The sequence below is a fragment of the Nymphaea colorata genome, chromosome 11 (genome assembly GCF_008831285.2).
Source record: "Nymphaea colorata isolate Beijing-Zhang1983 chromosome 11, ASM883128v2, whole genome shotgun sequence".
Classification (NCBI taxonomy): domain Eukaryota; kingdom Viridiplantae; phylum Streptophyta; class Magnoliopsida; order Nymphaeales; family Nymphaeaceae; genus Nymphaea; species Nymphaea colorata.
In genome coordinates, this window is record NC_045148.1 from 13,996,758 (window position 1) to 14,061,786 (window position 65,029).

A 65,029-nucleotide genomic window follows, 5' to 3' on the forward strand; every position below is an offset into this window, starting at 1 on the left:
AGTCTGTAGTCACAATGACTCCAGCAATAGTTTTCGGTACTTAATTTTCAGTTGTGACTGTTGATCAAATGGTTAACCTAAATAAGTAATTCTAAATGACTAATGGTATATGTTTGTATGAATGTGGGTGTCCCTGTGCGATGATGCAGACCTCATATAAGGACCTGCCGTTGCCAAAAATGAAGTCGACGGAGCCCTGTATCAAGCAATTCTTGAAGTAATGCCGGCCGGAATGATCATACAAGGTGTCCTGAAATCCCAAGAACCGGCAGTTGTAGAATGCTGCATTGTCCCCAGAGATACGCATCGCCACCGCTTGCCCTCCCTTCTCACCAGGCCTTGGTTTTGGTGCTGAATTCTAGTAACAAAAAAAAAAAAAACAATCCGAATAACGGAAATTAAGAGAAATACAATTAATCAGCCTTTGTGCAAACAAGTGGTATTTAACGTAGAAGCAAGCAGTCTTTGGCTAAACAGGCATCTGGTTCATACTCGACACTAGCTTACCATTGTTACATTTAAATGCAGAAAGATCATCTAATCTTTGGGCATGTCAGTTTATATGGAAATATTTCTGTGCGATCTACTACTATTTGTTTAATATAGTTACAGGTTATGATTAACACGTGAGAAATTCTTAAAAGGACAACTGCCAATCACCTTCTTATCCATTTAATTTGACAGTTTTTATGTTTGCATTAACATATGGTCAGCTGGTTGACATTAACAGACATTATATATAACATATATAAAGAGAGAGAGAGAGAGAGAAAAAAAACTAGATGTTGATTTTGTGAAACGTAACAACATGAAACTTCAGTTATTTATCCCTTCATTTAACAAACAGTTATTAGAAGATAGGGTTGTCTAACATAACAATATATATATATATATATATATATATATATATATATATATATATATATATATATATATATATATATATATATATATATGTGGAGAGAGAGAGAGAGATGTCTGGATTTGACGGTGCCGAAGCACATACTTACCTCAAAGATGATGTTCACAGCCATGAAGTAGTTGGACTCGACAGCAACCGTAGCACTGAACATCGTCGTGTAGACAGCCGCCCTCCCGCCGAATCTGATCGTCGGCATCGCATTGCGGTCGCCGTAGAATGTGACAAACGGCTTCGAGCGATCAATTGTAACCTTCTCTGTGTAGATTCCGGACTTTATATGGATGATTATACGTTGGGAATTCCCAGTCTTGATACTGTTAACGGCATCAGTCACCGTTTGGAAGTCCCCCGTTCCGTCCTTGCTCACTGTTATGATCTTCCTCTTCGCCTCAGCCTGCAGGAGCTCACTAACAAGCACCGGCGATTTGTTTCCGGAAGACGCCGCGAGCAGCGGAACAGCAAGCAAGGACAGAAGAAACAGGGTTTTGCATAATGCAAAGGCGAAAACTGATGGTTGGCGTTCTCCTGCCATGCGTGAAGCTGCTTCAAACTTGCTCAGCCCAAGCATAAAAGAATCTGCAAAGTGCTGCAGCGGCGGTTCTAGTGGTGATGGTGGCAATGGTGGAGATGGCGGTAGCAGTGATTGGGATTGCATGAAGACGGAGAGACTATATATACAAAATGACGGTGAGTGTGAAAGCAAGAGAAAGAAGGGCAGGTCAAACTCGGATTAGGATTGTTTGCGTGTGGAGGATGGCAGTTCTCTCGTGCGCTCTTGCGTGATTCTTTTTATATACACTTGAATCTGAGCTTCCTTAAGGATTGAGTGCAACGCATGAAAGGGTGAAAACTTCAATTCGATGAAATACTTCTGGTTTCACTCTTAAAAAAATGAAAATAATGTTCTAAGGATATTTACTTTACAGTAATTGAGGGTGTTGGTCCTTGCCGGTTCTTTATTATTATTATTTATTACTATTACGTTTCCCGTCCCCATACGTGCGTAGAACAAGGTTGAGCGGACGTCCCATTAATGAAGTTTATTTAAATTATAACGCCAAACTCTATTTTACTTTTATTTTTTTTCTCGTCTTTCACCCGAAGTAAAGAAGCGGCAATAAATTTGATGAACATCTACAATTCTTTTTGTTGTTAACAACAGCAAAATGCTGATCCGGTGCTTTTTTTTCCATCTTTAATGAAAGTCACAGTAGTAACCAAATGAAAACATGTTGAACGAATCACAAATAACTTTTATATAAAAGATCAATCACCACTAAACAACATATGGAACATGTAATTTAACATAGAGTATGTTTTCATTCAAGTTGTTTGCTTGTTAACTTAATTTTAGTGATTACAACAATTGACTTAGCCATTTAGAACACTCTTAAGATTATATATCTATATAAGGTTCATTAATTGCGTAAAATATACTTAATTTGATAAGCTATATTTTCAAGTGATCTGCTTATCTGAGTGCGTGTGTGTACAATTTCTTGACTTATACTTTAAATATAAAGTTGGAAAAAAAAAACAACAAAAAGTGCAAATTAAGTAACCAAACTGATAAGAAGGAATTGCGAACTCGGACTTCATGTCAAAGCTGACAGCAGATGCAGAACTAAATTAAGGAAAGTTTGTACACAGTCGTCAAGATCATCTTTGTGTCTACTTAACCGTGCAGTGGCCGGCGCAGGTACTAATGCACCAGCATCCAATTATCTACTACCTCCCAAAAGCTTGGGCGTGAATGAGAAACGTGGATCGCCGGCACAGAAGTTCTATTCGGACCGGAACTCCTCTCAGGAGCTTTATGCTTCCAAAATTTCGTCGCATTCCTGGTGACAGAGATGCTCGATCCTAATACTCACAACATTCAAAGGAACCATGGTGTGTTCTCATTAGATGTCTTCACCACCAAAAGTTCTAAATTGTTTTTTTCCTGTAAGAAGAAGAAGAGGGCGGAACGATTATCGTTATGGTGGCGTTTTGTTTTTCTAAGAACAGGTACTCGTGGAGATGTTGAAGTTTCGAACGAGTCGGTCCAAGGCTTAATCGTGACTAAGTTAAGATGAGTTACAATGACTTAATTTACTAATGAAGGAAAAAGCGTGGGGCCGGACGAGATAAGATAGATGAGTTAAAAAAGTAGCAGGACAGAGGGGGTCAGGACCGTCCACGCATTACAAGTTGTCAACACAAACTGTTTCAACTTATGCACACGCAAATCATAAACATGTGTATGACTGATATTGTTATATTCCAAAGCCTTTTTTTGCCACAAACAATGAAATCCTCTACAACAGCCCTACGTAGAGCATGGTCAACCAGAATGGCAACTTATTTTAGAAATCCCACATTGACTATCGGTTTCCAATGGATATGGAACGCTGACTCCACATTAATGGGATTCAAAAAAAATCAAACACGTCAACCGGCTAAAGTCAAGCCCAAAACGACCTCGGATTTGGATAATTATATTGATTAATCCGTGGAAGCTCAGATTTAAGTGTACATATCCATGTTCGATTTGATCGGGTCATTAAAAATTCGAACTATGTGCATTCATGATGCCTTTTTCTTCTTAATGAAGATGCCTCTATGGTAACGCATGTCCATCTCTCTCGCAGATTTCCTGAGCCGCACCATTAAATCTTTACTGACGTTTTCTATCTTTTTACCGACATTTAAGGTGGCCCGGCTTCGAACCTCACAAGTGCAAATTCACCCCAGTTTGTACGTACAATGCCAGATCTGGAGATTTCTTTACAGAGATTTTGAGAAGATGGTTTTCACTAAAAAGCATAAATTATAGGGTCGATTACATTAACGGTCGTTTGAGAATAGTAACATTATATTATGTTAATGTCCAATGCATCTAACCCAAAATTGGTAAGATTCATTAAGCACCTTAAAAAGTGTTTCATGAATCTCCCCACTCTTTAGGACAGATGTATAAAATAGCATTCCCCAATAGCTCTACACATGATCCTCCACCAATATGAGCTCAACCCGGCAAGTTTTTTTTGGCTATCAAGGGCACGTTTATGTAGGGCTGCATAATGAGTCGAGCCAACTCGAGCTCGACTCGAACTCGCTTGCAAAAGTTTAGTTCGAGCTAGACTCATTTATAAACGAGTCGAGTTCGAGCTGAAAGTTAAACTCGAACCAATAAGCGAGTCGAATTCGAGTTGCAAGAACTCGACTCATTTAAGCTTGAGTCGACTCGTTTAAGCTTAACTCGACTCGTTATATTAAATCAATTGAATTGGATAAACTGGTTCGTAAAACCGGTTCACCAGTTTAGAGTAAAAACTTTTTTCTCTTTGCATTTCACTCTTCCCCCTGTCTTTCCTATTGCTTTCCATGCGGCTGCCGTGCGGGTGCCTCACTGCCTCTCCTTCTTCATGTCTGCTCTCTCTCTTGTTGTCTTCCCTCTTCCGTCGACCACGACGACCAGACGAGCAGACCTAAGGGCACTTGCTGTCTTCCAACTGCTCTCTCTCTTCTGCTGCTGCTGCCTCAGACTCATCTGTCACCTTTCCCCTTCTCTCACTGCTGCTGCCTCAGACGCATCCGTCATCCCTCTCGCTCTTGTTGTAGCTTCTGCTCCCGCCTTCACGCCAAGTATCCTTTCCTTTCTTCTTCTCCTTGTTGTTCTTCTTCTTCTTCCTCCTGATTTTGCCCAAATGAAACCTGCCAAAAATCATTGTTGCTACCTTCTCTCGCTGTTGCCGCCTCAGATGCATCTGTCGTCCCTCTCGCTCTTGCTGCAGCTCCTGCTCCTGCCTTCAAGCCAGGTACCGCTTCCTTTCTTCTTCTCCTTGTTGTTCTTCTTCTTTCTTCTCCTCCTGTCCAAATGAAACCCGCCAGAAATCATTGTTGCTGCCTTCTCTTGCGGCTGCTGCCTCAGACTCATCCATCGCCTTTCCCCTTCTCTCTCTCCTACTACCTCAGACACATCTGTCGTCCCTCTCGCTCTTGCTGCAGTTCACGCTAGGTACCTCTTCCTTTCTTCTTCTCCTTGTTCTTCTTTTTCTTCCACCTCCCAACTGATTTTTCCCAAATGAAAGATATTGCTGCTACTTCCTTCTCTCATCGTATCAACACTTGCATTCACTGCTCTTGATAGACCGTTTACTACCTCCTCCTTTCCCCTTCCACAAGGTTTACAGCAGTGGTGTTCATCAAAACACTAAACGAGTTGAGCGAGTCAAGCTCCACCGTGACTTTGTATAATCGAGTCGAGCTCAAGCTTGTGTTAGGCAGCTCGACTCGAGTTTGAGCTCAAGCTCTTTGAGCTGAGTCGAGCTCAAGCTGGGCAAGATCGAGCTGACTCGGCTCGTGTTCAGCCTACGTTTATGTAGTCAAATGCATTGATTTTTAGCTCAGAAATGTTCAAATGGAGCTACTAAAGTTGAATTGTCACATGAAAAGCGTACTCCACTACTTGTGAACAAGTAATGGGAGCTTGCGTGTCTTCGCATTTTCAATTTTAGTCGACAATTATTTTAAATATATCATTTAGCCCCCTTAAAATTGGTATTAAACAATATCATCGACCTTCCTATGTAAATTTTCTTTGGCATCGTTTGACATATATTTATTTTCTACCCTGCCATTAGGGCACCTATATGCATTTGCATACGTTCACATGGAAAAATGTTGAATTTCTAAAACTTATAGTTTATGTACTTCAATTTAACTCGTTTGATGTGACTCATATATATACTCATTCTGTCCGTGAGACATCCGATAAGAAATCTTGGAACCATACGGTGCATAAAAACATATAAACAGACGAAAAGAATGGGAGTTGGAAAGTTTATGGCAATTATTTCTAAAGCTCAGTTTTCTTTAGGCAATTCGCCAATACACCTTGACCTCAAGCTACCGTGAGCTCAGCAGGAGGAAAAAATCAATACAAAATTAAACATAGAAGAAGAATTAACAATGGGGGGTAAAAAAATCTAATGGAATTATCATATTTGAAGGAGATGGCAGTCGCTTGGCAGGTAGCAAAAACCAGCTTCAACACCACCCTTCTCTCCGTAAATGTAAATATAAATATATCGATGCTGATACGACTCATTGAAGCTCATGAACATCATGTTTTCAGACTGATGGAGGTGAGCGGAGCCAGGAGCTGGCATCGATGAAAGAAGTGTCCATGAAGGGCTTCGCCTGTGCGTCCGTCAGCTTCATCGAGTAGCTCACACGACTCGAATCGCTCGCCCCAGGTCCGCTGCACTTGTACTCACCGTAGAACAAGTTCCTGCACTCACCAGTACGAGTTCTTCATTCACCTTCTTCCTCCTATTTCTTGTTCCTCCACACAAATTGTGTATAAATATAAAGGGAGAGATGAGATAGAGAGAAAAAAAGAGTGTTACTTGTCGCCAAGCCCATGGTCAGCCCAGCCTTCGGGACTGACCACAGAGTCCAAATAGCAATTGGCGAAGACGACTCTAGAGTAGCTGCGCCAGGCTCGGTTGAGGTCTGCTTTTCCGGAGCCGGTGACCTTGCAGTTGACGAAGGTGAAGCCACCACTGTCGCTACTGCCTTCCCTCCCTTGTGCAATCATCGCCGATATTCCCTTGGGATCGGCTACCGAGGTAATGGTACAACCCTGCACGTAAAGATTTGTTTTCATGGTTATTACTGCGACTCAACTTCATCTGTGACTGTGGCTCTGGTTCCACGAGCATAATGCTCCGAACCCATCAACGTTCTCACCTTGTAGAGGGACCTTCCGTCTCCAAAGATGAAATCCACGGTGCCCTGGATCTGGCAGTTCTCGAAGTAATGGCGGCCGGAATCGTCGTGGAGCGTGTCTTGGAAGCCTATGAATTCGCATTTGTAGAAGGCAGCCATATCGCCGGCGATGCGCAGGGCCACGGCCTGTCCTCCCTCTGCCCCTGGAGCTGGCTTGGGCGCGGAGTTCTTAAAGATAACGTTGGAAGCCATGAAGTAATCGGACATGACGCAGACGGTGGCGCTGTAGAAGGTCCCGTACTTGGCGGCGGTGCCGTCGAAGACGATCGTCGGCTTAGAGCCGGAGTCGCCTAAGAAGGTGATGAACGGCTTGTTCTTCTCGATCAGCACCTTCTCATTGTAGGTGCCCGACTTGATCTTGATGATCGTCCTGTCCGTGTTACCCGACGGGATGCTCTTGACGGCGTCGGTTATCGTCTTGAAATCGCCGGAGCCGTCGGCGGCGACTTTTATTACCTTTCTGTTCTTCTCTGCCTCCTGGAGCTTTGGATCCTGCCCGCCGTCTTTGGACTGAGCATCCATCTGGGAGTTCTGAAGCTTCTGCATCTCCTGGTTGACCCAAGACGAAAGTGGGTTGTCCGGGTTCCCCGGCGATTCCCCTCTCACCATTGGCCTGAAAGTGTTTTCATAACCGGAGGCCACAGCGAGCAGCAACTGAAAGATGAAGAATGTGGCGGAAAGCTTAGTCCCAGAAGCCGCGGAAAACGATTTTCCGGCCATGGTTGATGAGCAGCAGGTAAGGATGTCGTGCCTCGCAAGTTGCCTGGAGAAAAAGCCCGTGTGCTTATCCATGGCGAGGCTGTCGGGAGCTGGTTATATAGAGCAAACTATGAAGGGTGCAACTCCCAGCCAGGGTCGCCCTTTTCGGGCGGGACTACGATCCCTCCAGTCTTAGGGATGTGCCCGAGCTTTCAGGATCGCCTTGCAAATCTAATGGCTTCCTTTGACCCCATTGAAAGAAAAAGAGAAATTGCAGGTGAGAGTCTAATGGCCTCCTTTGACTCCATAGAAAGAAAAAGAGAAATTCCAGGTGAGGAAGACAAGAGAAATTGCAGGCGAGAGTCAAGGAAGACAAGGTCAATGTCCGAAAATTTATATTAATGGGCGAAAGTTCATGAGCAATCTTGGTCGATAACAAGTTAAACAAATGTCTTCTTATATGGGAGTTCAAACGTGTGGTTAAAAATTAAAAAATTATCACTGCTTAAAAGAAATTTATGACTTAACAATTTGTAATTTTATGGCACACATTTTAAATTTTTAACTATTTAACAACATCCGGCACCAAACTTATTATGTAGTTTTTTATCTTGCCATATTTTTTGAATTTTGATATTTTGAAATCGATATTTAATTACTACGCCCCAAAAACATCGAGAAAGAATATTCAAATTTGCATGGATTTATTTCTGAAAGAAGATCCAGAAATATTGTTGTTTTTAAAAACCTCAAAATTATAACTTTTGATTTTATTTTTTTTTTAACAAAATGAGAATGTACCTTTCTTTTTTGTTCAACTTATAATGAAAACTACAAAGACATATAAATTGTGTAGCTATTTGAATTCAATAACAACAGATGTATATATATTTATCTTCTACATTGACATTAATTAAATCTGAGTCTGATTTTTTTCATTTCTGAATAGCAAAAAATTAGAGTCATAAATTCTTTGCGAGATTGATTGAGTGGGAATCAGATCTGAAAAAAATATGGAACTTTAACCGGACTTTGATGTCTATTGAGTCCAGACCCGCATTGAACAAATGCAGATTAGCTCATGGACATGGAACGAACGGAATTTGGATTGAAACCAGCATATTGCGTAAAACCCAACATGCTAAGGTTACGATAATTGCGTTCCTAATTATCTGGGCTGCATATCACTAATTTCTTGTCATATTTATCATTAACGTACGATACGAAATGCAGATTCTCTTTTAGGATATAATAAAAATATAAATGTATTTACAATAATAAAAATATATTTATCATCCTACAAAGAAATATATAATCATGAGTTTTTACTATCTTCTTGCAAAATATAATAAATATTTAAAAAATAATATTTTGTTTAAGTTATGGGTTCAAATGGAACCGACTCCAGGTGCTCACCCTTGCTCATTATCACCTTCCAGTTGAGGAAGATGAATTTGAATAGAAAAAGGGATATTTTCGTAATTATCTTTAAAAAAAATGTTATTTTTAAACTTTTGACTTTTTTCGATTTCCTTTTTTATTCTTATAAAAAGTATTTTTTTATTAATTAGAACTACAACTTGCCAACCTTTCCTTCTTTTTTTTTTTGTACAAAGGAGCGGTTTAGAACCGCATTAACTAACTATAGCACGAGGTCGAGCTACAACACTAATCAGATCTTCTTCAATCAATCGATGTAAATGACCAGATGGATTGGTAAAAATAGTAACTCCAAAATATCCTTGAAAAGCCCACGAGACAAGAAAATCCGCACATATATTAGTTTTTCGGTACGTATGACATAAGACACATTCTCAATTACGTCTGAGCAATTCTTGACACTGTTTCACTATTTGGAATAAAGGATCCCGAGGGTGCAGGTCCTTTAGAACCTTGTTCACATCTAACAAGGAATCTGATTCAACAATAACTTTACGAAAGCCACACTCTCAAGCCAATTTCAAACAATGAAGAATAGCAATAAGTTCAGGCTAGTTATATGACCATAACCCGCACGACAAGTGAAGCCAAATAACTATTCTCCATTATCATTGCGAAATAAACCACCAACTCGATGTCGTAACCCTACACTTCGATGGCGAAGCTAGGAGATGGTACCGTTGGCTCAAGCTCAAGGAGCCTGTCATTACGTGGGGAGAGTTCAAAGAAGCTCTCATGCTCAGATTTGGTGAGTCCTCATATGTGGATTACGACATCGAGTTGCGTAATCTAAGACAAACCTTATCCGTTCAAGAGTACCAAGCCAAGTTTGAGAATTTAGCCAGCATGGTAGATTGGACGCCCAAGTCCCTTATTGTCGCGTTTGTTGGAGGCCTGAAGGAGGAAATACAAATTGATATCCGGGCTGAGCCTAACACAGAGTTAAGGAAGTGCTTTGCCAAAGCACGTTCCATTGAGGATAGGCAAAGAAAGAAGCAAGCCCTATACCTAAGTCTCTTGGGTTTGTTCTAGTAGCTGCATCAACATTTAACTTAACAAAACTCAAGGGAGGTGACATCCATGCAATGAAGGTTTAAACTTTTCGTTGGGACAATCGAAGTTGGGCCATATGGTTTCTGAACTCCCCAATAGAAGCAGCTATGCGAAATAAAACATCATCAGGCCAAGACAAACCTTCTTCAAATACAACTCGATTTCGCCACTGCCAAATATGCCAACAAGCGAAGCAAAAGAAAATAGACTAAGGAATAATATTGTTAACCAAAAAGCGATGCCTAGAAATATTATTCCTCAACCGAACCTCCAAAATAGTTGTATTAAATTCTAACAATTTAGCCCCATGAAGATAGCCAGTCCATATAACTTGAGAAGAACTACAATCTCAAAAGACATGCAAAGTATTTTCCTCAAAAGCACCACACCGAGGACAAACTGCAGTAGTCAAAATATTTCGATGTACACAAGCAGATCTAGTAAAAAAATGATTATGAAATAATAATCAAATAAAGAACTTAACCCGATGGGGAAATCTAGTTTCCACAGATTAGACCAGATGTCATGTGTGTGAACACCAACAGTAAGCAATTTATAAGCAGAAGAAACAGAGAAGTTGCCATCAGTTGAAGCTTGCCAAAAATTCTTATCTTGCTCATCCTAGAAGTTGCACAAATGAAAGTTGTTCCTTAATATCAGCCGGCAAAAGTGTTAACAACTGCTCACTCCAATTGTTGTTACAAACATAGTCCTTAACATGTTTAGTATGTTCTTCCTCAGACAAATTAACATTACAGCGCTCAAGCAAGGACTTATCCCCAAACCATTTATCCTTTCAAAACAAGGTTGTTGATCCATCAACTACAATTCGAGCACAACCTTAATGAACAAGATATTTGATTGAGATTATACTCCGCCAAGTGTAAAAAGCATTTTGTGGTATACGAGCTTGAAGGAAATAACATTGTTTCAAATACTTAGATCGTAAAACTCGAGCCCATAGACCTTCAACCCCATCTTCCAATTTCCACCCTAACTTGGCAGGCAAAGCTTTGTTCATATTAGCATACTTACGAATACAACGCCCTCCTTTATCTTTTGCATGACACACCATGTCTCAATTAAGCAAATGAACTCTCTTTTTCTCTGCCATTGATCCTCAAAGAAAATCACTATTCAAACTATCAATTTCGTTTTCGATAGTAATAGAAACTGGCAATTTAGTAGTTTGCATAGTATAAACGGCAATGGAACTAGTCAGAGATTGTACTAAAGTGGCATGGCCAGCTAAAGAGAGTCGGGAAGCCTTTCAAAAAGACAATCCCTTGCGAACCTTGTCAAGAAGTTGAGAATTAGTATTTCTATTAACACGATTGGTATGTAGTGGCACCCCAAGATAACAGCCAAGATCAGTGCAGTGATGCATATTGGAGCTCTGTTGAATACTTCGAACAACATCTTCATGAACATTAGGGAAAGTATAAAATAAAGATTTAGATAAATTCACATTCTGTCCAGAAAATAAGCAAAATTTATTAAGACAGTCCATCATAGTCTTACACTGCTCCATTGTAGCTTCACCATAAAAATCAAATCATCAGCAAAGAAAATATGTGACAAACAAGGACCACCTCGAGACAGAGAAATAGGTTTCCAAGCACCATCACCAATCGAAGTATCAATAATATCAGAAAGTTTTTGTAATCATAACACAAAAAGATAAGGTGAAAGAGGGTCACCCTGTCTTAATCCTCTAGAATGTTTAAAATAACCAGTCAATTCCTCATTCCAAAGAACATTCATCTTGCAAACCAATATCCATAAGAACCCAATAGAGAAAGTCTCAATGCACCCGATCATAAGCCTTTTCCAAATCAATTTTCAATATCATACCACCGGATTTGCTTTTCTTATGTCGAAGAGAATGGAGAGCCTTTTGAACCACAATAATATTATCAGAAGTTCCTCTTCCTAAAATAAAACTACTCTGAATTGGGGAAATTAAATTCTCTAAGAAAGGTCAAAGCCTAATAACAATCAATTTAGGAAGTAGCTTAACAGTAACATTACATAGAGATATAGGCCGAAATTGAGAAACTGATTTCGGGATTTTAACTTTAGAAATAAGAGCAATCAAAACTTGGCATAAAATATCATCAAATTTGCTAATTACGAAAGCATCTTGAACAAATTTGCAAATAGAGGATTTAACTACTTCCTAATTAGCAATGTAAAATCCAGCATAAAAACCATCAGGTTCAGGTGCTTTGAAAGGGGACATAGATTTTAAAGTCTTAAAAATCTCATCATCTTGTGGAACATGGGACAGATTGAGCATCAGTTGATCCCCCAGTGGTACACTAGTTTTTTGACAACTAGACTCAAAACTATTACCAACAGGGTTCTGCAAAATATACCTTATGAAAGTAAGAAATAACCAATGGCTTGATAAGGTCATGATCCAAAATCCAATCACCATGTTCTTCTTTCAAGGACAAAATTCTATTTCTATTTCTCCGAATAATTGTGGTGGTGTGAAAAAACTTTGTATTTCGATCACCAAATTGCACCCAATTCGAACGAGACTTCTGAAACCACATCATCTCCTCTTGTGCCAAAGTAGTATTATATTCTGCAGATAATTGTTTTTCTAAGTTATATAGAAAAAGATGAGGCCTAGTTTCCAAAGCTTGTTGAACACCACCAAGCCTAGCTAATAAATGTTGTTTCCTTCGAAAGATATTACAAAAAATAGTATAATTCCATTGTTTGAAAGTGGATTGAAGCGAGGTTAGCAAATCATGCAAAGACAAATCATCCTTCCAAGACGAATGTAAAACCATGTCAAAATCGTAATGGTATTGCCAAGCCATCTCAAAATGAAACTGACAAGCAGCATGATTAACAAGCCTAACTGGCTTTAAAGAAACAAGAACGTGACAATGATCACTATGAGCACGAGGAAGATTCAGAACAGAAGCATCAGAAAAACAATGTCGCCACTCTCCATTGCACAAGGCCCTATCAAGTTTCTTCTTAATTAAGAACGGTGGTTCTTGGTTATTGGTCCAAGTAAACCGACAACCTCCTGCATCATGTGAAATTAACTGTCATTGGTCAATGACATCATGAAATTGTTGCATTCTACGCACAGACTCTACTGCACCTCCTTGTTTCTCATTCGCAAACAAAATTTGATTAAAATCCCCTAGCAAAAGCCACGGCATATTGTCAAAAGTTGAATAAGTATAAAGATAATTCCAAAACAATTCCCTAATAGAATGAGTAGGACTAGCATGAACAGTTGTGAGCGCCCACTGGAAACCTTTCTCATCAGTAATAAGAAGAGAAATAAATTGATCATCCTTATCAACAACACGAATCTGTCCAATAGAAGATTTCCACATAACCCAAATGCCTCTTGAAAAAACTCTAACGTCAACTTTAGTGTGCCCATCAAAACTGAACCTACGAATAATGTCATCCGCCTTAGAAGCACTGACTCATGGCTCAACTATAATTATTACCTCAATCTGATGGATGCGAATCAATTCCTTAGCATTACGATGAAATGCAGGATTCGCTGCACCCCTACAATTCCAAAAGAACACAGACATTGAAAAGAATAAGAAAATTTTTATTTTTTTCTCTCTACTCTCGCATTAAGGCAAGAGAAACATCAGCAATGCCACTCTTCTGTCCATCATCAAAATGAACCAAATGTTCATCATGTAGAGTAGTACACAAGTTATCAATAGTCACCCCACCACACTGATCCGAAGGGGGATTGGGAGGAGGAAGTAATGCAGGATCCATTTCAGTTAGCATCGGAACATGATTGACAACATCCGATGAAAGATTTGAGCTCACTAACTTAGTATGAGAACCACAATGGAAGGAGGAAAACAGTAAATGCAAAGGTGAAACTGAAATATTAGGGCAGTCCAAATGTTGTTGATCAAACACACGAGGCTTAGACGAACCAGCTTTAAAAGAAAAAGTGGGTGAAGGGCCTTGCATATCTGTAGATCCATCAAAGTTTCCTTTGCTCTTAAGTGTAAGAGTACTTGTAGCAGAGTTGGTTAAATTAACAGAGACCCCTTTTCTAGTATGAACTCGTGTAAAATTCTCCAATGCATAAGGCAAAAAATGGACAAACAGTAACGTTTCCTCATATAAGAGTCTATCCCCCAATAATAATAATAATAATAATAAAGGTTTTGTAACTTTTTCCCAAAAACCAAGTATGCTGCGAGACAAGGAATAGCTTATCATTCCAGACTGTGATTAAGAGATGCTCGTAGACATGCGTCGGCTTATTTTGGCCTTTATTGAGCGAATTTTTTATTTTTGTTTAAAAACTCATTAGTATATGTTTTAGAGTACATGATGAAATTAAAATATAGATGTTCCATAATTTTGTATCCGAAGGTTAATTAATTTTCAGATTCTCATGACCGATAAAGTGGGTGTTTGATTGATTTGACCCTGATTTAAGATCGTCAGGACATGAATCTATGGATTTAAGGTTAAACTCTCCTCTCTCTGATTTAAAATCAGTCTTTCTTTTTTAATGCAAAAAATGTGGAATGAGAATTTCAAGTGTAGATCTTGAGCATAGTCTAAGATCACTAATTTAATGAACCATGGATCTTTTATTGCAGAAAAGAAATGTATTAATCGAAAAACAAAGAGTCACAGATACCGGTGACCAAATTCATTGGACAACTGATTGAGGCAAGGTATACTTGTCAATCCTTGCACATAAAAAAAAAAAATCTGATTATTATTGGTATTTTCGGTGCGGCCAAATTTTGCTGGGGCACATCAACAACTAGAAAGAAGGAAAATTGAGCTCACTCGCTAGGAGCCACGAAAATTGCTAGCTGTTACAAGAAGCAAAAAATGAAACGGCCATGATAGAGAGGTGGCTGAAGCTGAGGCAGGAACTCCAAAACCAGCTTAATTTTAGTAACACAGCCTTCCCTTTTGCACCTTCATCTTCACAGCTTCGGTGGAGGAAGCAGCCACTGGCTCGCCTTAACAAAGCTTGGATCAATGAAGGGCTTCGCTTGCCCCTCGTTGAGCACCAATGCGTAGCTGGCGCGCTTGGCCGTCGAAGAACCTGGCCCCGAACACTGGTACTCTCCATAGTAGAGGCCCCTGCACAACGCATGATAGATCTTCTCACTTGCTCTTTATGTACATATATAGTGTTTGCAAACATCTGGAGAAAGAGAGGAAGGAGGAGAGGGAGGAAGAGAGAAGTACGAGTGATCTGAGATGCCATGGTCATCCCAACCAGTAGCAGTGACGACAGTGTCCAAATAGCAGTAGGCAAAGACAACCCTAGAGTAGCCGCGCCATGCCCTGTTCATGTTCTGTTTCCCGCGACCCGTTACCTTGCAGTGCACGAACGAGAAGCCTCCCATGTCGCCCTTCTTCTCTCTTCCCTGTGCCACCATTGTAGACACCCCCGGCGCATCGTTAACTGAGACCAGGTTACAGCCCTGCACAATTTGTTTTGTTTCCATTTTCTTGTCAAGTTGCCCATAACATGTATACTAGAAACTAAGTTTCTTGCAATTGGCCGAACATCCAAGATTTTCAGAGACAATTTGGATATCCTTCAAAAGCATGCGTGAGATGATATGAATCTACACTTAACTAATGTTGATGTATCCAAACCTCCCGTGTATGGACGACCTGGAAATCGGATTTGGTCGAGTTCGACACTTGTTGAGAAAATCTAAAATCCTAAAACTAAATCTCGATCCCGTCTAGTGGACATACCGTGTAATAGGACCTTCCATCTCCAAAGATAAAATCTACAGTCCCCTGGATCGTGCAGTCCTTGAAGTAGTGCAGGCCGCTGTCGTCATGGAGCGTGTCTTGGTACCCTATGAAGTCACAGCTGTAGAATGCGGCCCTCTCGCCGGCGATTCGCAGGGCAACGGCCTGCCCACCTTGCGAACCCGGTTTCGGCTTCGGAGCAGAGTTCTGCATATGAAACAGAAGATCAACATGAGAAGTTAGCACCCCAAAATCTTCTTATAAGGGCAATATATATTTTTACCTGAAAAAGCAATTGGCTTTTTCACCAATCAATGAGCATAAATAGAGGGATGCATGTGGATAGTATGAATGCCGGGTGTTCCAAAACCTTATAGTCGCCAACTTGAAGAATTTCGAACATGGTGTTTCTAATATGTTACTGGTTTCAAGAATCGACTCTAAGAAGTGCGTGTATAAACATTTGATTTTTTATTTAACAAATATGGTACCATAAAAATCAACAGAATATGACTATGGAGATGGAAGGTTCAATTTAATTTGACTAAGAAGTGCACATGCATCAGATTAAGATGAAGAAAAAATAATGGCCCCCCTTGTTAGTGCACCGACCTGGAAGATTATGTTGACGGCCATGAAATAATTGGACATAACGCAGACGGTTGCACTGTAGAATGTCCCATACTTTGCGGCAGTACCGTCGTAGACGATCGTCGGCTTAGAGCTGGGGTTGCCGTAAAAGGTGATGAACGGCTTGTTCTTATCGATGAGCACCTTCTCCTTGTAAGTGCCCGACTTGATCTTGACGATCACTCTCCCAGTGTTGCCGGCTGGAACGCTTTTAATGGCATCCGTTATCGTTTTGAAGTTCCCCGACCCATCAGCAGCCACCACTATGACCTTCTTCTTCTTCTCAGCGTCCTGAAGCTTGGGGTCTAATCCGCCGTCGGTATCCTTTGCTGCCATTGAAGAAAACTGGAAATTTTGCATTTCTTGATTCACCCAACCCATAAGCGGGTTTTTGCTGTTGTCCTGAGCTCCGGCTGCCGGTGCTGGAGTTGTGCTCCCACCCACATGAAATGCTTGCTCATTACCGCAAGCAATGACCAATAACTGAAGGATGACTACAGTCCAAAGCTTCGCTTTGGAAGCCATGAAGAAGGAGGTTTCAGCCATATTGGTTAACAAGAAGAAAGCGAAGATCAATTACTGTGAGTTGCATAGCCCGGGGGCGAAGTGCAGAGGGGAGGAAAGGAAGGTGCTTATATAGTGAGAAGGGCACTTACTTTCCTGGGGTCAGAAGACGATGGAATGGCTTCGAGTTGAACCCACACGTTTTCAGGGTATCGTCCCCACAATTTTAGGGTAAGTTGCAGATCTTGTGGCCTCTCCTTGGCTTCACGAAGGAGAATTTCAATACGTTTTGTAAAAAAAAAGAGATCCAAGAGGCCAGGTCAAACTTTTTTTTTTTTTCTTTTTCCTTGTCAAAAAATGGTTCCAACCGATTGATTCCAAATATAGATCAGCTGCAGGCTACCTCTCTGATCTAATGAATGAGTCCTTAAGTCATTGATCTTTTGTAATATATATGGTGTTTGGATGCAGACTTGAATTGAATGCATTGATGTACTGTGAAGTATGAACATAAGCCCAGAGAGAGGAAACTTGATCATGTTATAAAGCTTCAGTCGTGCTTAATTGCAGCCAACTGTGGCGAATTTCTAGCTCATAATAATTCGAAGATCAAGCAGACGTTGTGCCCAATAGTTTGGCCGTGTAATACACTTTTTTGTCACTTAAAATAGTACAATCATTTGAACTCTTGAGCAAGACCATTATGTATTTCTTTGGAACCTCTTTTTCTTTTTCTTTTTTTTGTTTGGTTTTATGAAAAGTTGGTACCAAATGAATAAAGAACTGTCAACAAATTGGATTTGAATCAGACTTACTTTTTCCTATATCCAATTTTCACATATTAGAATGAATGAGGTTTGGCTCACTACCTAAATGAAGGCCGAAGCTACTGTTTAACCCTCATCTCTTAAAGTACATGGCCTACATAGGTTCCTCGAGATGTTGCCCTTGCCGCCCTTCAACTTGGGTGTTGGTGGCTCCTTGTTTGTAGCACAAAGAGTTTGAAAAATGGAAGCAGAATTTGGCTGCCAACTAGCTCTTACACGATCCCTTTGGACCAACCCCCTTGAGCATTCCGATTTTGATTCCCACATATTGTGAAGAAAATTTGATACCCTATCGGAATCCAATATTTAAGTTGGCAATATGAATTTGAGCCGAATCCGACTTTTAAAATTGACATTTGAATGTGACTTTTAAAAAATACAACCTAAATGGAATGGCATTATGATATGCTATGAACAAAATTTCAAAACGTGTGGATATTGGACATAGGATATCTATTTGAGATAGAATTTGAATCTTAGTTCAATTGACTATTTATTTAAAAGGGAAACTAATGCCAAATTTCTACCCGATCTTATTCATTATTTAGATACTATCCAAGCCAAATATCTCCCATATGGACTGGATAGAAAGCTGTTTTAAGGATCCGGATCACACGAACCCAGTTCCCATCAAAACTTGAGAAAAATGTACTGTCCGTACGTTCAGTACATACTGCACATTTTCCTACTCCGCCCACAAATATCACATCCTCCAAAAAAAGTAAAAAAATAAAAGAAGGAAAACTGGGGGGGGGGGGGGGGGGGGAGGGGATTAAGTAAAATTATAAACACTTATCTGAGTAGATTCTTAAATGTAAAATTATAATCATCGGAACTTCCATCTCAAATGTAACTCTACCCACCCAAAAAACCAAAAAATAAAATTTACTACCTCCTTTCTTACAGTAATTCTAAGTTTCCCAAATCATGCATGATTTTGGTTCTTTTGAAAGATCCACCTCCATCCTACTCGGAATGGTTTCCAGAAGAATCCGATCCAACTGAAACGCTAGTAATTAGATCTTGCGCAAGTCGGATCTGGGTATGAACCTAGCCTAGCAGATCCCATCCTACCCGTGTCCGACCCGGCCCGTTTCCGTTATTTAGAAGGTTTCCTATTTCAGGAAGCGGGTTTAAGTTTGTATGCATATATATCTATATCATCTTCTCCTCATATTACGAATCCCATAAGATCCACTCTCCCAAAACGCAGATCCAAACTTATCGATCGACCCGCTATATAATCCCCCTTCCTGTGCTTCTCTTGGCTCCCATCGCCATAACGCTTCCCCTTCAAAACCCTCTCTCTCCCTCTTCCTCTCATTCTGCAGCTCTCAACCATGAGCGGTTGCTTCCTCTGGAGGAGCAAGTCTCGCTCGCCCAAGGAGGTTGTCCTCCCCGCTGAACAGGCGGGTTCAGAACCCGACTCTTTTCGCCTGAGCGCCGGCGAGTTCACCGACGTGCACCCGGTTCCTGCTAGCGTGACCAGGAGCGGGAAGAGCTCAATGGCGACGTCGGCGACTTCGAGTCGCAGCGGGGAGATCGCGTTGCCGCCCGAAGAGTATCTGACGTGTTACGTCGGTCCCGGCAGGAAGGAATTCAAGGTCCCGCAGTCGTTCAGAGATTACGAATCGTTCAAGCAGCTCTTGGCGGAAGCGAAGCGCGATCAGAATTGCGAGATTGTTGAGGATGTGGGCGGCGCGATTCTTTTGGACTCTGTGAAGCTCGAATATTTCGAGTTCGTAAAGAAGAACATTGAGTGGAAGGAGAAGGAGAAGAGAGCCCTAGAGAAGAGCTACTGCGATGCACTGTGGAGTAGGCAGAAGTAGAATCTGTTTGGCTGATTTGGCGTCGAACGTCCACCAGGGTTCCTAACTTTTTTTCCCTTTTTTTCCCCCAAGAAACTTCCTTTGGAATTTCCGACGGTGCGATTTAATCATGAAAGCAGGCGAAGTGCCTCATGCCTCACTTTGTAATACCGATCTTGATTAAGTTTCTACTTCAAACGGAACTCTCAAGATCTCTCGCTCTCTCTATCTCTCTCAGTGTGCAACTGCATTGATTTCCTTAAAGGTCGGTTTAATTTGAGAGTTATCTTTGATTAAGCAGCTTGATTGATTTCCTTCAAAGGTCGTTTAATTTGAGAGTTGGGAGTCAAATCTTCTTCGCGGTCTGTTACGTTGAGATGGATTCGCACTTATTGCCGAAGATTCAACGTGATTCTTTCGCAAATAAGGTCCGAAAATTTGGCTTTAATTGATCTCGTCACACCAAAAGATAACTATTAACAGTTTGCACAACCTGATTATAATCTCTCCCTCTTTCTCTCTCGTAAATCGCACCAGAAGATATCTAAATCCAGACCGGCAGATATATGTATAAACCAGTTTGTTTCTGCATATTGCATCTTTTACTTGATCAAAGTCGCTGTATGTTTATGGATAACTTCTAATCAACCTTATGATCACTCTGATTCTTTACCCTCTCGTATGTAATACGCCTCAATACATTTATACACTTAGTTCCAAGAACATAGGATGGGGTTTCGTTGGAACGATGTGAACATGTTTCTTGATCATGATCACGGTTAAGTCATTCTCCCATAGCTCAAAGATGAAAGAAAGAGAGGGCAATATAACATGGGTGTTGCCCATATTAAGTAGATCCCGAATGAATATGGAAAGTGAAAATTCCAAGACTACTACATAACTGCTCAACTAAATTTTTAGTCAAGAAAAGCAACAAAATTATCGCCAGTAAAAGTTGGCATATATAGTTTCCCATAACTTGGGAAAATATCAGCGGCTGCCTAAAATCTTGTCGTTGCATGATATATGGCAATAGTTATTCAGGAAAAGAAATTACTGACTTTCCTTTTTATCTTTCTTGCGGTTTTCATCCTCTCAAATGAAACTAGATAAGACCGTTTTTCATATTTTGGGCCCAGATTCAGTTGTTCGGGATTCTATTGTAACTGTCACAAAATCTCTCGCCCATTAATTTGTTAATCTGTGTTGCTAATATATTACTTAGGAAATATAATTTATATTGTTTTTACTAGATTCATTCCCATCTAAGATTTTTTTCTTGTTTAGCAAAATCTGGTTTAGATCTAATACTTCATCATAGTCTTGTGACACAACAAATTAAGCGGGTACTTGGGCACGTGGATATCTTTTTGGATCTAAACTGATCCAGACTACTTACGTTTTCTTGATCCACCTTGTTCCAAACTTTGTTTTCAATTCTGTTTTTGAGAGTGTTGTTTTTATTTATATTATTTGTTTATTAAAATATTGCTTTTCTTTTGATTTTTTTTGTGGTAGTTTACATATATGCATACATATACCTTGTCTAGCTACTTGCATATATATCCATATTTTCTATACATCGACTTAGAGTTAGATTAAAATAAGCAATCACTTTTAAGAATTAATTATGATTTTTGAACTGAGGTGCATAATTTGATATTTACACAGCAACGCCTTCCATTTCCGTTCTATTTTACTTCCGTCATCTTTCCTGTGCAGTCTAAGAAGTTTCCATGAATTCCTTAGAATCCTTAAACGGTTCCCTTTTTGGTGTTCCTCTCGATATTTATGGGAAGTCAAATTCGGGTCAAATTCCAGATCCAATCCCCGACCTGTTTTCTAACCGTTAACATTAATTTTGATGCCTATTCAAATTAATTTGGAAACCAGACCACTTGGGTAAGAGACAAAAAAAAAGGACCTGTTAAAATTAATTATTAAAATATTTTGTTTACAATATAACCTTGTAAATATGATTTTAAAAGTGATTTGATGATAAACATATATTAAGTTAGTCTTTTTCTTACTTAAATAATAGTTTTTTTTAATAGTCCAAAAATGAAAGGCTCTCATGCCGTCAAAATTTATATTAAATTAGTATTTATAAAAGATTTACATTTTCTTTAAAAAAAAATTTTAACATGAATTTAAAAAGTCCCGTTTTTATCCCTTACCCGAATGGTCTACTTTCTACCAATTGAGCGGGTGAAATTTCACCCGCTCGTTTTAAAGAACAACCGGTGAATTTTCACCCCGTTTGATACGTCGTGAGACGGATGGGTGAAATTTCACCTGCAGGGCAATCAAATGGGGCCTAAGGTAAAAGCAGTCATTTTTCGCAAGAATTGTTAATATTATTTTATCATTGTTATCGGCCTCAGTGTTATTGCCTATCTTTGGATAGGCTATGCGCATTTGGTAATCTCTAATTAGTTCCGCTTATATTAGCGTTTAGAAAATTGAAGCAAATCCAGATCCCACTGAAACAGATTAATTTGTTACGAATGGATAATAGAATATATTCATCCAATCACATCCCTACATTTATTATCCCCATTTTAAAAATCAAACTTGTATATTTATCCCAAAATAAGCCAAAACCCGCGTTGTTTCTCATTTCAACGAAATACATCATTTATCTATTAAAATTATATTTTAATCACGATGAAGGATACCTGATTGGCCATTTCTAAACAGTGGGTTGTCAACCTCCTTCTTTCTCGCTCACCTGAAAATGCAGTTTCAAGCATGCATTCAAATTTTTGCATCTTTAACTGCTTAAATTAGCAAAATGCATCTCACATATTTAACTCATTTAGACTTACATTTACATTATATGCAGTGTTCACTGTAAGGGGTGGAACATTTGTTCACCAATGCGGTCTCTTCCATGGATCATTAAATGAAGCGTTTGTTTCACCTCCCAATTGGTTGGATCATAGGTGTGATGATTTACTATTCATGAGCCAAGTCTTTGGTCCAAGTCCACCAAGGATCAGTTGTGCGTGAGAAAAAAATAAAAGAAACATCTGAGCATGGCTCAGGCTTCTTCATGCATGCTTCACTTGCTCCGGGACATAGCTCAATTGGTAACCAAAAACAGCCCCATGTTTTTTTTGTGTTCACTTGCCTGCATCAGGGCCACGGCACCCGTTTAGATTTTTAAAAAATAAAAAATGTACATATGAATTTAATATAATTTATCTAAAAAATGAGTTTACATTTAAACACTAAACCCTAAACCCTAAATCCTCAGTTTGTGCGAATACAGAATTGAAGCAGCTTTGGACATTTGGGGGGCAAGGGAAAGGACTGGTCTGTGAGGTTATATTTTGGTTTTGCTCAAATTATGGGTGATTTGGTAGATGGTTGATTCTAGTTATAGCATAGGTTTCTTGCCCGAACACTGAATTGAAGCAGCTTTGGACCTTTGGGGCAAGGAAAAGGACTCGGCTGTGAGGTTATATTTTGGTTTTGTGCATATTATGGGTGCTTGTGTGCATTGAACATATATATATATATAGAGAGAGATATATATATAAAAAGCCGATAAAATGAGAATGAATAAAATTTGGAGACAAGAAGTCCCTTAAATACAAAAACAAACTACAAAAACAAAATTGAAAAAACGAAATATACAAGTTATTTGGGGACAAGAAGTACCTTAAATACAAGAACAAACTACAAAAACAAAATCGAAAGAACGAAATATACAAGTTATTTGGGGACAAGAAGTCCCTTAAATACAAGAACAAACTACAAAAACAAAATCGAAAGAACAAAATATACAAATTATTAGCATAATGAAACGAAATAAGAGGGGTGGAGAGAAAGTGGATAGATGAGAGAAGAAAAAGAGATTTTTTCCAAGGATTGGAGTAGATCAAACATAACAGTCAATTGATGGGTGAAGCAAGACCTGCTGCCGGTTGGCCATCAGGCTGCCTGTCCATATCGCACACATCGTGCACCATCATTTTTTGGACTATTTCTCCATATAGGTCCAACCTCCACCTTATTAGAGTGGGTCCAGATCTGGACCCTACTCTTAAGCATGGGAAGTAGGCCCCCACCTCATTCACCATTATGAGAAAAAAAGACACAGCAACTATCACTGTTCCAGTTTTTGGGGCTTGCACTGATTTACAGGCAACTCACAAAATTTATGGTTTGAAGAAAAGCTCATTCTTTGTTGCTTCAATTCACTTTGCAAATGATATTGGAAGTTGCTGCTCTCTCTTTCACTGTCTCTCTACTAATCCATGCATCTAACTATTGGGCAGTAGGTAGTCGATCAATATGCAAATTCGAATTGGGTTGAGCTGTGGACGAAGTTGTCATTGAATCCAATTAGTTAAAAATTGTAATGGAATCGAACATGATCTGCTGAATTTTGGTTTATAACCTGAAACTGATACTGCGTCCAATTATTGATCAGATTGGTTGTAATTGAAGAATGGGTCCAAATGTTGGCATCTGTGTGCGTCTGCGGTGTGCACGCACACTTGCAAAGGACAAACACCAACTCTGGTGTGGGCCGCTTTAGTCATGGCGCTCCCATCTTTAGCCGGAAAAACAACACGACAGAAAGTATCTGTACAAAGCTTCTCTCCCTCGTCGCACCCCATTTTTTTTTTTTTCTTACTGTTCTTGCTTCTCGGTTAAGAGGGGTAAAAAGAAACGTGTTTAAGTTTGAGTTTCTTTCATCGACAAGAGAAACCAGTTCAAACTTAGAGTCTCTTTTAGGCAAGTAAATGAAGGAACCGAATTTTAAACTCCAAAATTCAGCCATTGTTTTTCTCCAACCTCCATTTTTCCCTTAACACAGTGGCATTGGTTTCTGGTGGAGCCAATGTGGGAGCAACTTGCCTTCTTGCCTCGTCAAAAGCGCTGCAGGTCCTGTTCTTGGTCCTTTGTTTTTACCTGGAAATTTTCATCGAACCATAATGAAGCCTGCATTTGAGATTGAAAAAGACAATACCCAAGTCTCTAAATCTTAGGATATCTAGCTTTTCGACTTTCTCTTTTCGACCAACAGTAGATACCCATCACGTCACAGTTTTACACAGCAGAAGCAATGTTAGCTACAGCAGGTAAAACCAGTACAGTCAGGCTTCACCCCTTCAAAGGCAGAGGACGCTCTGTTGTCTAAAAGGATTAGATAAGTTCCCTCAGTATACTGATATACCAGGCATTTCGCAGATTTTAAGTTTTCTACCGCGACTAAGAATACAAGGCCTGTGGGATATTGTTGGACAAGATGCACTTGATTGAACGTAGCGTGAAAAGGGCAGTAGTCTAAGCTGGGATATGTACTGTTATATTGTGGAAGATAGAACCGTACAATATAATGTCCTAGATTATCCCGTTTTTCTGGATAAGCTAACGCACACACTTGCCTTTTGACCTTATGTAGTGTTCGTCAATATTATGCATGGAAATTCTGCTTTTTACAATCCAGGGGGCGTGACTTTCCGACCCACCGAATAATTTCTTGTTTTGACCAATAATTGAGTTCATCATAGTGTTCTTGCTCACAAGGAATCATGTGGCTCGATCTTGCAAAGACGGATCCACCAAGAAAATTAGATCTAATGTTTTTTTGTACACAGGTGCTTTACGGGCACATGGGTGGTCTCCCCTATGCTTCTCCTCTTTCAAATGAACCACTTAATAATTGAATGGTACTAATCAATTAGATAGGCTCCCTACTAGAAATTATGCATGCCTCCATCTGTGTATATGTATACAGTACAATCCTCTAAGGTATAAAGTAAAGAACTTAATTTGTTTTCATAAAAATGTTCATTTGACTTATCTTTAGCTCATAATCTCAAAAGTAAATGGTTTTCATGCCTAAGTTTTCTTAACGAGTCCAACATTTGCTTTAATGGTTGAAAGGTATAAATCAATTTCATGACCACAAAACGAAGCATTTACCAGCCATCAATATGGCCAAGTTTCAGAGTGCCTATAGTAAGGGTAGGCTCTAACTAATTTGACTGTCAGAGTAGAGGACGAACATCAAATTTGAATCTCGTTTAAAAATTAAAAGAAAGACATGTCTTCAAACAAAAACTTCCTCAACTTTTCATTAGGTCAATTTGAGATGAGCAGGAAGTAGGCAACATAATGTATAAAAAATCACATGGAACTTAAAATAAGCAATTTGAACTTTTCTTTTGGAGGTTGGTTAACCGCCACGGATTCGTCGCGGGAGACCTCCAGTCTACTACAATGAAAGCTTATTGTACCTCAATGTGAACTACATATAAAAAATAAGGCAATCATGAGAGGCAAGAGCATCTGTAAATCTAAAGATCAAAGTTATTATCCGTGCAACAAATTCTGCCGAAATTTGTTGCTAATTTTGTGGAGAAATATATTGGCAGTAGAGTTGCGAAACAGATCTGATTCGGAAAATCGGAATCTGATTCATCACAACAAAAAAATCCCAACCCTCTGAAACCAATCCCCACTCATTTGCAACCTATGATATTCTTGGGGCAGTCCTTTGGCACTTGTAAAAAGAGAGAGAGAGAGAAAGAAGAGAAAGAAGGAGAAGGAGTCGTTTAGGAGTTAATTTTCGTTGATTTAATGAATCATTGAACGGTGGATTACTGCATTTTTTTTTTCTTGACCCAACTACAAGAGCCCTTCATCAAGTTTGTCAATTTATTCAATCCATATATACTGTATATAATAAGGCGATGGACTTCATTTCAGTTTCATCAAAAAGACGATCTGGGCTGACAGGATCATGTCTATAATATATAATAATCCAAGTGATGATGGACTTGATTTTGATTTCATCAAAAGTTGGTCTGCGGTGACAGGCTTAGTCGTTTTCAATTGTGCCCCGAGACTTATCCTTCATGACTGCTGACAATTCAGCAGTTTACAGTTGGTAAATCTTTCTAAAAGAAAAAAACCATGGATGCTCTGCGTCCTTTGTACCACCCTGGCTTTGGATTCGCACTGGTGCAGCCGATCAAAAGAGATAGAAATTATTACCATAACTAAAAATGTGTTTAGGGGATGTAAAAGTTTCAGATATCAAAAAGACGAAGAGCAATAACTAATGTATTTGTGTTCAGATTATCTGAACGCAAGCTGTTCAAAAGATATGTTTGATTAATTCAGATTTATTTAAAGTCTACGAATCCGATCAAGTGTGGCATACTTTTGATGATGTGATAAAAGATTTGCGATTAAATCCATGGTTCATCAAAGTAAAGACCTAAGACCATTGATTTGATCTAAGATCCACACTTGAAATCCTTTTTTCCATTAAGAAAATGTCTCATTTAAAATCAAAGAGGGTGAAGCTCTATTCTTAAATTCATGGATCTAGAATCTTGAAGATTTACCTATGGGTAAAAAGTGATCGATTCATTCAGTTTTGAGAGAAAAAGAAGAATATATAGTTTCTGGGGAGGCATTAGAGTTATCAAATGGGCCCTAAGCAGCTATTTTGCGCGTGGGATTTTTTTGGAACCAAGTGATTTATAGGAAAGAGCAATAAGTTGTCCTCAATCATGGAACCCAAGTTGCTGCAAAACATGGCCCTTATGGGATTTGGGTATCAATATGCATTTCTAATTAGTTTCCTACTTCCTTGATAATCTTAATGAGGCGCAGCATCTTTAAATATTTCTGCTAAAAAAGTCTGAGGTTTCTGTGGAGACCAACAAACTGAAAAAAAAAAAAAAAAAAAAAGCCGTGCAAACAGCTTTGCAGAAGAGAAAGAAGAGTTTTCAGAGTAAACTGAAAACTCTTTCGATGTCAAATCTTTTCCCAAGAAATAATACACCCTGAAAACTTTTCCCTCCTCTGCACAAAAACCCCAAGAGAATGGCATTATACAAGTCCTTCATCAGTTGTAAGGTCGTTTAATTTCTTAGTTTTCTTTTACGTTAAGCGATCCTTTTCAACTTGAAGGTCTCCTAGCTAAGCTCGGTTCCTAGCAAAGTGAATATTTGAATCTCTTTTTAGCCTAAACTGGTTGCTAGCCACCAGAAAGAACCATTAAAAAACAACCGATGTACGAATGAGATGGACGCACAATGATCCACAGTTCTCTTTACCTTTACTTAAAGAAGGTTAATTTGAGCATACCATGGATTTAAAGATCTCTGAGGAGTCTTGTTGGATGGGCATCCTCAAAGCTGAAGAAAAGAGTTGTACAACTGAACTGAACTGAACTCATGCACAGCCATTGTGGATGCTTCTGCCTTGTGTGGGACATAGTCGAGTCAGCTCCTACCATTCAAGTTGAAGCTATAGCTACTTCAAAAGTTCTGCTCCAAGACTTCTATCTGTGCCCGCAACCTTTGCCACAGGGTGGAAGTAGTCCGTGGTCTGTGTTTGATCTCCGAACACACCACGTGAGCTTGGTGCACTCGGCGCGCGCCACGTTTCTCTCCCTTTTGTTTTTTTATGTAGAACATGTAAGCAGCTTTGAGGTGCGAACCAATAAAAATATATCTTTCTCCTCGGCCTTCTTAATCTCGAGATCAACATTTTTCAATACCATCAAGATAGCACCTTCTAAATTTCGGGAAGTAGTTTCTACATTAGAGACCAATTTCACCATCTATCATTTGTTGAATATACACATATAAAGAGAAAGAAAGAGATTGCAAAATGAAACTAAATTATATAATGAATGTGGTACACATCCGAAAGCAACAAAATAAGATGAGAGGACACATGGTGGCCTAAGTGAACTAATTCCGTCAACCTAAGCGAAAGGGTTAATCATCAACCTCCCCCTTCACGTGGTATCGCCTGTACTATTTTATCACAGTCCATACTTACAAGTCAAGGTTACTAAATAAACGCCACTAGAATTCACGCAGCTATATATATATATATACGTGTTTATATAAAAATTATCAACTTCCCAAACTTCTATCGGATTTTCTCCTCTCAAGAATCATTTTCCAGGGAAAGTAAGTTCCACTCAGCATGCGTAGAATCCGACAAGCTCGTCTATGGACTCTTGCTGGGGGTCAGCGTTCTCTAGCATCCAGAGCAGGTGCTCGAAGAGGACCACTTCGCAGCCTACGACCACTGTGTCCGAGCCCTCTGACTTGTCGACGAGCTCGCGGACAAGGGGGTGGTTCACATGGTCCGACCTGATGACGTAGCGCCGGCGCGATTTCCCGACGTAGACGGCCTGGTAGCCAACTGGGACCTCACCAGTATCGGCGTCCAAGCACCAGCCGTCGTCCGACGGCGGTAGCTTTGAGTCAACGCTTGAGCTTGACTTTGACCGACCAATTTTGCTCAGGCCGCGCCACTTCTTGATCATGAACTTGAGCTTCCATATGGTGCCTCCCTTCGCCATCGCGGACACAGAAATGCCTGCAAGGATTCTGGATTTTAGGAAACTGGATTCTTCCAAACAAATTCCCAACTAAAACCGGTTCTCCTAGATAACCGGAATTAAAGAACGCAAAGATGAAGCAAATGTGGAACAAAATCCGGTTCACAAATTGAAAAGCAGTTGTGAGAGGATAAGTCTAGAACCGGTTCTCAGCGTTCGGCCAGGAAAAGAAAATATCGATGTGCCGAAACAAGGGCATTCGCATACAATGTGGGGAAAAATGGACCAAGAACTGCTCTGCTCCGTTACTCACATGCGAACCGGAAAACAAATGCGCGTACCGGAAAGCATGAAGCTGGACGGAACCAAGAAAATCTCGATTTACGTGAGGAAGGGAGCAGTCGGTGTTCTATTGTGATTTTGGACCGAAAAAGCATGAGACTGAGAATCAATCTTCAGTTAAATTCAGAAGCAGGATTTTGGTTTTCTGAAAACTTAATTTCCCGATCTCAAACACTCATTTTCGTCCTGCTTTTGCAGAATGTGGACCGGAAGGAAACTGTTTCACACGTCGGGAAGGAACCACCGAGGGAAAAAAAACAGGGTAGATCGATGACGGATGTATATTTTCCCGGAAAAGTTGGGCGCTGGGGAAACCAACTGAACGTGGGGAGGAGAAAACCCCGTGTTTATTTAGATATCCAAACAGGAATTTAACAAAAATTGGGAGTTGAGCGAAACTGGATTTATCATGATCGCGACTCAATGCAGATGAATCATGATTGCGGAAACAAAAGAAGAAAAAAAATGTGAGAGAATGTTTTCTGACGGAATGGGAGAACGTTTCCGACTCACCTGTTTGTAGTTGTTGTTGGTGAAACGTGAAATGGCACAGAGAGTGAGAAGAGTCTGGGAAAAATGGAAGAACTTGAAAGAAAGAGAGAAGAGGGAAGATTGGGAAGAAAGAAGGAAGCTTCCTTGCATATAAAGAGCTCCACTTGGGCGTTGGAACATGTGGGGTTTCTCTTTCGAGAATTTCCAGCCGAACTATTTTTTTTTTTTGCCGCTATCATAAAAAAAAAAACTCATCTCTTATTTCTGAATTACCTCGATATGAGTCCACTGGTTTCTTTTAAATACCAAACAAGGTCACCTTTCTCAACCAAGCAGGTTTTTTTGTTACCCTATCAGTTTATTTTCATGGTTAGTTACTTTTTTGTACTGTAAACAGTAAATACACAATACTTAAGTTGGCAGATATATTACTCTCTACTCAAATACCAAAGCAGTTTTGAACCTCGAAATGGAGAGGAGAAAAAAAAAATGATTTTTGGCTTCAGTAGCGTAGCTACATATAAGTTGACGTGGGCAGTTGCCCATGTTAGCAACAAAATTTTTATTTATTTTTACATAGTTTTACAATTATCTACTTATTTTTATATGTTGTATCCCTTCAAAAATGAGAATTTTTATAACATTGCCTGGTACCCAAAATTTTTTGGCTCCGCCACTACTTTGCAGTTTGCCCCACCATTGCAATATGCAAAACAACTAGCCATACAATGGCAAGTTTGTCTGTACCAACCAAACTGGAACAAATGATTAATAATAATTTGGCAGGTTAAATTATTCTTTCCAACTGCCAAACACAAGCTAAAGTTTTGTAAAGTTCAGTTTTCTCCAAGTGACTAAGCAGTAAGCATGATTTGCATTTGACGGTTCTCAAATTTCACATAGCCTCACCCAATGAAGGAACTTAAAGAAACTGAGCCTGAGAAAAGATGCTTTAATTTTTCCTTTGTAAAGCAGAAGGTGGTTGAACCAAGGAGTTCGCTTCTTTCCAAATGGGTCGAACAAAAGGCTCGGGCGTCAACTCCTCTCCTGGGAGCAGCGGTAACGTCCTTTTCTTCATCTTCCCCATCTCAATAGTTATGAGCAGCGATCTCTCTAAAATCTAAATCGTGGCAGCCATTTTTGACATTCACACCAGATATTTCTTGCGTTGAAAAAAAATCTCATAAACAACTAAGTATGAATTGGCATTTCCATCTTCTTATCATCACCATTCTTCGCTCCAGTTTTTATTATGTTATCTCTGATAAAAATGCTATCTCATGGAAAGATCCTCCTTGGTATCCGCAGTCCACGATGTACAATATCAACAGCTTGGTACTTGATACTATCGAAACATCTTGAAGAGATCTTGAAAGGTTGGAGCGGCAGTACAGGCAATGACTTCGGCAGCAGATTACCAGTACTTTACCTGGATCACCATACACACTCTTTCTCCGTTCACACCTTCTACGCTTTCCAACGAACTCTGATATCCAGGGTAATTGGACATGGCTTATGAATTATAAACCTAATATTTATTTAATTAATTTGAAATCGTTATTTTTATTATTTAATATGATCATTTTGAAAAGCAATTTATTTTGAATAAATGAAACCGGCACCGATAGAGACAAACATGTTGGCGGTGGGGTTCGCAAAGGCCTTCCAAACATGAACGTGGAGCCCATAACTATTCAGTGTTTTTTTGGATTTTAAAAACGGCCGTCTATCTTAGCAAAACCCTACCTGATAAAAAAAAAAATTTGACCCTTGGAACCATGTTGTTCTTCTGCTCTTAAATGACCGTTGTGCCCTTTTTCATTTTCCTTCGCATATTTGATTCCAAATTCTTATTGTTGACATTGGAGTGTCTTGAAATGTGTTCTTGAGATATTTGATCTAAGGACGCTGTCTCTACAATCAAACACGCGATTGATTGACTGAGCTGCAACACAAGCTGCCCTAGGTGCGCTGTCCCTGTCCCTGTCCAAGCCCAGCTAGGAACATGGCTGTAAAGAGACTACTAGGACAGGAACGCGGCTGTGAAGAGATGAGGCCGTATTATGTACATGTGCAGCCTGATGGTGTTAGGTTCTGGACCACTGACTCATGTACCATTACATCCAAACATGTAGGTAACGTATAAAAAGAACAAAGATCTCATGTGGTCCGGTCCAGTCTCGGTACCTGCTTCTCCGATTCGGCATGGCCATACCTAGGGTGGCGAGAAACAGGTCCGGAAAGGAACAGCAAAATACATGCAATAGAGGTCAGGTCAGAGAATCAGACAAAATTATAAATTTCAAACCGGATCAGGGCCATTCGAGTCCAATCCAACCCAAATGTGCCCAAGAAATTTGCTCCCCGTCTCTCTCGAGCCCAGTTCTCATCAATGCTGTTGCTGGAATAGCCGAAAATATTGGAACAAATTGAATTCTTTGTTTCTCTTATTGAGAAACTATCGAAAGTACAGAAATATCCAAAACTTAACAGTACAATAATAAAGTATATATATAATACTTATAGCGAAATTATTTTAAATGCGTAGGATTTGAAACAAGTGTTCAGTGCAAAGTGAGGTGGTTTTTGGTAATTTCCTTCTCGTGCTGGTTCCCTCCCTCCGTCGGCTTGTCTGTTTCGTCCCATCGCAGCCAAGGTTTTCCAATGGCTGCTCTCTCCTCCTTCGGCAACAGAATTCACCAATGTTGGATACATTTTATCGCCGTATGGTTCCAACACAAGTCGTCAAATTGGAGCAAGGGAGCCGGCAAAGGTCATGTGAAGCCCGAAGGCGACTTCGGGATCTACAGGATCGAAGCCAAGAGAGTCGGCAAAGGTCATGTGAAGGCGACTTCAGGACCTACTGGTGGCGAAGCCAAGGAAGCCAGCAAAGGTCATGTGAAGGCGACTTCAAGATCTACAAGGGTGAAGCCAAGGGAGCCGGCAAAGGTCATGTGAAGGCGACTGCAGAATCTACAGGGGTGAAGTCAAGGGAGCCGACAACGGTCATGTGAGGGCGACTTCAGAATCTATAGGGGTGAAGTCAAGGGAGCCGGCAAAGGTCATGTGAGGGCGACTTCGGTGCCTTGGTATTCTACCTGTGATGGTGAAATGTGCAAACCACCTGAGACAAACCATCTATTATGAGTCCTCACCGATTAAAATCCATAGCTAAAAATCGAGCAATTGCATGAAAACTGTATCACCTTTGCCTCGTGTAATATCGGGCGTGGCTCATTGCCCAAGGTAGAATTATGCAGTCCCTGTCAAGCCATTCAGTGCTACTCAATGACTCATCATAAAATCAATTAGTATAATGTTGTTGTCACATTTAACTTTTTTGAGTGCTGATTATGTTCTTGTAAACACAATTTTACTAGTGTATTGTTAAACGAAACTTGGAGTTGCATTATTGCAAATGATTTTTTGTGTTTATTGCGGTCTTGTAAACACGATTTTATTTGACTGTGTCATAAAACGAATCTTGTAGTTCTGTTATCGCATGATTTTTTGTCCAACTGCTTATATCACATTTTAGTAAGTGTCTTTCTATCGTAAAACTAGTCCTTACAATGTCGTTGTCGTATTTAATCTTTTTGAGTTATTATTCCCTCCTTGTAAACTTCTTTTCACTTGAGTGTTTTGGATATCCTCCTACAGTTGCATTATCACATGATTTGTTGTGCATATTGCATCCTTATAAGCACAGTTTTATTTGGGTGACTTATAAAACAAATTCTGCAATAGCATTATGGTGTTCTATTTTATAGAACTATATATTTCTGAATACATTTTTTTCGTAAAACCAATCAATACATTGTTATTGTCATATTAATTTTTTCAAGTATTTACCGTAGCCTTTTTATTATGATTTTATTTGAGTGTATCATAAATGTGTTCCTATAGTTGTGTTATCGCAAGCGGTTTTGTTTGACTGCTTATCACATCTTAATAAATGCATTTTTACCATCAAACCACTCCATACAATGTTGTTGTTATTTTCTTATAAACATGATTTTACTTGAGTGCATCGTAATCGTAAAACTGTCGTTTCTTAGCAAGATTTTTTATAAAATAACGAATTACCTAATATGCATATAGTTATGATTGCAATGATAATATGTATTTTCTTGTCCGGCCATATACTTGAATAAAAAATTGGTTAATGGCATGCAAATGATTGGTGAAGTCTTCTCGTGTCTCTAAACGCGCGGTCTCTTTCGCAGACAAAAGATTAAACAAACAAGTTTTAATTAAAAACAAAACAAATGGATTAAACTAGACATTAGAACAGGCTCATTTCCTGTCATCTACGTGATAAGAGATAATATAGATTGCTCGTTAGAGGATGGTATTCATGCCATAGAATCAGATTAATTAAATAAATTCGGTTAATTTAAGTGTTAGGAGCTTGGTAGGAACATTAGGCAGTAGTTAGGATTAAATATTAAGATTGTTAAGAAAGCAACAAATGTCTATTCTTGAATAAAATATGAAGAGAGTCGGTAACTACAACACGTGGCGAACATGGAACATGCCTATGTGCTTTCCTTTTTTTCTTAGTTGTTGCATCATACGGGACCCAATATCGAGCCAACTGAATCTTAAACATATTTTCTATGATGATGCAGGGATTAGGTAGATCGGTGGTGCATGGCAGTGCCGGAGCTAGGCTTGTGCAGGCAGTTGCCCACACCGACCTATATAATTTTAGTTTATTTGCATATTAATGATTAAACATAATTTAATTTATTATGTTGAGGTGCCCCTATTTATTATGTTAGTTGAATATGACTATCACAAGATCCAAGAAATTGAATTGCAGTCCAAGTTGAAGTTGAGAATGACTATCACAAGATCCAGGAAATTGAAATCCACTCCCAGTCCCTATTGATCTGGCTATCGCAAGATCTGGATATTGAATATCAAATACCGATTGGATGTGCTGGTTCAAACTACTGGGATCTTCGACCTTAATCAGATCCGACTCTGCGGATTCTGGTGCAGAATATTGGATCGTACCCGAAACTGTGATACTAGTATGCCAGATCACCTTCTAGACCCGTCTTGGTTGGAGGCCCTCCCTTCCTCGAGTGCTCTCGCTGTTGCAGAGGGAGGGCGTTGCCTCCCGTCCGCCATTGACGACTCTCGTCAAAGAACAAGAGGGGCACGAAGACGACGTAGAAGAAGGCAATCCTCTTAGGTGAGGTCCGCTTGACACTTAGCTTGAAATTCTTAACAAAGCTTGAATTTGTTCCGAGGGCTCGAGCTCTGCATTTGGTTGTTCTCTTTGCCTGCCTCTAATTTCTGGTGGTTTTAATCCGCGGGCATCCTGTTTTTTGGTTTCGCGAGGTTAAGATTCCCTGGTTTCTTCTGCTTTTTGTTTTTCCATGGTCGTGTTTCTTAAGGGCTTTTATTTTTTCTTGCCGGAAATGGTGTTTCCGTTTTCGGGCGTACACTCTGTTCCGGGAATGAAACCCCTTAAGTTTTTGTTCTAAGAGAATCTCGCAGAAGAACATAGTTTACCGGTCTTTCAGACATAAGCGGATAAACCCCTGTTTTGCCATAATGAGAACACTGCCATAAGGACGATTCGTAAATTGCGAACGCATGATGTTTTATGATGAAATTGAGTTTTTTTACGAGAAATTTTCACTTTGAAAGTGCGATTAGGGGCTTCGCAGTACACTTCAAACGTTTTCCTGTTCTAAGCTCTGTTTTACGTTCTCACGGTGTAGGCCTGGTTCTAACTTCAAAACAAGCGTCTTTTTGAACGAGTTTTGATGCTAGAAAAAGGTTCCTAACATGGATTTGGCGTCACTCAAGCATCTTAAAGTTTTACTTATGAACATTGGTATCTCGAAGTAAAGAAGAAGAAAGAAAATAACGGCCAATTTCTTGGGAATTAATTGACTGGAACTCCTGGGGTTTCAGACTCTGATACTGGAGTGTCGTTGGAAGCCTGTCTTTGCATTCGAAGTGACGTAGAAAACTGGTGTGATTGTTTTGTTTGATATAAATAAGGGTCTGACTAACAGGATCATTTCATTCTCATGATCTGAAACTTCACCTTCACAGTAATTTCGATTGCATTTTTCACTTCAGTACGATCTGAGCCGTAAATGGTGTTTGTTAACTGCATCTTGTTAGTGGATTTCTGCTAGTGAGAAAATGAGTTCAATGCTCGACAAGGATAACCTTGCAGACGGCGACCCCGTCTCGATGGTGAAACACTTTCTTCATTCCCCTGCTGGGCTACGGAACTTCATCCATTATACATCACAAACTCATTCACATGAATATGAAGAAAAGAATGTGGTGTCAGTGATACCAGTTGATATATTGCGAACGTCCAAGGAGTATGTCTTTTACGTGGACGTCCCTGGTTTCTCCAAAGCTGATATTCAGGTATGACAATTGATACCAGCCGTTCATTTTTTATTATCTGGGTTGCAATCTGGATTGATTTGAGACAAGGTCATCTAGTGTTTGATGCAACATATACCCAAACCACTTATACGGTTCCCGGGCATCTTATACTGATGTTGATGATGGTACACCATGCAGCTAGTTTATGTTGGTGTTTGACAAGAGATGACATGACCTGGACTGCACTCGCTTTATTTAGCTTTAAGTTCAAGTTTGTAGGCTAAAGGTTTTCGAGGTTTTGAACAGTAGGCCTTCCTGATTCACATTCATAGTGTCCAAATTTTTTGTTTTACTTCCTACGGGTTTTTTATGACATATATATTTACTGCCGTCCAGCTTCAAGAATCCAGTTTCACAAGAATTCTGAAGTTTGTTTGTTTATTGGGCTAAGGCTTCTGAAATTAGGCCCCCAACTAGACTTGGTTATATTTCTTTATGTGGAGTTTGCATCGCTCAAGTTCCTGACCAACCAAACTTTGGCCTTTACACTCCCCATGGGTTGTAAAACTAACAAGCTTAGGATTTTCATTTCCATTTTATGAACATCGATGATCTTTCCTCTTATTGTAAAGCTGTCTTTTGAGTTATGAATTTATGGGAAGCGTCGAAGAATCAGTATTGTGTGATAGGTTCGGAGGGCCATGCTTGGTGCTGGCCTATACACCATGATGATGTGGACTGTCATCTTGAGGTTGGTCCTAATTTTTGCTTTCGGAAGAAAAATGGCGAATTCTAGAACTAGAACCTGCATTTTTATGCATTCTGAGCACTTTTTGGTTGCACCGAGTTATGGGCAGTGATTGAATCGTTGCGCAACGTCATTTACGTTTTCTCCTCCCTCCCTCCTTTTGGGTTTTATGTTTCTCTTAGTTTTGTGAAATATGTGGGTTCCACGATGATCAGATTTACGACTTTGCTGTGAAGTACTCAGCCGACTTCTGAATCCAAACGATATTTCTCTGGGTCGTCACCCTTCAGCTACTTGCCTAATGAAACCAGTGGAATTCTGTGAGTTGTTATAGGAAATGCTCTTCATAGATATGGCCTGCATCCCATACAGGTAACAGTGGAAGATGAGAAGATCCTGGTTCTGAGAGGGGGAGGGAAGCGGAAAAGAGAAGAAGGAGATGAAGAGGACTGCAGATACATCCGAATGGAGAGGAGGGCATCCTCAAGGTTTGTAAGGAAATTCAATCTGCCAGATGACTCTGATGTCTCTTCAATCTCAGCAAGGTGTGAGAATGGGGTGCTAACAGTCACAGTGGCAAGGATTCCACCTTCAAGCGAGCAGAAAACGGTAGAGATCCCCATTGCCTGAGATGGGCTGCAGGGGGAAGGGCTTGCAGGAAGGTTGAAGGAATGTGATCATCATCTATTTTTGTTAGTGTAAATACCTCCTCTCCAGGTACATTAGAATGTTTTCACCTTTCTCTATGGTTTCTTACGCATGTATATGATCAACTCGTATGCCTATGAAAGTTTGCTTTGGAAGGTAATATTTTGAGTCCGGAGGAACTGTTGGTACGTTAAAACTCATTTGAATCGGCCAGTCCGGAGGAAACAGATACATACGTTTATGATTTATATTTATTAAATGTAGATTATTAGACAACAAAAATAATTACCAAAATACAGAAAATAAGTCGACTATGTTCAAGCCGTGTGTTGATGCAATGTGCCCTTTCAAGAGTGTCTGTGGGAGACTCTGTGTGACAAACTGTCAAGTATAAAAGCAGTAGAAGAAAGAGAGAGCTTGGGAACCGACTTTGTTGGCTTTATTTTTCAGAATGAAAGAGAAGAAAATGTTTTCTTCTCTCATGTTTGACAGCTCCTTTGGACAACACCCGCTTTCTCCCCGAGTAAATTTTATTCATCTTATCAGACTTGGCCTGAGAGACATGATCTGAACTTAAAGGGCTTCAGATTAAAAAAAAAAAAAAAAAAACGAGAGAAAATAGGTTGTGGAAAATTGTCAAGCAAAATAGACGGATTTAACTTGTTTCTATCTTAACGGGACCGAAGAAACCGATGTACACTGGAAGTCCCCTTCTCAAGGACTAAAAAAACACGCAATGTGATATAATGTGATTCGAGTAAAGACATAATGTGATTCGACTAGATTGAATTGGATTCACAATTATTTGACACCTAGGCTGGATAAAAAAGATTCACAGAACCATGGATGTTTTACTCATACTTATCTAAATTTTAATTTGAAAACTCAAAAAATTATGCTTCGCAATTCCATAATCCTAGTTTTTTTATGTAAATCTCGAAAATTATATTCTTCCCCAATTGTGGCATTGATAGAAGAAATAAAATTTTTGATAGGAATATGAATGTATCAAACCGAAAGAACCCTTAACTATTTCAGTTGGTAATAGAACGATCTCCTTAACTATTTCAGTTGGTAATAGAACGATCTCTAGCATGATGCCGATAGTCGGCTCACTTAAAAACTCTTGGCACATCATCGATGACTCCCTTGAAAACTTTTAGTGTGCTGCCGATGGTTTCCTTAGAAAATATTGACATGTCGCCAATAGTTTATGAGATATTAAAATATAAAATGTTAAAAGTTTCAAATATAAATGAACATCAGACCAGGTACCGGACGAACTTAATAACTAAGCATAATAACTAAGCAGGTTGGGCTTGAGCTGCCTACAAGGACTTCAAGCCAGTCTAGCTTTGTCAAAGCTTAGGTCTGCGTGGGCTGATGGGCGGCCTTATACACAATAAGAACGGTAGTTCTTTGTACATATATTTCTCCCATAAGAACAACCAACTTTATGTATTTGCAGAAGATCTTGTCGTTTCAAATGTTATAATTGAAAAAGATGTGTCAACAAGTAAAGTATAAATGCACGCTGATTCTGATATATTTGTCATTTAAGGTACAAAGCATGTCACATTCTAAACAGGTCGAGCTCAATTAGCCCTTAAGCACTAATACGTCTCACGACGAAATCAGTGTGTTTGTTATGAGATTCCATAATTTTCACATATGAAATACGACGCTCTCGCCTTAGGATCCGTTGATTGCAAATTTTCTTCCTCGATATGACAAGAAGAGCATGTAATAATGGGTCTACTCTTGAGAGTCGATCAATGATTTTCCTGGGAAACATTTTCCCAGCGGGAAGGGGACCCACAAGGGTCGTGGCAAAAAAGAAGCGGGGCCGCTTAAAAGAAGGCGCGGGTTCGTTTCTTCCCTCCGCTACCGTTGCAGTTGCAGCCCAAAAAGCCTGAACCCGCCGAAAACCCTAATCCTTCTCTCCGCCAGAGAGAGGAGAAAAAAAAAATTCATGGACCTCAACGCCATGGATGCCTACGAGGACGATGGGTTCTGCCTCTCTGGGGACGCCTCCTGCGACCTCTGCGAGTCGATCATGACGAGGTACAAAAACTCCTCCCAGGAGGACCATCAGCACCTCTGCGCAGTCGCTGGAGCCATATCCCAGGAGCTCCGAGAGCAAAAGCTGCCCCTTTCTCCTATCTCCTACTTTGGCGCCGCCGTCTCCTCCCTCGAGCGGCTAGCAGGCGGTCCGTCGACCCTCCAGTCAGGCGACCCGGCGATCGCCGCGCTCCTCAACCTTCTATCAGTCTCCATCTCTAGGATTTCACCAGCTGTCCTCAAGAGCAAGGGGCTCTCTGTTGCTGAGGTTGTGGTTAGGGTACTGGGCTCCAGCTTGCAGTCGCCGGCGGCTGTGAAGGCCGGGCTGAAGTGCGTCTCCCAGCTCCTGGTGGCTGCCGATAAAGTTGATTGGGCGGGTATGGCTCGGCCTTATGGCTTCCTGCTCACTCATGTAACCGATCAAAGGCCTAAGGTGAGTTCGTCACTCCACTTATTGGATCGTTTTACAACTGAATTGTATACCTCTCGTGCTTTTTTAATTTGGAAAACTAGTTTTGTGAATCTGTCTTTGTTCTGTTTTAATGCTCCTGAGCAGTAATTGCTGAGGTAAGAACCGACGTGACTTATTCCCGACGGTGTCCCACGTCAGGGGAAAAAATGATACTTATTGTTTTTTAAATTTAAATTTGTGCTTAATTGTATTACACGATCAAACTTTGGTAATGCATGCGAATTTCTCTTTCTTGTTTATCGGCATTTGTCTAGCGGAATTTTCTTTTTGAAATTTGTAACTTTTTCCGCTTGTCTTGGTGCTTCTTTTACCGAGTAATTATAGTGTCAGTTTAAGAATGTAAGGATCTTCTATCATAGTGTCCTCTGATTGTCTCTTGTAAGCGTTTTGGATTTTATCTGAATTTCAGCGGTGCATGTATATCAACACCATAAAACGGTCGTTTGTCGAATCTTGTATGTGGGTGTGTGAGGGGAATGATGGATTTGGTTTTATAAACCTGTAGTTGGCTTTTGCAGCTCTATTTTTCTCTTGTTCTTATGTAGTGGGTCTTTTTTTGTTACTTATGGGAGGAGATTAATAATTTGATTTAGATATTGCTGTTTCTGTTGCGTAACAGGTCAGAAGGCAGGCCCATGTGTCCCTTCGAAATTGTTTACACGGCTTTCATGGTTCAACCATGATCGCCCCTGCAAGCGAAGGAATTGCAAACATTTTTGAAAGGTCTCTTCTGCTTGCAAGTGGTTCAAAGTCAAGTGGTACAACTGCACCCGATGGGACCAAAGGAGCTGTGGAAGTTCTGTATATATTAAATGCTCTCAAAGATTGCGTTCCCCTAATGTCATCAAAAGCTTCATCTAATATCGTTAAGTACTTCAAGACTCTTATTGAACTAGGGCAACCAATTGTTACCAGAAATATTATGAATATTTTGTATGCAATATGCACGAGTCCAACTTCAGAGGTTGTTGCTGAAGTGCTGCAAGATCTTTTATGCTCCTTGGCTTTGTCTGTTTCTGCTGAAGGGAAATCAGCGGAAGATATAATATTCAGATCGCGTGTTATTCATGTTGTCACAAAGAAAGTATATTCTCTTAATAGAGATGTTTGTGTGGTGAAGCTGCCAACCATATTCAACGCACTTGGAGGTCTGTTTGTTATTTTCTGTCTACTATCCGAGAATCCTTCCAGATTATTATCGTCTTTTGTTTGCTCAACTTTCTGGTCTTTCACTTGCTGGCATGAATTTGAATATATTTTGAAGAAAAGAAAAAAACTCGATTATATTTTTTAAATATTGTTTTTCATTGTCACAGAAGTATTGGCCTGTAAGCATGCAGAGGCTGTCTTCGCAGCCGTGGATGCCCTAAAGGATCTCATTGAAACATGTGTCGATGAAGTCTTGATCAAGCAGGGTGTTGGTCAGCTACAGATGGATATGAACGGTGGCACAAGGAAGTCTGCTCCTACTACTATAGAGAAAATATGTGCATCTCTTGAGGGTTTCATTGGTTATCAGTACATTGCAGTCTGGGACTTGTCACTTCAGATTCTTTCAGTAATGTTTGATAAATTAGGTAGGGCTCACTTTGCTGGTGTGTGCTTTTCATTTCTTGCATAGTGCCAATATAATTTTTTTGTTTCTTTCGCACACGATATGTTATGAAGATTTATGCCTTCACACGCATGATCAACTTCAAACAAAACAAATAGTTGCTGAAATGAGCTTCAAGTGTTTCTATTCCTCTTTTATAAAAATCTACTCATGAAATGATTTTCTGTTTCCTAAATGGTATTATGGCTTAATCAGTCTACTGTTGTATGATGTTTTGTTTCCCTAATGAAGACGTCATTTTCAGGAATGTGTTGGTTTCTTGTGGGATATATCTACTAAATTATGAACTAGATGCCCCTTCTGTCTAATTTTGCTAGTTATATGCAATTTAGCATATCAGTGAAAGTTTATCCATCTTTAGTTGACACTTTAGCCATAATATTTATTGTCAATGCAGGGGAATCATCATTATATTTAATGGAGGGGATTGTGAAAAGCCTCGCCGATATCGAAAAGCTACCTGATGAAGTTCTTTCTAATAGAAAAGAGGCAAACTTCTCTCAGAAACAAACTTGATTGATCTGGTGTTTTTGCATTTTGTTCAGCTGGCCTTATGTCATTTTTATGAAAGTGAAGTTTGTTGGACAAGATTCACTTGCTAGCTATTTCTGAAGCCTATGTGGCTGAAAACCTGTCACACGGGTATGTGTGACCTGCCCAAGTACCCGTGTCGATATGTGGGTACGGAGACACAGGTACGGCTGGGTACAGCTGTATTTTAAAACTTAAAAATTTATATTTTCAAACTTAATTTGTTCTTTAGTTATGATTTTCCCTTCCTTCTTATTTCCCTTCCACCAAGATTCTATATTTCCCTCTCATTTTTCTTTAATTTTGAGAATTTTTGTGGATTATTATATATACAATGTGTATATGTACAAATACACTCTGCCATACCCCCGTACCTAAATTTTCTAAAATTGCCAAACCCGTATCCATGTGACTTAGCTGAATATAGTGGGGCCTGGGGACATGAGAATAATTTCCCATTTTCAATGTCCTGCATTTTATCTGCTGGTGGTTTGGAAATGACGTCTTATGTTTTTTTGGTTGATTTAGTTGTTCAGTAATTTTCTTCAGTGCAATTATTTTAATATCTGTTATTTGTGCAGCTACACAAATGTTTGGGATCAGCTCTTCGTGCGATGGGACCTGAGAATTTCTTAAGCATTCTTCCGCTTAAGTTCAATGCAGAAGATCCATCTCAAGTTGATGTATGGTTGCTCCCTATACTGAAGCAACACACTGTTGGTGGTCGATTGAGCTTCTATATTCATACGATCTTGAATTCAGCTTTAACACTGAAGCAAAAGTCTGAAATGGTATGAAGCTTGCCTGATACAGACTGTGAGCTTATTTTCATTTTAGTGATGGTTGTTTAAGTTTCAACTAAGTACCTTCCCTTCCATAGCTGGAGAAAGATGGACGGGTTGTTTCATCGAGGAACATGGCAGGATTGGTGTACTCCTTTTGGTCATTACTGCCCAGCTTTTGCAACTATCCAATGGATACTGCTCATAGCTTTGGAAGCCTTGCAAAGCCATTGCTAGAGGCACTTAATAGGGAACCTGAATTGCGTGGATTAATATGCTCGAGCTTGCAGGTTGTTATTCTGGGAGAACTATTCTGGATGTGTCTGTTTCGTTGTTTGTTTGTTTTGTTTAAATATTGAATGTGAACTTATCCATAATTTGCTTCTTGTTATGTCATTGTTAGATACTTATCCAACAGAACAAGGCAGCAGCATCTGGAAATATTAACCATCTTGATAGTGAGTTACAAGAAATAAGTGTATCTACACAGAGGGTTAGAAGTCATTACACTCCAGAAGTTGCTGCTGGTAATTTAGAGGTTTTGGGCTCCTTCTGCCAGAATTTCTTGTCTGTCTTGTTCAAGATATTTGAGGAATCACCAGAGGACGACGGTGGATGGTTGCAGGTATTTATGTCTTTATAGCAGTATTCTCCACCCTCAACTGCTGCTTATTTGGGCTTCTTTTTCCTTGCGATGTTTACTAATTTAAGCTAATATTTAGTTTCAGGTTAAGCAATATGTTCATGTAGATGTTCTCTGAAATTGCTTCTAACATTCTAGATTTGAAACAATTGGATATGGAACTCAAACATCAGGCAAATAAATTCATTACCTATGTCACGTAGGTGCAGGTACGGGGTTGGGACACACCATTTTTGTAAATTGTGGGTACAAGGGATATGACAGGGTATACAATATGCATACATATAATCCACAAAAACTCAAAACATAATTTAATACTTACTAATAACAATAACTGCTAAATGCAGTAGTAGCATACAAAATGCTAAACTTGTTGGGAGTATATCCGGTTTATAAAAAAAGATATAATTTAACAGGAAATTCTTGAAGAAAGTCACGAAATTCAACAAGAGATTATATCCTTAAAGTTGCTCATTATAAGCATCCAAACAGGAAATTCTCAGCAAGTTACAGGAACACACTGACAACCGGCTTGCTTAGAGGCATATCTTTTATGGGTTGGATGAGGTCTAATCCAGACCCAATCCAAGCCATACCCAAAAGGCAAGATGTACTTGTGCCTGCGTACCCGCATGCTGACACTGGTACCCCTGGGTTTCCCCTTGTACCCATGTGACTTTTTGAACCTTTACAAAACACTACTTTTCATACTTTTATCATTGAAATTCATTAAAAATGCAAAAGTAACTTTAATACATGCAAATATGGAATTTTGTTATATTGTTAACTTGTTGAATTTTTTCATAGTCCACAATCGGTGAAATGGCTTCAATATCAGACAAGAAGGTAGTCAAACGCTTCTTCAAAGCAACTATGGTGAAACTTCTGAAGGTAACACAGAAGGCTGGTGAACAGGGCCAATCAACAGAATCCAGCTCAATGCAAATCGATGATTCAGCTGGTAATGATGGTGCAGATTTAGCAAGGTGAGTTTGCTATGCTAATGATCTTTTGACAATCACCAGTGCCTGTGAAGATTAGCAGGGTTGTTCTTTTTTTGGCACTTTCATCTTTTAGTAAATCCAGTTTCTATGCACAAGGAAAAGTATCTTTGGCAAGTATTTTTCCCTTAAGTTCCTTAATTTTAAGAGCAACATGCTGTCTTATTAAGTCTGACTGTATGTGCTTACATCCGAGTACTAAAAGCACTATTTCATTGGCAGGGCCCGCTTGCTGGACTTGGGAGCGTCTCTTTTACCTGCTTTGGATGCAGAATCTGTTGATTTATTATATCTTGCAATAAAGCCTGCCTTACAGGTCTGCTGGTTCTGTGCCTCCTTTTATTTCTTTGCTGCTCAAGTTTGTACATGCCAAACCCCAGGAATACCATGTGAACATTGGTGGCATCTAGATATGTTGGCTTTCCTGTAAATGCTGTAAATGATGTTTTGAACTTTTCCTCACATAGTTGATTTTGAGGACTTTTTCTCTTGTCGTAAGAAAAGCCAAAGTCGGTTAATAATAAACCATTTGAGTTAACCTTGATTCTTATGACTAATCTATTCAGCATTTAATAACTGTTATTGATAAATGCAGGGAACTGTATTTCAAATTATTTACCATAATCATCAATAAAGTGATCTTGATTATTGGAATTGATCATGTATACTGACAGGTCGACATTATTTTAACAGTGAATTTCAACATTTTAGAGCAAAACGGACTTTAGAGTTTTAATATGACAATAATGTGTTCAAAATAGAGTTTCTGACCATAAAAGGTGATTGGTGTTATTTTATTTTAATTTTTTGAGGGGACTTTGTGCCTGAAAATGGCATAGTTAATCGTGATGAAGAGATCTTCAAATGTACATTTAGAGTCCATATTGGACATTGCTGACTGCAAATAGTTAAGGATTGTGAACACCTGAGGGAAATCTAAGCATTACTATGTGTTTGTGTCTAAAGAAAGTAGATGTGTTAAGTTGATTGGTTGGATTGATTTGCACTAAAATTCCCCCTTGATTTTTCTTATGGATGAAGAGGTTGTTAAAACGTAAAACTAATTCTTTATGAGATGCACGTGTGAGAGAACATAGTCACAGAGATAGTTCTCGTTGTTTTGGTTGGCGAGTTTATTTTTGGTGTTTTAGTCAGATTTTTTTCTTGGTAACTTGAAAAACTAAAGAAGAACGAAAAAACAGAAAGTGACTATTGGTCTTTTACTAATTTTCTAGCAATTGTTAAAATCAAACAAAGAAAAAATTAAAGTACATCAAAAGGGAAGTTTTTAAAAAACCTCGGGAAAATATCAAAATATTTTCGATCTCAATATTTCTGCAAGAAATGGACATTGATGACATTTTGAAAATATTGCAATAAATTTATGATTTCTTACCACATTATTGTGTTATTTTCAAATATCATCAATAATGTGATTCTGTGAGAGAGAGAGAGAGAGAGAGAGAGAGCTTCATTTTCTGTAGTTTGTATTTATAGAGTTGGATGACCATCTTGCTGCATGTAAAATGCTACTGGTATTTAAGTGCTCTGTCTTCTGAAATGAGGAGCTCAATAACTTTTTGAAGACATATATCTTAAATTTCAGGACAAAAGCAGCTTGGTACAAAAGAAGGCTTATAAAGTTCTCTCATTGATCTTGCGGGTATGTATTCACTATTTTATATTTAAGGAACACTACAATAGTAGGTACTAAAAACTTTCCATGCCTGTATTTGCCCTTCAGCAATCGGAGGAGTTTCTTTTGAGGAATGCAGATGAGGTACTCAAACTGATGATACAAGTATTACCTGACTGTCATTTCTCTGCTAAACGGCACCGGCTGGAAAGTTTGTATTCATTAATCGTCCACTTTTCAAAGGTAGTGAGTTATTTTAACCATACCTGCTATGGATGTGTACTTAGGTTTGTGAATTAAATGTCACAACCTTGTTTACGCCAGGATTCTTCAGAACAGAAGAGGAGAGACATTATCGGCTCCTTCCTTACTGAGATAATACTGTCTTTGAAAGAGGTATTCTCTCTTCTTTTGCTAGTTAATTATGTGTAAGTGTAACCTTGTATGCACCTTGACGATGCTTGCCTAGTTCCTTTTTTTCCTCCTTGGACTAGCCAGTAGGGTGTTCAAATAGAAAATTTTCCTTACGCCGAGTGTGCTGGCTTGTTCCAATGCTTTATGTAATTCCTTGAGAATGTATCCAAATTGCCTGGAATCATATTTCTTGTTCTTATTGTCTCATTGTTTATTTTATATTCACTCATTAGAAATCAATGCCACCCAGGCATGGTCAACTTCTTTTACCCAATAATTGGCATGAATGCTGAGAACTGAAATGCTTCTGCCTGTTGCTCAAAGAGAGTATGATAAGCTACCACTTGACAACAATTTTTTAGGCTGGAGAAAGTAAAAGTTTACAGCATTTGTCTTTTGTTGATAAATTAGTAAGTTTGACTACTTGGTAAGAATATATGTCGACCAAATATTTTTATAGTCAAACCTATTTTAACAGAATCGGGCCATTGCCCATTCTTCATTTCCTTTGAACTTTTATGGACATAATTGTCCTCACTTTCTCATTTCTTTTGTCTATTTTTTATCAGCTTCTCTTCTCTTTTCCTGTCGTGAATCATATTAAAATTTGTCTTTGTTTTACTGATGTAGTTGCTAAGCATCTCTGATGCTGTTTCGTATATTTTCCCATGGTCCATGAATCTGTGAAAAACATTCCTTTTATTCCGAAAGTTAACTTTTAGAATTTTCATGTTTCTACTGCAGACTAATAAAAAAACCAGAAATAGGGCTTATGATCTGCTTGTGAAAATTGGACATGCATATGGAGATGCTGAACATGGAGGCACAAGGGATAATCTTCTTCAGTTCTTCAACATGGTCAGAAGTTGTGCTATTTATGTTTCAATAATGTATTTGAGCTCCTGAAGTTCCTTTCCTTGGTTCTGCTTTGTTTCTTTGTAGTTTGAGGTGAGGTTTACTTTAAACCTGCTAGATCTGCAGGAGTACAAGTAAAATGTTCTAAAAGAAAATGATATGCGTTTCATATTCATTGGAGAAAATGTGTTGGTTTTCTACAGTGTCAGTTATGATTTTGTCAAATAATTTTTGCATGAGATTACTGTTTGAAATGTCTTGCAAACTGTCAAACCTTGAAATCATTAAGGATCTGTTTGTTTGAGCAGTTAGCCAGTTCCAGCTGTGCAAGCCTACTTCTAGTTGGTTTCAGAATCCAGAATCATGATAGCATTGTTCTGTCCTTCCTAGAAGTGAGACAATTTAGAATGGGTGGCGATCCAGCAAGCATTTCACATGAACAGTAGTTTCTCCACATAGTGAATTCAACAGATCAATGACTAGGATGCATCATCTTGGCATAACTTCAGAGTCTGCACAACCCATCTTTGTCAGTCAATAGGAAAAAAAAATCTTGCATTTGTATTAAGCGTCAACAAGTAATAAAGAATGGATTGTATTATTGTAAACCTGGTATTATGTTGTAAGATGATATAAAACCACATTTTCTTTCACGACCATATATGTTCTCATGCATGTGTTTCCATCTTTTCTCCTTTTGTGAGTTTGATATTTGTTGCTTTTTTTCATGTTCTTGTTTTTGCAACTTTCGTTTTACCTTGTGTCTTGAAAATAATGTCTTGTAATCTTACTTTATTTTGTGCATGTCACCTTATTTCGTTTGCAAATTTCTTGGTATTGATTTGTGAGATTGGCTTAGTTTCTTTTCCTATTATTTCCTGTGTGGATTCATTTCCTCAAGATGTTCCTATGTTTCTGTAGGTTGTTGGATGTCTGGGAGGTAAAACTCCACAGATGATCAGTGCAGCAGTAAAAGGCTTGGCTCGCTTGGCATATGAGTTCTCTGATCTTGTTACTGCAGTTTCAAACTTGCTACCATCTGTTTTCCTTCTCCTGCAGAGCAAGAACAGAGAAATAATTAAAGTACGTCCTCCTCGGTACATATTCAGATGTGCTTTTACTGCTTTCACGTTACTCTTAAATGCAGTTGCGGTACTACTTACATGTTGTGTGCAGGCTGATCTGGGCTTGATGAAGGTGCTGGTGGCCAAATTACAAGCTGATGGTTTGCAGGTGCACTTGAAAAGCATGGTGGAGGGTCTGTTAAATTGGAAAGATGACACTAAGAACCATTTTAAGGCCAAGGTTTGTGCTTTATTTCTTTGACATTGTGAATCTTGTTAATTTGGCAGAAATTTGAGGTGATGAATAAGATAAAAAGTAGCAAACTGGATCTAGAAGACTAAAACTGTTATTTATTGTTTATCCTGGAGAGGGATGTTTAAAGTATCAAACTGTTCTAATAGATTAAACAAGTATTTGTTATTGGGAAAGGTATGCTTCTCTAGGAAGTTGATGGTGATAGTAGATCCTATTGAAGGGATCCTAGGAAAACGGGGGCATAAGATAAGCTAATATGGCCTGTATTTCAATGAAATCTACCTGTAAACGATGCACTTGGCAACTCTGAGTATGATTATGAATTGCTTTTTTTCAGATTCTGGGAAATTAAAGGATCTATGACACCATTTTTTCCTTTCTTATTAAACATGAGAAGTTAACCATTTTTTGTCAAGGTTTGGCTATTTACGTGGGTTTATCATCCTCTCTCTTCCAAACTCCTTGGAATGTTTCCAGTTTCCACCTCAACCTCTGGGCACCTCAATTGATGAGGAGCTGTTTCACCTGACTATATAATACATGCACTGAGTTCTGCCCTGTTTGCTGTATGCGATGCTCCCCTGCCACGACATGCATACCCTCAGGGATTATTGGTTGTGCTGCATTTTGAAGTTGCTAAGTGCAGTGATAACTTGCATATTTCCTACCAATTCTTACGTATGTTGCAAGCAATGTGGTGATTGGAAAATTCTCAAATCTGAAACCTTGCTTTATCTTCTTTTCCTGATTTAATGATCACATTTCTTTTTCCACTTCTCAGGTTAAATTCCTCCTGGAGATGCTTGTGAGGAAATGTGGTATAGATGCTGTTAGAGCTGTGATGCCAGAAGAACATATGAAGCTTCTTAACAATATCAGGAAGGTTAGATAAGATTTTATGTCGCTGTTGCTTGTATCAATCATTCAATCAACAATCATTGAAAAAAATGACTGGGAAAAATTTTCAGACCAAAGAACGTAAAGAACGAAGCCAAGTAGCTAAGTCAGAGGATGGAACAAAGTCTTTCCGTTCGAGAGCAACCACTGAAAGGTTAGACACTTTTCTTACGTCCTACTATGGCTGATGTCATTAGCCTTGTGGATGTTGATGTCCACGACGGCAACAGCTTCTTGCATTTTGCGCTCACAGCTTTTGAATCAATGATCTACACATGCGAGGACAAGCCTGCCCAAGGCTATATGGTTCCACCAAATGGTTCTGCCAGACGGTCTGGTTTTTGCTAGACTTGGCCCGCTGGGGTATATCCAATATCCGGTGACCATTTATCGCTACTTTATGCCAGATCATTTACTTCAAAGTACCTTTTATACACCAATTAGCATGTGTCCAAATTAACTCAGAAAGTCGTACTTTTTAATGTATTTCCTGAAGAATGTCATTTCCATAATGTGGTCTTAGCTTGTATTTGATAAAATTGAATTAGGTATGATGGTCTGATTATGTTTTTATAATAGATGTCCGTGGTGATTAGATGAGGGCATTTTGACTGAATTTGTGAAAGTAAATATTTCAGGCTAAGCAGGTGGAGTCACACTAATATATTTTCCGACGTCGGAGATGGAGATGGTAGTGATGATGAGACCATGGGGAGGACTGCTGCTAGCCGGCGCAGTAGCAAGGCTGCTTCTGGAGCCATGTCAAAGACTGTATTGTCAAGGTGAGTGTTAGCTGATGTACAGCGACATATATTGGTCTACATGCACGGCCTATGAGTTGTCTATGATTAATTTTGTAGGTCTGGCAGAGCCCGTCGATCGGGTAAAATGTTGCCCCAAGATTCTCTAGATCGATCGGAAAGTGATGATCCTCTTGACCTCCTAGACCAACAGAAGACCACATCAGTTCTTAGATCCTTGAAGAATAGAAAACGTAAAGCAGAATCCGATGATGAGCCAGAGTTCACAGCTGACGGGCGGTTAGTGATACAGACTGAGGATAAACCAAGGAAGCAGAAGGAACCTGAGGCTGGCTCTGATGATGAAATGGAAGTCAAAAGTCAAAAGAGTAGACAGTCATCTAAATCAAAGTCAGCTCAAGCGAAACGGCAGAAGTCAAGCTCCGGTTGGGCGTATACTGGGAGCGAATATGGTACCAGAAAAGCAGCTGGAGATGTGAAGAAGAAAGACAGACTTGAACCTTATGCATACTGGCCGCTTGACCGTAAAATGCTGAACCGCCGGGAAGAGAGAAAGTCTGCCGCAAGACGGGGCCTTGCTAGTGTGACCAAGTTGACGAAGAAGCTTGAAGGGAAGAGCCTTGCGAGCGCCCTGAAGGGCACCACCTTGCGACCGAAGAAAAAGAAAGGCCAGAAAGGCAAAACTGGAAAGAAAAGGTGATCTGTTATGGATGTCTCGGTGGGTGTTGCCCGTCTTAGTTAATGCCACTGTTCTTTTCTCCTTGCCGGAGCAGCCATGGTTGATACGACTGGTTTTTGTCCTTGCCGGAACCTGGTAGGTTGTTATCGGTCGAAGGCATTTTTTGTCATTTTCATGTATATTACTTATTTATTTGATCTTTATAAAGCTCGAGGCTTGTTCTTTTCTTTTGGAAAAACACTCAAATTAGAATGTTGCAGGCAGGTAATCTGCATAAAATTTTTTGTGTTCGCATGTCTTTTGTTCAGGTCTACTTTCAATTTAGTGCTTGGTTCCATGCCTCTCGGTGTGAAGTTTTTAAGTCAATCGGTAGTGTGCTGATTCCCGGTTCAGATAAGCAAATCTGAGTCAACGTCATGTGTCGAGGGGTTCGCGGAGATACCATACTGAGTTGCAGATATGAGCGAAGGGCTGGATTTCAAAGTTCAACCCATATTTTTTCTGGAATTAGTGTGGTCAAAGTGGACGTCATCTTCATAACTTTGGGTTTTACTTGGGATTTTCAGTGTAGTTTTACAATTTATTTTTCTTTTCATTTAATAAGTGGTTTAAACTCGCGTTTAGATAATCGGTTTGATTGGAGGACCCCATGAAATGGAGAAGGGCCTTACAAGGGGCCTTCCAACTGTGGTAGGCGCAGGGGTTTTTGGTGTTATTCGGGTCAGATTTTGTGCACAGAATTCTAACCCACACTGATACTCTCCGTTTGGCATATTACTAGTAATACGATGCTATTACCACGCAGAAACACGAAAGTGGAAAAACAATCTACATGTACTAGTCTCTGTAGGCCGATACATGGATATCATATTTTGGAAAGCCTTACGAGAAACGTAACAGATACCCACTTCGGATCTGCAGCTTTACAGATTTTATTGTGATCTTGCCAGAAGAATCATATCAAAAATTGGATATGCAGCTTTTACAGTTTTTGTCGTCATATTCTTGCTGTCGTATTAGGGGACGAAAAAGAACCTTCAGGAAGATATTGAGGGAATCTTAGTAAAACAGAAAATGAGACACAGATGACATAATTCGAATAGTTTAACGGCAAATGCAGAAAATATCTATCGAGAATTATGAAGGGCAGGCCGCATGAACCGAAAACGAGGAAACCTTCAATAAAGCTGCAGTTATTAATCCCCATTATACTCACGTTCTCTTCCAAGTATGTCATCAAATGCGGCTGACCTCAACACATACATAATATCTGCATATTTAAGTCATGTTGCATAGATAAGACCTTTCTGACAGACGAATTTTTGAATTGCAAGTAATATGAAATGAATCTCATAATAAGCACATGATATCTATTTACATAAATTGCGATACCAAGCCCTTGAGAATACCCTAGTCTCAAATAGGTTCACCATGAGCTAGAACTTGGAACCTTCAAAACCATCAGAAACCATGGAATTGATGATAATTAACATTCGGCAGAGAGAAACAGCCGTAATTTTGTAATTCCCAGTCTCTTCAATAAGCCCGCAAGGATGCTTAATAGCAAGTTTGCCTCAGAAGTTACAAATGTTGAACAGATGCTGAAACTTGTGATTAGTAGTAAAACATTGATCTTCCTAGCAAAATTACAGCAGGTGATAATCCAATAAAAATTTGCTTCTGTACTGTTCAGATTTCCTCAAGCAAATGGAGTGGAAAAAATTTGCTGCAGAAAATGCAACTTTTTCCACACATCAATATGTTTGGAGTGTATCACAGCCAGTACAGGCCAGAGATGGTCGTTCCTCTCCCTCGCTCTCTTTTTTTGTATTACAACCAAAACCTATTTATAAGGAGCAAACAATATTGAAGAGTTATGTCCACCAAAGCCGAATGAATTTGACATCGCCACCTTGATGTCTAGCCTCTCCTTTGTGGGGCCAACCAACACCTTGGCATCCTGCAACATAACATCAGACCATCTGATTACATCTAAATTGTGTATGTCACATAGGTGCATGTACAGGTTCGGACACTGGTGCGGTTGTGAACCAGTATGAAGCACTTTGAAAAAAATTTGAGTTCAGGTACAAGGCCATGTACAAACAGCAATAATAAAATTTTAAGAAAACAAACACATATATTCGATGCAATTCTAAGAGTAGCCATCTGAAGTAGCATCTAAACAAGCTTCTGTTGATCTACATGTGACTGAGATTGAAAATGGGTTGTCATGCGCGAATTTCACAAGATAATTTTTTAATAGAAAGTAGTACATACCACGCCTGCATCTGGATTTTCCAGGTTGATGTTTGGATGAATCCAGCCTGTCCGAATTGCCTGTCATAAAAACAAAATTTGCAATTTGGAAACCTTACTAGCTATTATCTGAATCATTATCACAACAAAGTAAAAACTGCATATATTGCTGAACGTCTTAAATTTGACCGGCCAGGTTTAACTACTGAAAGAAGGCAAAGCATTTATAGTTCGATGACCACTCAGGTCAGTTGTCCATCAACAATATTTTTTCCCCATCGGCTATTGTCTTCCAATTGCAAACAGACAGTTGCTTTCTCTGAACGAGTGTGTTGTAGTGGGTGTAGTGAGGTACTGTTAGTGGAGATGTTGCCAAGATTAGAGATTGGTTAGAAGCAGGCTGAGCGACATATGGAGGGGCATACATCATTCAGGTGACATGATAGAATAGGCATTGTCAGGTCCATCGGACAAGGTGGAGCAGATACACATATTGAAAGGATAAGTTCTATAATTTGATTTATCAAAATGCATATTCCTATTTCAATAATACAATACCAAAACTTGATCAAGCAAGCCCTTGAAAGTTGAAAGGACAAGTCTCTTTTCATTAATAGTATACCATCATAGATATTTGATAATTTCTTTACATGTTAAGCTAGCATAAAAATTATTAAGTTATTAACTTTCAAAATATCCATTCCTCATTGCTGTTATATTTACATTTTTCACACATAAAATTCCATAACATTTATTTGACACATTTAGCAATGCTGAATGCCATTTATTTTATTGTTCATTTTTTATCACTAGGGAAAGCTCAAGCATAAGTTTAGACATGTAAAGAAGTCATTTAGCACACAATTTATACATGCAACTGAATTTACAGACTCAACAATGAGAAAAAAAAACTGAATCTATAATCCGAGAAACCCCTATGGTGTTCATTGTGGTGCATCCAAAAGGAAAAAAAAAAGAGGCAGATTCCTAAGCTAAGAGTCTCAAAGAGGATGACCAAATGATGCCATGACTTCATGAAAATTGTGGCGTCCTATCACTGCTTTCAAGTCTCAAGTAAACATTCAGAAAACAGCCTCACCTAGCAACTGTGTAAATTTTAGAAATGAGTGAGCCCTTTGAAACCGAGACCAAAGATAAATATGAGAATGTGTGCGTATGGCTTCCATAGTAACCAGAATCACAACTTCAGTTAACAAGATAGAAATGTGAGCTCTCATGTCTCAAGTAAGTAGTATTCAGAAAACAGCCTCACCTAGCAATTGTGTAAATTTTAGAGATGAGTTACCCTTTTGAGAACTGAGATCAAAGACAAATATGAGAATGTGTGCATATAGCCTCCATAGTAACCAGAATGACAAGCTCAGTTAGCAATATAGAAATGTGAGTTGCAGCAGGAATCCTTATGCAGTTTCCTCCCCCTCCAAGTTCCTCACACCAAAATTCTTCTTCCCCTATAAAATAATCCTTGCAATCTGATGTTCGATTGCATCCACGAATCCCCATTTAATGATCATACTATCTATCAGGCATTAATGTTTATCCCACTTACACATCTTTTCTCAAAAGTCATACAGTTCTTAAGTATCACCATTTTGCTTTGTTTCTTTAAATTCCAAGCACCCTATTTCTCACTCGGGGTTATCTTATAGAAACTACTTCTATCAACAAGCATGACAAAGATGGAACCTCATGTGTGCCCTTTTGTTGTCTAAATTAATATAAAAGGATACTACCAAAAGAATGTGCTTATATAGCACGTCTCCATTTTTTAATTGCCAGTTGTTTTTTAAGTCATTCTGCCTAGTTGGTAGGAAGATGAAACTTCTAAGCTCTGGCACAGCTGTTTTACATGCCAAGACTTTCCAAAACCATGTGTCAAATGTCATGTAATTGTTTATCCTTAATATTTGTTGATAACACTTGAACTCAAAGCTTACACCTATTCTAGACCACTGAGATTTGGGTTGTCGTAGAAATTTTTGCGTCATCATTACCAATTGAACTTCAATAAAGTGTAAGATATAGATATTATTACATGATTATTTGGAATAACAACTTTAAGGCATCTGAAGACCTATACTATGGCATGCACTAAAGTGTTACTGAAACCCAGAAAACAAGAAAATGCATCTTGATACATAACCAACCCAGGGTGAATAATGACATCTTAAAAATGTCAGTAAAACCATGTAGACGAGTATGGGCATGGTTTTTGATACATAACATTTAGATAGAGAATAAGTGATACTGATACATCAATCATCACAAAGATAGGTCTAAAGCAACAGAGAAGGTTTTTTTCCATATTGTACTATTTTAGGAAGAAAAAAAACTTCCATCGATTAGATGCAGCCCATGCTAGTGGAGTGTTTACTTGTATAAATGGATCATTATGAGTATCCTTTTCTATGGTGCTAACAGCCACAGACAAGATGGTATTAATCTGGCCATCTCCATGGATTTCAGAACAATCAGTCACCAATGAAGTTAAAGAAATGGAGTAGGCACTCTCACTGCATCAGCGATATACATAACCTCAAGGTAAAAAGGCTATGCCTCACCTTCATCACACAGGGAAAACTAAACTATCTCAAGAATGTCAAACTTATTTATATTTATATAAAAAAGAAAATATAAAGAGAGACCTCTTTAGTTTGCATATCATTATTTTATGCTGGCACGTACCTGTACAGTAGCAACAGCTTCTACTCCCCCCGCAGCTCCCAGCAGGTGTCCAATCATTGATTTGGTAGAATTAACACGTAACTGCAAAAAGGACACATTTGAATCCACATCAGTAAATCTAAAGCAAAATATGCAGAAAAACATATAGAAAAGGATGAATTAAAAGCAGGAATTAGAAGAGGAGGTTGAAAAGCCTCAACAATAAAATTAGAACAAGAATAGTTGCATTACCTCAGGGTTCTGACCGAAACATTGCATCATAGCTTTGAATTCTTTCAAATCACCAGCTTGTGTGGAAGTAGCATGTGCATTTATGTAGTTTACGTCTTCCTTCCGTACACCAGACTCAACCAAAGCTCTCTCCATGCAGAGAATGATGCCTCTACCTGTTATATTTAGCAGCTAAATTTAAGCCATGTACACAGAATCTGCAAGACATGTTTTGCATCTGAACCAGTAAAATATTGTTCTCTCCGCACACCTTGGGGATGAGGCTCTGTCATGTGATATGCATCACAGGTAAAGGCTCCACCGAGAAATTCAGCATAGATGTGAGCTCCTCTTTGCTGTAGGCTCCAAAAATGAAACAAAAAGGTCATGCACACATATTCAAAGCAGAGAAAAATATGAAAAACGGCAACATGTATCTGTGAACCTTGGCATGTTCTAATTCTTCCAGCAGCAAAACACCAGCTCCCTCTCCCATAACAAATCCATCTCGGTTCTGTTCAGAATCAGAAGAATGAGAATGCCTACTTAAAATTCTTTTCAATTATTTCCTGATGAAGGAAAATAGATAGGTGTCGAGTTTCATATTGGAAAGCAGGATCAGTAAAAGATGTACAGATTCAATATATGAACAATAAAGTTATTGCTTCAAGTAATGAAAAAGTGCATGGAAAGGGTAAAGCTAATACACTATCCCAAGGACGAGATGCTTTTTCGGGTTCATTATTTCTTTGAGATAGAGCTCTGCATGCAATGAACCCTCCAATGCCTGCTCAAAAAACAGAAGCATGCTCAGGCAAGCTAAGCACAGGATCAAAATAAAGGAGAGGCAAGGGCATGGCTGGAGAAAAAAGGTAAACCATGGCACTTAAAGGTCATGGAAAAATTTTATAGGGGCACCGAGTACCAATGGGGATAACTGCTGCTTCAGAGCCACCAGCTAACATTACATCCTGCAAAAGGTTAATACATGTTCTTGAATGAGATATTAGCTTATGCCTTTGAGCAGTGAACATAAAAAAAATAGCATAAATTCAGATGAATAGACAAAGAGAAGGTTTTCAAGCATGAAACTTACAGCTTCACCTCGTATAATGTGGTTAGCTGCATTCAGTATGCAATAGTTACTTGTGGCACAGGCAGTTGAAATTGAGTAATTGGGCCCCATCCACCCCTGAAGTTTGAGAACAAGCAAAATCATCTTAGTTGCATAGATATTATTATATGTTTAAAATCCTTCTGGTCCCTTTTAGAGTTTTGTTGTAAATAACCTGCTTACCAAATCCATTGCAAGTATAGCTGATCCCATATTAGTTGTAGCAAAAGGTACACAGAATGGACTCATCCTTTTGTATGAAACCATGAGAGCTGCCACAGAATCATGAATGACCTGTTTAATCATCAACATGATAGTACACGAGATAGATGTCAGTTCCGGTTACAACAATTTATAACACCTGATTCCCCAAAACCTAGAGCCAGAATCAACTGTTTTTGGACTTTGAGCATATACATACTTTACATATTCACTTCCTTTTTAATACAATATTCAAGTCCAAGTCATGGAGTACTTGCTGATGTCAACACAAACTAAGGCTGTAGGTAACATTTTACTAAAGATGGCTCACCTCATGCCATGTACACAAGGGTTCTATACTAGTATCCATCTCAGAATTTCCAAAGATGAAATTTCAAAACACACAGTCGAAATATCAGAAAACATAAGAATCAGCTATTTACCTTCATTCCACCAATTCCTGAGCCTATCAGAACACCACATTTTGCAGCATCAAGCTTTTTCATGACCTCTTCTGTCACCTTTCCATCAATCAGTGCCTTCTTGCCAGCAGTAAGCATGTAAAGCATAAATTTGTCCATCCGCTTTGAAAGTTTTGGTGCAACCCATCCATCAGTTGAAAATGATTTAATTTCCCCTGCAATACGCTGCATAACATGCCAACTGGTAGATAAGATAAAACCAGCTTAACCGCAGAACAAGCTAGAGTTAGCACAAACATAAGACGTTAAGATATAGACAAGAGTTTGCAGACTAGACTGGTGAGAAGGAATTTTACCGTTGGAAAATCTGCACAATCAAATGATTCAATTTCACTTATTCCACTGACACCCTCAAGCAGGTTGCTATATAAAACATCAGGTTCATGGCCTAATGAGGTTACTACACCCATTCCCGTAACCACCACCCTTCTTTGCTTAACAGCTTTCTTCTCCCCAGACACTTCATCCGTTGATTGCACAGCTACTGCCACAGTCTTTCCTGCAACAATTGCAGCACCGATTAAGAACAACCCAATTCAGAAATGCAGAACCATCCATGAACAACTATCCGTAAGAAACAAAAATCTTACAGGACAGCCAAGCAGATAATTGACAAAAAACCATAAAGGAATATATCAGACAGACACCAAGATGTGCACAAAGTTAACGACATATGGTGAGCAAGATTCATCAACTTCAGCAAGTTTTATGGCATAGGTTGAAATACTAAATGAAGCACAACAAAATCTCAATCACGTAAAAGGCACGTCAAGAAAAGCAACACCACGAACGAAGGGTGATGTAATACCTAGGAGAAAGGTTGATAGCTCGCTGATTACACTTTTAAATATTTAAAAGTAAAGAGATAAAAACACATAAATAATCAAATTTATGCAAAGAATACACAAAACACACTTAACAAGAATGAAGGAAAAACACAATCGGCCCTAACCAAAAGGACTAACATAACCAATGTAAAATACAATAAAGGATATTGTTTCCGTTTTCTTAAATCTACATCATCCTTGTGCAAACAAAAAATAAAGTAGCAAGAGAAGAATTAATACAGAAAAGGGTAGACTGCAGTGTCCGACTACCAAATTTTCTCTGAAGAAGGATTAACATTTAAGCCGGAACTTAAGAAAATGGAGCATCCTTGGAACAAAGTCTAGGTTGCAACACTAAATGACATAAATAATCTCCTAATGAAAACAAATTGCAAAATAGGCCAGCCAATAAACTACTGAATCCGAAAGATAAATGTCCTCATGCCTAAAACGTGAGAACGTTAGTCGTTGTATAGCTAAAAAGGGGAGCGAATGGAGAACCCCACAAGGGACACGCACCAGCAGCAATGCCATTCGATCTCTTTCCGCGGCGGCCAGGGGCGTCAGACGCCTTGGAACCAAAGAGAGAGAAACGACCGTCCCCAAAGAAAGTGGAGGCCCTGGAGTTGTAGTAATCTTCGCATGGCTCAAAGGTCAAGCAGGAGCTAAGCCCATGGAGACCAGATGCCAAGCTCGTCTTAATGAGAGAGGATGGCTCACTGAAACCGGAACGCCATGAGAAGTCATCAATAAGAGAGGCAATCTTCCGCCTCCGAGCAGACCGGCTTAGCCGCCCCCCTGGGCCGAGACCGTGGGGGAGACCGTGCTTCGGAGGTTTTTTATCCTCCGTAATGGACAGAACCGTTCTCGACATGCATGCTGCAACTAGCCATGTACAAAGAGGAGATGCAACCGCCATTCTCTCTCTCCAACGAAGTGGCAGAAATCCAAGATGGGAATCTCTATCCCTTCCTACAGAAGAGTGAGAGGCGCCCAAGATCTCTCGACTTCCAACAGAGCAGAAATGCAAGATGGGTGCTATTCCAGTCTATAAAAGAGAGGGAGAGAAAGAGAGAGAGAGAGAGAGAGAGAGAGGAATCCAAGATCTCCCCCTCTCTCTAGAGAGTGAGAGAATGAATGGAGGAGGAGGACGAAAATCCAAAGCGTTGGGTCAGCCTAGTTACATCCCAGCATACATCCAGATTAGAGACTTCAAGACAGATGTGCCCCTCCCTCCCTTTCTCTCTCTCTCTCCCCGAATCTGAGGCCTGTGAAGAAAGGAAGCCGTCAAAACAATAGCATGCCAACTCTTCAGGACCTCTCTCTCTCTCTCTTGCCAACGAAAGCAGAATCGCCAAACATAGACCAACAACAGAAATAAAGAAACAAATATTAATAAACAAATTTCCGGCAGAAATACTCGCACGGGGACACATCGAGTCTGTACAGAAAACCTGCACTATAAGTTTCCAACCACATCTGATCTGGCTTAAGAACAACTTTCAAAGTATATGTCTCGGTCTTCTGTACATGATTCACATTCTTCGTCTCTACGGAAAAGCGAGTTTTCATCAATCAGCGAACCGGAAAAAGAAAACAAACAAAAGACGAAGTGCCACTCTCATAAAAAGTAGGGGAAAAGATTAAAAACAGAGAAGGAAGGTACGTTCTCAAGTGTGACAAGAAAATAAATAAAGACACAAGGTTCGCTCTTAAATGTGAGAAGCCTCAGATCTTGTTCACGAGGAGGAATTACAGGCTCAGCCATTCAGGATCCAAATTCTTGAGTAAATTTTTTCCTGTAGAAATTTCGGCATATACAAAATGTAGAGAAGGTTCTAGACAATTGAAAGCCAAACACCTGTCTGCATCGATTTGATGCGAGTAAATTTACTTTCGCCAACATTTCTGAAACGTGCAACTGAAATTTTCAAAAAGGTATCTCGCAGTTCAAACAAAAATGCGAATATTCGTCGGAGGCTCAGCGGCCAGAGCTTGCCAAGCAACCACGAACAACTGTGGTTTGCGTTGAAAACTTGCAGCCATTTCTACTTACTCTACATTATTTTCCTGGTTTTGCATGGGCTCAATCACGGTAAGAAATTTTTTCTCATGAAGGTTCCACATACATTTGTACCCCATCTTGGTGGTGAGGATCAGTTTGGTTATGGTTTCCGAGACTCAGTCAATATGCATCGGCGCAAATTTGCTTGCTTTAGTTATTTATTAAACAATTTTTGCATTGAAAATTTAAAAAATGTCAATTTGACCAATACAAGTCACATTGACATAGATTCCGAGGCCGTCATTTCAGCATATGAACATTTCATTTTTGCATCAACATGGGGGCTGATAAGATATTCACTCACCACATTCATAATTTCGTTGCACCGAAAGTAATGAAAGCTTCTCAATAACATTAAAAAAAAAAAGGCAACATCCTTCTATCATGACCACATGCATTGGGCACCACTAAATCTTCACTCAAAATTTCCCCGTATCTTTGTTGCTTGTCAGTGATGAAGCGTGTGTTTAGAGAGAGAAAGAGATAGGGTAGATTCCTAAGAACTATCGAAGGGGTCTATGCTGCTACATTCATCATATATGTGGAAAAATTTATTCTTTCTTTCTCGAGTCGAGTTTGGAGTTTGGAGTTATGCCACTAACTCGAACCTAACTTGGCTGATCATTTTGAGTGCGACCAAAATGTATCGTTCAAAAACAAGCATAAAGTTTCCCACTGAGTAGATTGAACCTACACAATGCCCTCTTGCTTCGTCCCTTTCCTCTTACCATCAAAAGGCGATTCCATTCATGAAGCGTTAGGAACAGAAAGAATTGTGGTTGATATTATCGCCCATTTGAATAAGGCCAATATATTCTCGGCTCTTCTTCTAATTGAAACAAGCAAAGGTTAGGTTCGAATCGATTCAACGGCAAATCAAGTCCATCCATTAGCCATTCTGAAGGTGTCTGTCACAACTCACATTTCTTTATTGAAGTTACTGTTTTTAAACTTTCAAATCCCAAATCATCCGAAAGTCGAATTGATTGTTAACTGGATCTGGACCTTTCAACATTTATTAAATCCGACGCGAAACGTAGGCGGGTGTCAGGAAAGAGACCTCGCCCATTAATACTTCACCGGCATCTGGCAGGTACTTCAGATATGAACCACATGAACGTTTGACCGTCCTGACCCGGTCCACAGTCCTCGCGACGGCCACACAAGCCGAATACCGGCCGGCTGGAGCCTCCGTACATCATTGGCTCGAGCCGCCCTCACACTTGAAAAACACACACACACACACACACATTTAACATCAGACTAAAAGATTTGATCGATTATGTGTTTAAGATATGACGTCCAAACTTATTTAGATTCGAATTCTTCTATTTTAAATGAATATTCAATTGCAAACATTTTAAATTCGTTAATTTAATAGTCGGATTCAGATAATACAGGCTTTTGTTTATTCCGGCTCAAATCCAAATATATGAATATCAGATAAATCAAAAATCAGAATCCATTCAATTGACATTTCTACTCAAACCTTGGGCCATGACGAGCTTAATGAAGCCTAAACAAGTTTAAAAGAAACGACCCAGACCAGACCGAGCTAGTTTGTGGAGGAAAACAACAAGCTAACTCAACCTCAACTCGTGAGTTGAGCAGTGAGATTTTACGAGCCGAGCTGAGCCGAGCCCGAGCCAAGGGGAGAAACGTAAAACGGAAGAGACATTATTGTTAATTCTTTACCTTTCTTTGTCTCCAATTGAATGCATTGTCTCCAACCTTACCTATGAAGATGAGTCGCAGTTCGAAAGGATGGGATTGAGATCTTTTGTACTATCAGGTTGGGTTGTGAATAATCAAACAAGGGAGACATAATATAGCTGGTTGAGATGAGGGCTTTTAACTGGTGCACATTTCCATTTTGACTCTGGCCGACACTATTTTCTCGCGCTAATGATGAAGTGGGACATGGTTGTTCGTGCTAAAAAGTGTTTAATTTGGGCATTTTTTTTTGAGCGATGGGTTGTTAACCTCCCAACCAATGAATTAACTATACAATTAAGCGGTGATTTTGAAGGTATTAAAACATGAAGAAATTTAATGTCATCTTAATATCTGTACCTAAAAGAACAAAAAGATTTGGACATTGATCTTCATGCCCTTTTATAAAATTTGAACCATACAAATAAAAAATTGCCAACCAACCGTAAATAAGAGCTGAATCTACCCACATGGGAGCAAATATTCCAAGATAAAAGAAAACAAATGCACTAATAAATAAATCGAATCAATGCATGCAGGGTACAGCACGGGCACATGTCACTGTGTCAGGTGGTCACCTGGTTCGGGTCCCGATTGGGCTCCAACAAGAATTCATACTTTATTTTGAGTATAATTATAAGGAAGGCAACCTTACAAACTACTATGGATCTGAACTGGAATAGGGTCCATCTCGTGTATACGTTACCTTTCTTATTCTATCATGTGCCCACAAATATGGGCACTTCCAAGTTTCGGGAAAATCGTTGCTCCTTCTAAAAGTAGATTTTCCCTAATAAATGTCTGTATCGGATGCATTGAAAACTGGTTCCCATTGGCGATATGCACCGGCGTTGTAGAGTTTTCTAAGAAATGTTTCCAACCAAAAGCCTAAACATTTGAAAGATAACATAGAGTTGGGATACATATGTAAGTGACCCGCGAGTAGCAGTGGTAGGAAAGAATATGGGGGAAAAAATAATCCCAGAAATTATGCAAACACGATTTCTAGGGCAGCGAGCTACCGCAAGAAAATATTATAGTTTTATGTGTTAAATAAAAGTATTAGCTGCTGTAGCTCGTTATCAAATGATTTGTTTGATAAACAAAGAGCTTAGGCGTGTAAAAAATTAAAAATTTTAACTGCAGCATAGTCCAAACATCTTGCATGTGACCGCCATTTTCTTCGCTTTGAAATGAGTTAGCAGAAGAAGCAAGTTGGTAGTTAATGTCCGGCCCTAAACCCTAGGACCTGTTTCTTTGCAATAAATGTATAGTTTTTCTATTCAGAAACATTTTAAACATATGAAAATTTGTCACATGAGCTGCTTCCCTTTTTTCCCGTTTCCATTCTTTATTTTTACGTGATATATGAGAACAGTGGCTAGGGATGTCAAGATATCCGATCCGACCAATTCGATCCGAAAAAATCGGATATGGATAAAAAATTAATATCCGATTAAGAAATCGGATCGGATTCGGACTCGGATTCGGATATACGTAAATATCAGATCGGATTCGGATCAGATTCATTTTTATACAAATATCCTCTATCTAATACTTGGTAAAATCCGGTTCAAAATTCGGATTGGGATATAAATATAAAAATCGGATTCGGATCGGATTCAGATTGTAAAATCGGATTTTCGAATCTGAATCCGAATGTATGAATATCTGAAAAAGCGGATATGGTTAAAGATGTATCCGATCCGTTGACATCCCTAATAGTGGCCGACCCAGAAATTTCTATTTAAGAAGTTTTGCAAATATTTTACATTTTAGACTTTAAGGGACACTTACACATGCTGCAATTGCAAGCATCAACCCTCACCTCCCGTCGCTACTTGCACCACAATGTCTTCCGTGAACTTAACCTGGTTCGAATATTCATATCCAAGTCAAGCATTTAATCTTGCAAAAACTGGTGAGCAACCTTACCTTGCTGCCAAGTCCTGCCTAATTTTCCTGTCTTGTTCCACTCATTTCCTTGCGTGTGCAGATGAAGATGAAGATCACCATGGAAGGCCACCTTGGTGAATTTTTTGCTCAAAAGGAAGCCTGTGCACCTCTCTCTCTCTCTCTCTCTTTACATACTATTTCATCCCACTACTCATAAGAGAGTTGAATGTTCCAGCGTTCTCTCCAAGGGTCTAAGGCTTCATCAATGACAGGCTTCTTTCCACTTTGAAAAAAAATAATAATAATAAAGAAACTTATGTTAGGTTTTGGTATCTTCCTTCACTTTCAAGCAAATCCAAATTATTTGATTACTAAAGTCCTAATCATTTGCTTGCAGATTTAAGGCAAACTTTATTTTATTTACACGGTAGGTTCTACTTCTAGATTTATGCTAGCTCTTTAAATGTGATAGGCGTGATTCATATTTTTTTGCAGATGCATTCGATAACGTGTTGGAAAAGAAGCAAGATATCATAAACTA

At 39.2% G+C, this 65,029-nt stretch overlaps 7 protein-coding genes across 8 annotated transcripts in view; 2 read left to right on the forward strand and 5 right to left on the reverse strand.

Annotated features, from left to right (window-relative positions):
• LOC116263569 (putative pectinesterase 63) overlaps positions 1-1,577 on the reverse strand; it is a 2,625-nt gene extending 1,048 nt beyond the window's left edge. The window contains exons 1-2 of the mRNA XM_031643306.1: positions 1,011-1,577; positions 152-358 (exon numbers count right to left, since the gene is read on the reverse strand). Of these exons, the coding sequence (XP_031499166.1) occupies positions 152-358; positions 1,011-1,577 (774 nt within the window). The remainder of the gene's footprint in view (positions 1-151; positions 359-1,010) is intronic.
• A 4,160-nt stretch (positions 1,578-5,737) lies between these two features.
• On the reverse strand, positions 5,738-7,473 carry LOC116264734 (putative pectinesterase 63). Its single transcript, XM_031645102.2, has 3 exons — positions 6,662-7,473; positions 6,319-6,554; positions 5,738-6,200 (listed from the first exon to the last, which is right to left on the reverse strand). The coding sequence occupies exons 1-3, from the start codon at positions 7,418-7,420 to the stop codon at positions 6,041-6,043; spliced, it is 1,155 nt and encodes a 384-aa protein (XP_031500962.1). The 5' UTR covers positions 7,421-7,473; the 3' UTR covers positions 5,738-6,040.
• Positions 7,474-14,534: 7,061 nt separating this feature from the next.
• LOC116264631 (putative pectinesterase 63) lies at positions 14,535-16,895 on the reverse strand. Its single transcript, XM_031644958.2, has 4 exons — positions 16,259-16,895; positions 15,647-15,853; positions 15,125-15,363; positions 14,535-15,016 (listed from the first exon to the last, which is right to left on the reverse strand). The coding sequence occupies exons 1-4, from the start codon at positions 16,820-16,822 to the stop codon at positions 14,857-14,859; spliced, it is 1,170 nt and encodes a 389-aa protein (XP_031500818.1). The 5' UTR covers positions 16,823-16,895; the 3' UTR covers positions 14,535-14,856.
• An 11,162-nt stretch (positions 16,896-28,057) lies between these two features.
• On the reverse strand, positions 28,058-29,737 carry LOC116264608 (auxin-responsive protein SAUR78-like). Its single transcript, XM_031644925.2, has 2 exons — positions 29,605-29,737; positions 28,058-28,787 (listed from the first exon to the last, which is right to left on the reverse strand). Exon 2 carries the CDS (start codon positions 28,768-28,770, stop codon positions 28,384-28,386), a length of 387 nt encoding a protein of 128 aa, XP_031500785.1. The 5' UTR covers positions 28,771-28,787; positions 29,605-29,737; the 3' UTR covers positions 28,058-28,383.
• A 4,913-nt stretch (positions 29,738-34,650) lies between these two features.
• On the forward strand, positions 34,651-37,523 carry LOC116263824 (17.4 kDa class III heat shock protein-like). Its single transcript, XM_031643613.2, has 3 exons — positions 34,651-34,786; positions 35,748-35,991; positions 37,073-37,523. The coding sequence occupies exons 2-3, from the start codon at positions 35,755-35,757 to the stop codon at positions 37,328-37,330; spliced, it is 495 nt and encodes a 164-aa protein (XP_031499473.1). The 5' UTR covers positions 34,651-34,786; positions 35,748-35,754; the 3' UTR covers positions 37,331-37,523.
• Positions 37,524-39,220: 1,697 nt separating this feature from the next.
• LOC116264144 (uncharacterized) lies at positions 39,221-51,356 on the forward strand. 2 transcript variants are annotated; one of them, XM_031644183.2, is made up of 19 exons: positions 39,221-39,842; positions 40,501-41,029; positions 41,198-41,458; positions 41,894-41,985; positions 42,609-42,818; positions 42,908-43,099; positions 43,213-43,434; positions 44,260-44,438; positions 44,676-44,769; positions 46,060-46,116; positions 46,198-46,332; positions 46,414-46,485; positions 47,248-47,361; positions 48,280-48,441; positions 48,535-48,663; positions 49,460-49,561; positions 49,647-49,729; positions 50,214-50,357; positions 50,436-51,356. In XM_031644183.2, the coding sequence occupies exons 1-19, from the start codon at positions 39,321-39,323 to the stop codon at positions 51,034-51,036; spliced, it is 3,900 nt and encodes a 1,299-aa protein (XP_031500043.1). In that variant the 5' UTR covers positions 39,221-39,320; the 3' UTR covers positions 51,037-51,356. The 2 variants fall into 2 exon arrangements, with proteins under 2 accessions (XP_031500043.1, XP_031500044.1); XM_031644184.2 differs by having other exon boundaries at positions 39,705-39,842; positions 40,475-41,029.
• Positions 51,357-52,334: 978 nt separating this feature from the next.
• Positions 52,335-60,291, reverse strand: LOC116264262 (3-oxoacyl-[acyl-carrier-protein] synthase II, chloroplastic-like). Its single transcript, XM_031644398.2, has 13 exons — positions 59,334-60,291; positions 58,284-58,486; positions 57,949-58,152; positions 57,488-57,598; positions 57,287-57,382; positions 57,116-57,161; positions 56,898-56,977; positions 56,636-56,704; positions 56,462-56,546; positions 56,212-56,366; positions 55,981-56,061; positions 53,296-53,355; positions 52,335-52,975 (listed from the first exon to the last, which is right to left on the reverse strand). The coding sequence occupies exons 1-13, from the start codon at positions 59,731-59,733 to the stop codon at positions 52,859-52,861; spliced, it is 1,707 nt and encodes a 568-aa protein (XP_031500258.1). The 5' UTR covers positions 59,734-60,291; the 3' UTR covers positions 52,335-52,858.
• Between the last annotated feature and the right edge of the window lie 4,738 nt (positions 60,292-65,029).

What these genes read in the sequence shown, in the direction of transcription:
- LOC116263824 (XM_031643613.2), top strand. Translation starts at nt 35,755, where the DNA reads ATGAGTTCAATGCTCGACAAGGATAACCTTGCAGACGGCGACCCCGTC. An exon ending in TCTCCAAAGCTGATATTCAG is followed by an intron (nt 35,992 to 37,072) that starts GTATGACAATTG and finishes CATCCCATACAG; the next exon opens with GTAACAGTGGAAGATGAGAA.
- LOC116264734 (XM_031645102.2), bottom strand. Translation starts at nt 7,420, where the DNA reads ATGGCCGGAAAATCGTTTTCCGCGGCTTCTGGGACTAAGCTTTCCGCC. An exon ending in ACGGAAGGTCCCTCTACAAG is followed by an intron (nt 6,555 to 6,661) that starts GTGAGAACGTTG and finishes CTTTACGTGCAG; the next exon opens with GGTTGTACCATTACCTCGGT. An exon ending in GACCATGGGCTTGGCGACAA is followed by an intron (nt 6,201 to 6,318) that starts GTAACACTCTTT and finishes TGGTGAGTGCAG; the next exon opens with GAACTTGTTCTACGGTGAGT.
- LOC116264144 (XM_031644183.2), top strand. Translation starts at nt 39,321, where the DNA reads ATGGACCTCAACGCCATGGATGCCTACGAGGACGATGGGTTCTGCCTC. An exon ending in TTCTTTCTAATAGAAAAGAG is followed by an intron (nt 41,986 to 42,608) that starts GCAAACTTCTCT and finishes TTATTTGTGCAG; the next exon opens with CTACACAAATGTTTGGGATC. An exon ending in TTCTTCAGTTCTTCAACATG is followed by an intron (nt 47,362 to 48,279) that starts GTCAGAAGTTGT and finishes ATGTTTCTGTAG; the next exon opens with GTTGTTGGATGTCTGGGAGG.
- LOC116264631 (XM_031644958.2), bottom strand. Translation starts at nt 16,822, where the DNA reads ATGGCTGAAACCTCCTTCTTCATGGCTTCCAAAGCGAAGCTTTGGACT. An exon ending in CCGTCAACATAATCTTCCAG is followed by an intron (nt 15,854 to 16,258) that starts GTCGGTGCACTA and finishes TTTCATATGCAG; the next exon opens with AACTCTGCTCCGAAGCCGAA. An exon ending in ATGGAAGGTCCTATTACACG is followed by an intron (nt 15,364 to 15,646) that starts GTATGTCCACTA and finishes CAAATTGTGCAG; the next exon opens with GGCTGTAACCTGGTCTCAGT.
- LOC116264608 (XM_031644925.2), bottom strand. Translation starts at nt 28,770, where the DNA reads ATGGCGAAGGGAGGCACCATATGGAAGCTCAAGTTCATGATCAAGAAG.
- LOC116264262 (XM_031644398.2), bottom strand. Translation starts at nt 59,733, where the DNA reads ATGGCGGTTGCATCTCCTCTTTGTACATGGCTAGTTGCAGCATGCATG. An exon ending in AAGCTGTTGCTACTGTACAG is followed by an intron (nt 53,356 to 55,980) that starts GTACGTGCCAGC and finishes TTTTTATGACAG; the next exon opens with GCAATTCGGACAGGCTGGAT. An exon ending in AAAATCCAGATGCAGGCGTG is followed by an intron (nt 52,976 to 53,295) that starts GTATGTACTACT and finishes GTTATGTTGCAG; the next exon opens with GATGCCAAGGTGTTGGTTGG.